This window comes from Patella vulgata, chromosome 6 (genome assembly GCF_932274485.2).
Source record: "Patella vulgata chromosome 6, xgPatVulg1.2, whole genome shotgun sequence".
Lineage (NCBI taxonomy): Eukaryota > Metazoa > Mollusca > Gastropoda > Patellidae > Patella > Patella vulgata.
In genome coordinates, this window is record NC_065884.2 from 20,957,736 (window position 1) to 21,008,990 (window position 51,255).

General features: G+C 35.9%; 1 protein-coding gene across 2 annotated transcripts; it reads right to left on the reverse strand.

Annotated features, from left to right (window-relative positions):
* Positions 1–1,175: 1,175 nt before the first annotated feature.
* On the reverse strand, positions 1,176–49,379 carry LOC130010308 (neuropilin-1a-like). Of its 2 annotated transcripts, none has more exons than XM_050553920.2 (7): positions 49,128–49,379; positions 48,169–48,220; positions 47,759–47,858; positions 45,825–45,946; positions 43,380–43,559; positions 42,752–42,949; positions 1,176–2,653 (listed from the first exon to the last, which is right to left on the reverse strand). In XM_050553920.2, exons 2-7 carry the CDS (start codon positions 48,218–48,220, stop codon positions 2,280–2,282), a joined length of 1,026 nt encoding a protein of 341 aa, XP_050409877.2. In that variant the 5' UTR covers positions 49,128–49,379; the 3' UTR covers positions 1,176–2,279. The 2 variants fall into 2 exon arrangements, with proteins under 2 accessions (XP_050409877.2, XP_055957529.1); XM_056101554.1 differs by lacking the exon at positions 1,176–2,653 and adding an exon at positions 38,047–40,683 and having other exon boundaries at positions 49,128–49,325.
* Between the last annotated feature and the right edge of the window lie 1,876 nt (positions 49,380–51,255).

A 51,255-nucleotide genomic window follows, 5' to 3' on the forward strand; every position in this document is an offset into this window, starting at 1 on the left:
GGAAAAGATGGGCTCTTGATATCCAATATTTAAGACCAAAAAACATTTTACGATTGGTACACGAATGGTGTACCATAATGCGTTTTAGCGCAATTTGTAACAAGCGACCCGAAGAACGAGGTTAGACATATTGCACAAGTCATGTCAAACGGTGACTCCAATATTCTTATCTGGAGAACATGCGCAATAAATACTATCGGTATAGACTGGAATAACCAGTCGCTAGAGATTACCATTCGATTGAGACTTCTGGCGTATTTCGCCGAACATAACTGCTTTGAAATTAGAGTAAAAACGGAAACGATTGTAGACATTGGACCCCCCCCCCCATCTCGATAACGCCCCTTCAAACGCCTGATCACCACCCAGATTCAGAATCTACGCAAAAAACTGGTCTAGAAAAACTTGATCTCATAAATTCACAGCTCGGGTAGCGATTCCCCACTCCTTCAGCCACCAGACTAGTGTGGGTGGGAGGTGGGCACAAAACCAAACCAAACTTTTCCATATTAAAATTTTGCGTAAAATACCATGCCCAGTGCTAATCAGTCCGCCGTTTGGACGTTTTCGAGATATTCGGGGTCAAATGCGGCCATTTGCACTGAACGTGAATGCGCAGCCATTCTTTTATCATGAAAACATGATGAAAATGGTCGAAAGTAATCAGCCTTTCAATAAAAATATAAAATTCACCTTTGTTCTTTGTGAACCTGGAGGTCAAAAGGTCAAATTTTCCGTTTTTGCCTTAGGAAGATTTAAAGCAATAAATGTCAGCTTAAAATATAAAAACTAAAGCTAAACCTGTTTTAATAGGAACATTTAAAATGTATCTTTAGGTGATCTTAGCACCGAACATTTACTTTGGAACGTCATAAAAGATCTTGCATTACAGAACCAAAACACTTCGAAACCTGTTTCAAAAGTAATTTGGGCCTGGTTTTGTGCCCATTTGATGCCACCCCCCCCCCCGCACCATGTACAAAGTAACATGCAACATTATGTATGAATTATTTTGATTAGTCTCCTAGTGAAATTTGCAGACCAATGAAATTAATTGCTCATAAGGTTATCGCAGCTTTGCTCATTTGAGTATCTGTTGGTATCATAAGACCTAATAAACCACAAAACTACCGTGATAAATTCATTTTAATTAATTATCAAAAATAAATGCGAATCATATTAAATATTTATAATTACATAAAGTAACTTTATATATATTTTTGGTTTTTAATTGTTAATACTTGACAAACTATAATATACAAAGACTGTTAGACTAATGATGAGACACAGAACATGGTGTAATTGTGAACAAAATAACAAGACAAAACAATAACAAATAGTCTATTAGTATAGTGAAATAGTTTGTAAACAAACTAAACTACTAAAACACAAATGTTGGGTCTTGAATCTATTTATGTCCCAACAGTAAAACTCCGACAAAGACATACGTTGTGTAAATGAGACATTATTTCATCATGAGTCAACTTCCATCCATTCATTGGTTCATTTGGTAAAAAGAAATCAATACGCATAAAATATTAAAAGGACACGACTTCTATGACTTGGGTTAACAATACATGTAAGTGTCTATTTGATTCAATTTAATGTGTTGATTTGCGTCGAGAATAGCTGTCTGTCTACAGAAATTATAAAAGATTACACACCATAATGTTTGTACTAAGAGTCATGTTGAAACTAAGTACGAGACAGTTATATTATGATCACTACCTGCCATTATTTAGAATAACACATGACACAATTATGAAATACAAGTAACTTAGAAGTTTATTTCTGGCGACGTTCGGCAATGGTTTATTTAGAAAAGCAATAGTAATAAATAATCATATTATAGGAGAGGTTCATTGCACTGAGCATTGTATAGGGCTTGGTTTTAATGTTTTATTGGCGTAAACAAAGACACGAAACATAATAAATCTTTTCATTCGAGTCGATCCACCGATCGACAGAATAATCCACGGTTTTGTTGGGAATCAGACCACTCTTCGACTTCATTAGTTTTACGAATTGAAACCTGAAATGTAACTGATTCCTGCCATTTCTGGCTACTGGCTACTCCAGTAATGAATACTATCGATTTAAAGTAATGGCAGTAATGCATTTTCTGTTTGATAAAAGTCAAATAAATGTTAAGTGAATTCAACTATTTCTTTAAATAATATTTAAGAAACATGTTCTACATAAAAACACATCTTTGGATTTTGAGGATTTTCGATGACATAATCAAATATGTTTCATTTAAAACTTGGCGAAATGTTAAGTTATACCGAAATGGAATAATTTTGGTGATTGATTTGATTATCAATGCCTGCCACTTCTCTTTCGTCAACCATAGCTAAGTCTTCTTGACTGCCTATGGACTGTGTTGAATTGTTACGCCTTCGTACTTGGAACTGTTGTGGATTTCTTCGAATTCTTAAGTCATCTCTTGATATCTGGCGTTGTGGTTCTGGTACCGGATTTGGCTCTGAGTGGCTTCTAGTTTCAGGTATTTCATACATGGCTGAGTCTTCATAGGCTGGTAATTCAGAATAAGGTGGTGGTGGTGCTGACGATATGTTTCCAGGATATGAAGGTGCAGCGATATCATATTCTGGATTAGATACCCCGGAGTATGGTGGGGGTGATGACGTATCTATAATATAGAAAATAATACAGTTTGTATTTTACCTCTGGGATTGTTCTATTATTAAAAAAGTCGTTTAGATGAGATTTTAAAATATAAATCTGTTTCGTGTTTTCAGCATCTTCGCGTATACTTGTTACTGCTACAATTGCACGATTGTCGGACGTCCATTTTTAATATGGCGTCACAATACCAAGATGGCGGCACAGACGTCATGTCCAGTTCTTGGTCCATAAGTACACTTGTACTTATTTGATAAATGTATAAATCGTTTTGCTGTGTTAGGGGTCGTAATTAACCGTCACAATTTTGACAATCGATGATCATGAAAGATACGCTCATATTTTTCAAGAGATGGGCAGAGAAAAAGCTAAATAAGTGATTTTTCGTACAATCAGGGGCCATGATATAGGACATACCGTCCAACATGCAACAATATCAAAAAGAACCAAGATCTTTGGGATATAAACATTCATTTTAAAGTAGCTAAGTCTCTAACTCAATATCATCAAACATCTTCGACATTGAAAACACGAATTATTTGTCAATTCAAATCAACATTGGTCTTGTGATCTTACAGGGAAAAGATGGGCTTCTGATATCCAATATTCAAGACAAAATAAACATTTTACCATTGGTACACGAATGTGTTTGAGCGCCATTTGGAACAAGGGACTCAAAGAACGGGGCTAGACATATTCCACAAGTCATGTAAAATGGTGACGTTATATTCTTATTCTTATATACATTCATATTACATTATTATATGCGTTGCGACCCATTTTTGTCAATTTCTAGGTCCCAAATATTAGCGATTTAGCTCCTTTAAGTTTTATCAAAATCGTATAAAAATTGTGACCTCTAGAGTGTCCACAGGCTAAAAACGCGATATATTGGAAAACCAGGGTCATAATCCATGGGATTACTGTTCGATATATGCACAAATATCTTTGGGATATAACCATATATTTTAAGTTTCATCGAAATCGGATAAAAATTGAGACCTCTAGAGTGTCCACAACCTTGGAATTACATACCTATTACACTATTTGCGTACGAAGAGCGCCCTGTTTGTAGGCCAGTTTTGGTCCAATGTTCACGTTGTTTTAAAATCGAATAAAAATTGTGACCTCTAGAGGGCCCACAAGCTAGAAAGGTGTTTTGTCGTACAATCAGGGTGTTACCTTGGAATATAATAATTGTAACCTCTTGAGCAGGACCCCATTCAAGAAACCATCATCTGGCCGCGAACCCTCGAAGAACAAAGTCACATCATCATTTTTTTACAGATCAAGGAAACAAATCATGAGCGTGAGAGAGGGGAAAGATAATTGGCAATGTGGCAAGAGGTGTATAGATCAGAGATTTATATGCTTTTCATGAAAACATAGCATTTATTAAAAAGTTTCAGGGTAGTCTGCCACGACACCACGAAAAGTGCTCCACGACTACAGCTGGGGTTATGACCCAGGTCCTAGGTCCAAAAGCTTGGAATTAGATACACTTACACTATTTGCGTACGAGGAGCCGCCATTTTGTCGGGAAGTTTGGGTCCATTTTCACGAAATTCGCACTTATCCGTCCTTATCGTGTAACGGTGATATATTGGAACGTTTCTTTTAAAATCAGATAAAAATTGTGACCTCGAGACCACAGCTAAACACGATTTTTCGTACAATAAGTGGCCATAATCGAGGAAGTTTCGGTCCATTATGCGCGAATATTGAAAAGAACCGGGTCGTTGGATTATAAAAATACATTTTCAGTTTTATCAAAATTGGATTTTAAAAAAATGTGGCCTCTGGAGTGGCCACAAGCTAAAAACGTGTTTTTTCGTACAATCAGGGGACATAATCCATGAAGTTATGGTCCGATACATACCAATATCGACAGGAATCAAGATCTTTAGAAGATAAAGCTAATTTTTATAGTCACATTTAGCATAACAGCAGCACGTGCATCAAAAATTATCAGAAAACAATATACTGATCTCCAGGAAAATCACCCGAAAATCTTCATACAGAAACACAAAATGTTTTCCAATGCTCTAAATATCGCAGGCTAGCGAATTTGGCATCGAGAGTTGATTATGGTCTGGATAAGTTAATTATGTCTAATTATTATGTTAAGTAACAATTCGGGTCGAAAAGAGACCTGCAATTGGCAGATTTAGCTCTTGCTTAATGTATGTTTAATGAAATATTTTAATAGGGTAAATAATCAATCTGGGTATATATTTTCAAAGAAAAAAGAATTTTCATATTTTACCAAAACTATTACACATATTTCAAGTACTTACTATTTGCATCATAAACTGGTGGAACAACAAATACGGTATTATTAGAAGTGTTAAAAACGACCCTTTGGCTGTTTGATCGTGATTGTCTCGGTGGAGGGGTTTTTCTTTTCATACAGAAACGACATAGGCATACACATATAAAGATGCACAACAATGTAATGCTGCTGATTACTCCAGCCATAACTCCGTATGATTTATCTGAAATAATCACAAAAAGTACATTTTTCAAAATTCCATACGTAAATCGCCATGACTACCAAGGGAGAGTATTATGAGGATCTGATCAGGTTAATAAGGTGTGCTACTAGGAATTTCGATAGGGTTCCTCCTCATACCAAAACAAACACAATTCTAGAAATTTTGTAAAACAATCACATCAACATGGATATATTGATTGTTAACAGGAAATTACGAACAGACGGAGAGAAGTGACGACAATATACTTCCAGTATTAAATAATAAGAGAAAGGCAATTAATTTTGTTTAGTACTGATAAAATTAGTTTTTTAAATAAAAAATACCTAATTTGGCACATCAATAATCGCTAAAATGCCATTCGAAAAACACAATTTGAACTTACTTGATGAGCCACTTTCCTCTGACACACTATCTGACGTTGTGTAATATTTTACTTTAAACCCTTTATAAACACCATTCGAATTGGAGTTAAATTCAATATAAAGATATGAACCAGAGCTAAGGTATGTTGGTGTATATGTACTGTATAGTTTACCCAAAAGGTCGTCATATCTATCATAACCTAGAAAAAAAAGATCACTTACAGCATCTGTTACCTGAGACCAGAGACAGAGTGTGGGTCAACGGCTCTGGAAACCCATTTCAGACAGCGGGGTGTGGTGGTTGTGGTGGGTTGGTGTGTGGTGTGTAAAATTAAATGAAGTTTTTTGAAATTTGAAATAACCGCTGTTAACGTTGTTGTACAAGCTATCCTTATTAACTTATTTATGTCATCTGTCTTGACGTATTTTAAATGCTTTCCCTTCTTACATTTCTCAGTACTAGGTAATGAAATGAATCGAAATGGAGTTTAACGCCCTATCCGGACAGAGCCGCTACGGCCTACTCTTATATCGAATTCTAACTATCAAGGGATCTTTTATGTGCACGCAAATTTGTACACGGGACCTCTGTTTTTTGTCCCATCTGAACGACTAGACAGTTGTCCTTGCCAGGACCCCGTCCTGCATCACTGACAAGAGGGAAACACGCTGGAAAATCTGGATGAACTTTCCTCGGTACTAGGCCTCATAAATATTTAATGTGTGAAAAACATCCAAAAATAAACGAAAGATGAACTTTAATAGACATTGAAATAACACAGAATTTGAAATGTGGAATTAGTAGCAAACTTATATATATGATACAGAAATATGAAATATCTAAAATTCCATTATAATATGTGTTATAAGGAAATAAATATTAAAATGTGAAATGTACTCTTGGGAAATATATTAAAATCAATGTTTTCATGAGATGTTCGCCGCTTACCGTCATAGACCTTGACATAATCTTCTTTATCATAGGCAGGTTTAGGTCCTAAATCGGAATCAATCACTTCAAATCGAATCGTTTTATAATTGGAAGTTATCCGCCACTGACAGTACTGATCACTGTAAAATACATACATGTATCAAATAACCGTTTATATATAACATCAATCTAAAAGTCTGAACGAAATAAGTTCATACTGGTCCTTAATAGTCCGGTCGAACCTGGAAATTGTATACAAAGTTTTTTTATGGTTGATTTTAGTAGCCTATGGTGTCCTCTTTCAGAATCTGTCGGGTGAACCTCGGTCACCCTTTTGCGTTTTGAGAAATGCAAGATGGCATCTAAGACGGCCGCCATTTCAAATAATCCCCTATAACTCCCATAGTATTTAGTCTAGGATGATAATTCTGCTGTCTAAACGTATGTTCCTGGCGTCAAGGAATACACTGAAATCATTCATTATGTTGTGGGGTGATTAAATGATAGTAAAATCTAAAATTTAACTCGTTAGCGGCGGTTGAGGGTCATTATTTCACCAAACCAAACTATATCTAGAGACAAACTATTTATTTCTGGATAAAGGAGCATATGAGTAATAAGGTAACACAACACACATGCCTATCGGGGGCCACGTGGGCCGGCCCTGAAAAGGGGGCACTAACTGTTTTTTGAACATTTAAAAAACACGAAGATAACCCCCCAAAACTAAGCAATATTCAGTTTAATCCTTTGGTCATGTTTCTGGTTGCAACCTACGACTGCACAAGCGCAAAATACTGTACATAGTGAACTTTACAACTTGCTCCTGTGGCTCATCAGATGTGGATGCAACAGTGACACCCCAAGTATTACGCTTGCTTGTAGCTGCACTAGGGATGGCTTAGAATATAGTATTTGCGCTTGTGCTGTCGAAGGTTGCAACAAGACACACGACTAAAGGACCAAACTGGATATTACCTAGTTTTGTGGGGTTATTGTCGTATTTTGCAGGTAGAATTTGTCTTTTTAAATGTTCAAAACACAGCTTGTAGCCTCCTTTTCAGGACCGTCCCAAGTGGCAATGGACCCCCTGACAGGCATGTTTGTGGTGTTATTGTAGTACTCATATGCTCCTATGTCCAGAAATATATAGTTTGTCTCTAGCTATAGTTTGGTGGAATAATCGCCCCAACCGCCGCTATCGAGTTAAAGGGCCATATTGTCTGGAATTTTGGGTTTTGCTATCAAATAATCACCCCACAACACAATGAATGATTTCAGTGTATTCCTTGGCCCCAAAAACATATGGTTAGACACCAAAATTATCATCCTAGACAAAATACTATGGGAGTTATAAGGGATTATTTGAAATGGCGGCCGTCTTCTCAATACGCTCAAGGGTGATCCAGGTTCACCCGGCAGATTCTGAAAAAGGACACTCTATGCTACTAAAATCAATCATAAAAAAATCTTTAAATACAATTTCCAGGCTCAGCCATAGTTCTGCCGAACTATAAAGAGATACGAATGGTTTAACGCGTATGTTTTAGATCATAAGGTCTGTCATTGGGTCAAGTGGCGTCGTTTCGATTCCGAGCTTAAACGTGACATGTTTAACCGAAGTTCCGTGCTTTATCCTACACATAAAGTAATGTTAATATTAGAGATGCATTATGTAAGAATAACATCTGCCTTTTGTAGGTCTTTTTGGGCGGACTTAAAATGTTATATGGATTATTAATTGGGCGTTTATTCATATGACAAGTCCATAATCAACTTTTTAGACTAGATCACTGGATGGCCGTGATTTCAAATTGATTAAAACACAATCGCCATTTGATAATACAATGTCAAAATGGATTATTATCGTAACAATGGTACTTGACAATCAAGACTGCACGCTCAAAACTTCAAATACTCATAACTCCTGTCTGAATAAAGCAATATGACTGAAATTGTCAATATATTCATTTTCTATTAGGTATTTTTGAACTATTATAGCAAGAAAGACCAGACCTTTATTTAAATCTTACATCATGTAGCGTTAAATAATTATGTAATACGTACTCAACGGTAGGATATATGTAATATTTAAACTTACTTTATATATTTATTGGGATAATTAGGTGAAGTAAAATACTGAGCAATTGAAGAAGCTGTTAGTTCTAATGGTCGTCCTACAGAACATGTATCACTTTTTCCTGAAGTAAAATATTCCAAAATAACCCATTGTAATTTGTCTATTCAACGCCATATATTTCATAGAGTATGTGTAAAGTCTAAGAAAATAAGAAAAAAAATATTTGCAATCAAATTTAGTATCTGGATTACTTTTGCCTGAAGCATAATTATTATGTGAGATACCCATAATATCAAACCTGAACCCAAACACAGCTTGGAATTTCCAAATAATATTCCAATAATGTGTCTGTGGATCTCTTGTTTAATTCAGTTATATTCTAAACAGCAAAAATAAAACGTCAGTACGATTTCAAAATCAGAGAGGCACTTTAATCAAATCATTCTAAAAAAGGACTTACTAAATGGATCAAAGAAATTTTTTGTGAACAGTATGTTGACACATTAGTGATTAATTCATCACAATTCCAAGACATTACGAGAAGGTTTAGTGTATGTTCACAGTCTGTACATCAGTATCTTGCGTGCCAACCGCGAGTGTCAATAACAGCACCGAGTCTTCCAAGCGCTTGGTTCCTCTGAGCTGTCGTGAGTCGTGGCATGCTGCTGACGTTGTAGTGTGAATGATTCAACCAGGTATAGGGGTGCATTTTATAGGGCTGGTCCCGGTGAACAGCACGTGCAGCATGAGTTACATGAATATCATGGAGAAAACATTTGCAATCTCAGCAGTCAGCTTGCGTTTTTGAGAACATTTCCTGGGTTCAATTCTGTGTTTGGAAAGGAGCATGCTGCTGACGTTGTAGTGTGAATGATTCAATCAGGTATAGGGGTGCATTTTATTGGGCTGTTACATGAATATCATGGAGAAAATATTACCATCTCAGCAGTCAGCTTGCGTTTGAGAACATTTCCTGGGTTCAATTCTGTGTTTGCTCAGGTAAATTTGGAGATGTGGTCACAAATATACAATAAAAACATTTGGCAAGTTTTATGCAATGCGTCGATTCAGAGTAACATGACAACCTGACATTTCTTTTGCTGCTTAGTATATTATTGTCTCTTCATCTTTGTTTAGATTTACAATTTGAAATTAAAGAATTTAAGTTATTCTGTTTGTTCAAAGAATATATGTTTTTCTAAAATATAGATATTGACAGTTTTTATGTTAGACTATGGTGTAATGTACGATAATATGCGCTATGTTATGGAGGCCGACCGCCATTAATTTCCCCATTGACTTCAATGTTAATTCTGACCTCTTTGCCCACCTCCATCTTTTCGCCAAATTTTCACTACAGACAGCGGAACAAATGCTCATGTCTTTGCACTAAAATTTGTATGAGGTCGACCACCAAAATTTTGAAATACCCAAACTTGAAGAAGCATACTAAAAACATGTAACTGTTTACCGTGCATATCACTGTAACCAACCTGATAATTCTGTTATCCTTCCGCCTGAAACACATGAATATTTACCAAAACCTGGCAGAAAATGTTAATTCAAACCCTCTTTGTCCATTCTAGACCAAAAAATCAACAAAAATAGGCATGCAAAAGGGGAGAAAGAGACAGAGAGAGAATTTCCTATAAATAGAGACCGAGATGGTGAAATTTAATGGTGGTCTGTCTCTTATATAGTACGTGTATGAAAAAAACACTACTCGGAAACCAAAACCGATAAGACAAACCTGCAGTTATCAAATCAAGAAGAATGGATCCCGGGACCAAACTACACTGTACAGCCCAGGACCTGTACTAATACAGGCTTTACTCAAAATGAAAAAAAAATATAATGATTTACAAGAAAGACGTCATCGGCGAGAACGTTAAAATATTTAGTAATAATTAGGGCGATAATCCGGATATAATTTTGGAAAACGCTTAAAATTAATAAATAATTTGCAGCGGGTGCATCTATTTCTCGATACTATGTTATTTGGTGTTATTGTAAAATAAATGTCTATTCTTGCACATATTTTCATACGGTTTTAAAATTTAGGTTAACCCACCCGTCATTTGCTTCTTGCCTTTTTTAGGAACTCGTGTTTTTTTCGCAACAAAAAAAAAAAAATAATATCCTTACCAGTAACTCTCTCAAGTATATACTTTATTTTAAATCCTTCGTAATAAACAGAACTTGTTTTAGCAGTTACAAAATCGATCAAAACACTCCTCGACTTGGCTCTCACAGTGAACTTATCTTCATTCCCACAAAATGTTCCAACTTTATCTTGAGAATTTTTATCAGGACCTGCAAAACAAGATGAGGAATCTGGTGATTTCACGTTTTGGATTGAGTAAAGCTGAGTTAGTGTCGTTAGGGGCCATTTAGACTGAGCACGAACGCGATCGCGACCGCGAACCACTACGACTTTCTGCCCAAATCATCGTTCGCAAAAACTGTCCCATTGACTTTTGATTTCACACTCTGATTAACTAATCAATGAAAATTGTTCGTGCAAACTTTTTCAAAAAATTCAGTCTTGAAGCAATCTCCCACGTTTTCTGCGCCAAAAATCATTCGATCACATTCGACGTCAAATAGTAATCAATCAATCAATAGTAATCAGTCATTGTATTCAATCTAAACTTACATTCGATTTACTAAAGGGACATTTATACTGAGCGCGACCACGACCGCGACCTGTGGTCTTTCCGATTTTTGGCGCAAATCATCGTTCGTACTCACGGAAATTCGCAGATGAGGTTGGTGCATTTATGATTTGACCATGTCACAAGTGACCTATCACAGATACGTCACATGTATGACTTTTGACCTCGCATTCTGATTGGCTAATGAAAATCGTTCACGCGAACTGTTCCAAAAAATTCGCTCTGGAGGCAATCTCTGTGGATTACTGCGCTAACAAAAATTCGACAGCGTTCGTTTATTGAAATAGCAGCTAAGCAATCAAATGCAATCGCCGCGATACACACACTTGCTTGCTTCTGTTCTCCCCATTCAAAAAACGCGGGAAACGGAATCAAACCTAAATTTTAGGGATTACTGTCAAGATGGGTGTATAATTCGATTGAAGAAATAAACAAATCATGGTTGTTAAAATATCCATTTTATCCATTAAATGCAATAAAAAAAATACCAGAAAAAAGAAGCTAATAGTAAGTCTTAATCCTAGAATATACAGTTTGACTTAATAATTATTTAATTACTCATTATAGTTTTTGAAAACTGAGGGGGGTTGGATGGCTGAATGGTTAGCGTGCGCGCGCTGTATCATAAAGTCTGTCATTGAGTCGACTGGCGTGGTTTCGAATCCCCGGTTGTACGTGGCAAGGAGTAGGGTCGCCTGCCCAACCTCGTGGGTTTTCTCCGGGTCCTCCGGTTTCCCCCCCCACTGCTAAAGACCTCTACGCGCAAGCGAATTATGTAAATAAAATTAAACCATATGTTAGTCCCGAAATGACCTAGTCTGTGTCGAGTGGACGTTAAACCCCATTTCTCTCTCTCTCTTTTGAAAACTGAAACTAACTACTTATTTTAATAACGCATAGTACAATCAAATTAAACATATTTTATTGATAAACATCGAAACGATCAAACGCAAGATTGCGCAAGATTCAAAAACTTAGAGTAGCCCTTATTACTTATAACATCATCAATCTTAATCACGGTAATGGAGAATAAAACTATAATGCATCGCTCAATTACAATAAGAGTTAACGACAAATGAAATGTCTTATATTTGCTTAGCCTAAGCAGAAAATGTACACCATCCACATTAAACATGGCAATGGTGTAATGAAATTATGTTGAGACTTTCATCATAATCCCTTAATTATTGTGTTCCATATTATACCCGACCAACAAAATTGCTACAGAGCGAGCCACGAAGTTTGAAGGGAAAATTAGTAGTCACACAACATTCCTTTGATGAGAATCTTATTTTACGCTTTGACAAAAATACGTAAAACAATTCATCTTTAACCCAACTTTAATAAAATACGTTACCATCGTAGACGTCGACATAGTCTGTCGTACATTGTTGATATATTCTTGCTGGTAAATCACAAGCTACCACAGAGACAACGATATTGTAATTACTATCAAAAGTTATAGCTTTATTCAATCTGTAAGCGCATTCAAATCCTCTGAAATGTGAACAAAAATTGTATAAATTTTCCCCATGTTTACCTAAGGTTTGTGTGGCGGATTAAAGTGTGTCTTTTTCTGTTTTCCGGTGTCAGAATTATTTAGACATCTAATCACAAGACAAACCCATACCCAACTCTCTACATCATCGGATGGCCTAGAAACTGAGTGGATTAGACAATGTCCACCAAAGCACGGACCCGGTTTATTGAGAATACGAATTGCCAATCAGCTAGCTCCGGTCATTTTACACTATTATAGCAAGAACGGCCAGCGTTTTATCTAAATGTTTAACTAACACGGGGCATGGATGCTTTAGGCTAAAGTGTAGCACACTGCAGGACGTAAACCCTATTTCATTTCATTTCATTTCATTTGTTAACCATTACAATAATAACCGGAAGTTAATGATTAGCCGTTACAATAATAAACTCTCAAAAAATAAGTTGGTTGCTAACCATTACAATAATAACCGGAAGTTAATGATTAGCCGTTACAATAATAAACTCTCAAATAATAAGTTGATTGCTAACCATTTCAATAATAACCGGAAATTAAAAGTTAACCGTTACAATAATAAACTTGGTATTTATCAGGCTTTCCAATACTAACGTGAGCGTTGTTTGTTAACCGTTACAATAATAAACCGGGTCTTTATTGTTTACCGTTACAATAATAAACTGGGTCTTTATTGTTAACCGTTACAATAATATACAGTGTTTATTGTTAACCGCTACAATAATAAACCTGGTGTTTATTGTTAAGCGTTACAATACTAATCCGGGTGTTTATCAGACTTTCCAATACTGGGCGTTACTTGTTGAAATATTAAGTAAATAGTTGTATTTAAATTTTACCGTTTATACATGCTGGGGTAGTTTGTAGAGTTAAGGTATCTAGGAAACATATCCACAACAAAATCGTGATTACAATCTCCTGAAAAACATCATCAGATAAGTTTTGCTATTTTGCGATACTGATTAGTTTAACTATGAAGTTCTCATTCCCAAAGCATTCCTACAACATTTTGTGAAGATTTAATTGCACAAATCTCATCGCAACACTGTGAATTACCATAATCAATTTAGGTCACGTCAGAGTGTTCCATTCTATAGTTCCGACTAATCACAGCTTAGTTTTCCCAATTTTTTGTTAGACCAACCTTGCTGAAGTTTGTGTATTAAATTTTAAAGATATGTCAATTAGAATCAAACCTCGCGCGCATTAGAAAAAAGAAACTAAAACGCTTCAAAGTTGTAACAAACACTGGTTCGGAAATAGGCGAATTCATCTACATATACTTGGAGGAGTGGCCGTTGATTAACGAGACGAAACAATAGAATTTCTACCGGGGGAATTTATCGTGATCGCTTACAAGGAGATGTCACTGAATAGGAATAGCTGCTCGTACAGATTCTACTGTACCTATATAAATAATAAACATTATATAATTCAATAATGTAGTAATTGGTGAAATTTGTGAGAGGGTCTAAACTTCATACAATCTTTGGTCTAGGTAGCATGTGTATCCTAATAGAAAGCACAACTGTTTTAGCATGACTACGAGTAGCTGGTTAGATGATGACGTTTTCGTGTTGTTTGCCTCTTTTGAATTGGTCATTATTTCTGATCTACATATTGTAGATTATTATCAAATTAAAAGTGAATACAAAAGGGTATATTAACTTCGCCTATCCATGTAGCAACCTTATCCGAATGAAATGATATCTTTATATATAATGTTTATGAAACTTACCACCAATGTCAAATGCTTGATAGCTGATGTTGAAACCCTTTGCTGCATAACTACCATCACTTTTAAATTCTACTGTTGCCCAGCTATATTTAGTAATGAGAGAAAGCTGAGTACCAGTGTTGTTGTTGCATATCTTGTTAGATTGTGGCATAGCTTAAGTGTGTTTTGAGAAAAATGTAAAATTGAATATAGCCATGCAAAGCATTGAAATGCGGTACACACAGCAGCTGTGTCTCCCAAAAATGTAGGCAGCAGCTTATCCGAATAGAAAATTTGGATATTGACCAAATTTGAAAAAGATCCTTTGTGCCTTAAAGAATTCTGATCTGTATCGTTTTCACAAATTTTTCCGGACACGTTATATCTCTGGCAAATAAAGTCAGAGACTTTTGAAACTCAACAGAGTTAACCTATCCGATCTCAGTGTTTCACATTCAATTTTAAAATCTCACAGTTTTAAGGTTTCACCTTGTATAACGTTCGCAAGTTTTTCGGAACATAGGGTTAACTCTGGAATGCTAAATAACGATAGAGGTTGTCCGTCTTGACCACAGTACTACACAACCAATTTGAAGAGAATCCGTGACAAACTGTAGCCTTTATCGTGTTCACAAGTTAATTATTGACAGAGCAACGGGCTTGGGGCAATGTAATAATTATAGCCCACACTGAAATGTGGGCGTATCAAAAAGGTTTCGAAAGTCATGTTCCCAAATATTTCCTTAAGATAACCGACATCACATACTCTTCGGAATATACTTTATTCTGTCATACTGGATCTTGAAAAACTCTTAGATAATTAGAGATACACAATTGGGTCTTTATATTCACCATGACACTGGGACGCCTTTAACACCTATGGACAATCCAAATCGTATAGTTTGGTGGAAGACGCAAGGATATGTCAAATGTGACATCTAAGCATCGAGAATGTAGCTTTGTTGCGTTAACTCAAGAGGGTATAAGAATCATAGCCATTGGAAGTATCACTGTAACGAGAGTGGGGAAGCTTCCCACAAGCAGCCATTAAGGAGCTTATCTCCCTATGGTACTGATAGCGAGGACACACGTATTACTGACGTTTGATTTTACCCGCGTGTGCCTCCATTTCACTGTAAAGTAATGATGGCATGGTCTTTGTCGGTTGTTGTTAAGTTGCTTGCGACGCTAAATGGCCCACTCACACTCATACCAAAACGTTCAGCTGCATTATATCTCATCAGCTCTTCCAGTCAAATCAGTGGTGTGTTTCCATTGCATCTCCATTGTATATGATTATATAAAATAATATTTTGATCATCTCAGTATATAATTATATATAAAAACATTTTGATCGTTCTTAAGAAACTGATTATAATTACCGTCAATAATCCTCAGATAATCATCACATGTATGAGGCTTGTTTGCTAGTTCCAGATGATGTATTTTTATCTCGATCTTATACTGTGAATCTAATGATATATACCATTTACAGTGCATTGAACTAAAAGAAAAAGTACGGGCGTGCTATATATACCTGGAACAGATCATGGCGTCATCGCAGCCATCTTGGACATGTGGCGTCATATTCAAAAATCAAAGCCGTCAGTGGATGTGCAATTCTTCATGTTTCATGTCATCGAATTGGTGGACCCTGAGACGTTTTAGGAAGATCGTCTACCCCAATAACAACTACAGTAAGGTGAGTAGTGCTTGGAGACCAGGTCCAAAAACCCAGGCTACACGGCTTTGTAAAAATAAAATGATCCCGCCATGATCTCACTTTCCCTTTATACATATAAACAAACACAGGCTAATATAACATAATGTACGACTCAAAATAAATCTCGGCGAGGGGTCCCCCAGAATTTCTCATACAATATATTATTATAGCACACCATATTTCAGTTGTCATGGGACAACAGCAACATTGAAAATAAAGTAACATCAATATTTCTAACCAATTCCCTTGAACAAATCCCCATGACCATCCGTGGTACTATCCTGGTCAAAACAAAACAGCCTGTGACACAATGATCAACTACGAACTAACTTTAACCTTTGCGTTGTGTACAAAATTTCAAGGATTAATTGACGCTGGAACACTTTGTTGTTATAACTATGTGATAGTACAGTATGAGTTATTATAATTTCTGAGTTTAACAAGCCTAGAACTCAAACCTAATATCCCTTAGAGTCCTAAAGCTGGTAAGAGCCACACACTTCTTGACAGCTCTATATGCACGGCCTGCAAGCCGAGGCGGCTAACGGTATGTCTCGCTAGGAATCCAACATGAAGGGAAATCTAACCGCACTCGTTCTTATATAGTTATGTATAGATGCGTCAGTTATTAGGGTGGAATTAACAATTAACATTTTTGGGTGTTTCGTATGGGCACCGTTTTACATCAACATTATTCCATTTAATTGGACTAATCTGTACACGAGATGACTGGACGATATTATCCGAATTTCAGCAATTGATGGTTGTGGGAATTTAATGTCTGTGAGTTAGTCTAAGAAAGTTGAATCTTGCAAAATACCTACTTAACCCATTTCTTGTTGTCATCCATTTGTTTAACCACTTCAATATATTAAACAGAGCACCTTACATAAAACTAAAATAACCCCTATAGTATTACACATCTTTATCAGATTAAGGGCATTGTCACAAATGACCAATGTAACAGCAAACGATATATTGAAATATGAAAGCTAATATACTCCTAATATACCGCTAAATAAAGTAGATAATATTGATACCAATAAATCAACCAATACTTACTTTGGATAATGGCCAGGATAGAATGGTGAAGTTATATACTGGGGAGTTGTGACGGCAGTTCTTCTTCCATAAGAACATTCAACTGAAAATTTGTACCAAATATGTATATTTTCTTTTTAATCAAATTGCAACAAACGCGTGTTAGCTATGTTAAATCCTCAAAAAAATGGCATCAGGTTTTTTAGGCAGGAAAGTATACCCTGGCTCATACAGAAATCCCATCCTTACATAGAATTGGGAGTTCAAGTTGACTTAATATTGCAATAATTATCGGAAATTTTCAAAATCAATAGGATTCTTCATCTCATTAAACACGACTACTGTGTATGAATTTCAAGCCTTTCTGAATGATCAGTCTGGTATAAATCATTAAAAACCCACAGGCTTCTTTGTCTTCCTGAACATACATACTGTGCATAAATTTCAAGCTTTGTTGTGTGATCAAGGGCCAAAACTCTGATAGTAATTATCGGAAATCATAAAATACTCCATCTTCAAAGTGTAATTAGCAATACACTGCTTGATCTTTAACAAAAGTTTGACAGCATTACAATTACAATGAAATACAACATTAACTAAGCGTCACTATGTCATCTTGTAATTTGAATTTAAAATGAAGACTACCTTCATTTCTCTCTGATAGTAACAGTTTGAATGGTTCAATAGTGCTGTGTGCCTGTAGGGTTAAATACATAACTCTTCCAGTTGATACAAAACTGCCCTTCGTTCCTAAGCACCATCTAGATATGACATCTCCATGGCTATCTGAACCTGTCAAGAATTAAAAACATTTGAAAACGTAACTGTTGAAGCTTAAAATTAACGTTTTCTTATACATCATACACGTCTCAAAATTCTATGCACACGAAGACCCGAGTCCTACAGAATCGCCTAGAATATAAGTGGTAGCCATGTAAGACACACCCACATTTTGCAATGGCTGGACAAATTTGAAATATTTCCGTTAAAAATATAGCTTTTATCGTGTTCACAAGATTTTCGGAACACCAGAATACAAATGTTCCGACGATCAATATTGTGACATAACTCTTTGTTGTGTTCGTGGACTGGGCAGAATATTAAAAGAATAGTGTATCTACCATCGTATATCAGAAGCTCATTTCTACAATATGTTCTCTTAGTGTTGGTGTTTAAATTGGGATCCGTGCTTAAAGAAATCACTTTGTTGTTACTTTCAGTTGTAATTTTCCAATACAGAGATTGATAACTGCAAATAAAAAATGGAGGAATTGTTGGGACTTGTTGAAATAAAGAAGGATTTATGGATACCATAATGTCAAATGGAACATAATAAATAGGGGGCTATACTATATACCTGAAAACACCGGAAAAGACCGAAAAACACCGGAAAACACCATGTTATACTGAATACCGGAAAACACGGGAAAAACACTAAATACCGGAAAACACACTAAATACCGGTAAACACCCTAAATAGGTAACCCGGAGACTGGCACCCTAAATAGGTAACCCGGAGCCTGGTCCTCAGTGTGCCTGGGTTAGGGTTAGGTTGTGCATAGCCAAATTGTTTTCGGGTAAGTTCTTTATGTCGGTCAATTTCATTGCCAGGCACTCAAGACTTGCAATTATGATTGGAATGAAAGCCGTTTGTTGATATCCTTTTAATAAAGTGTAATAATCCAATCCATGTATACTGATGATCGTTGTAAAATGAAACAGAACAAAATGTAGGGATAATTTTCATTCAGAAATCCTAGTGCAAACTTTCGCACGATTCAGAAAAACTCAGTATGCAATTTTTTTTTATACGGCAATCATTGTCTTCCAAGTCGTTTTCAAGACGTATTGCCCTTGCTGGACCCGCGTCATCACTTACCAATAAAAAGGCCTAGGATATCCCGGACTTTCAATCACTTTAGCTATATTCCCAACAGTTAAATCGTCAAGGTTACTATTAAGTACACATGTGTCTGGAAAGATAAGAACAATGTTTGTATACAATTGCCCGTTTAAACGCCCATTTTGTCTATGAGAGAGAAAGACAGCGAGATGAGGGGGTAACGTCCACTGGATACAAACTAGGTCATTTTGGGACTAACATATGGTTCAATTTTATTTCATTAATTTGCTGTCTAGTCGTTCGGATGGAACGAAAAACCGAGGACCCGTGTATACATTGGCGTGCACGTAAAAGATCCCCCAGCAGTTGGAATTCGATATAAGAGTCGGTCATAGTGCCGCTTCCCGAGTTAAATTCCCTCATAGCACACTGTATGGCATATGCCCGTCTTCATTATCCCAGTCGGAGCAGAACAGTAGGACGTTAAACCCCGTTTCATTTCATTTCATTTGTTCCATTTTAATCATTTATAGCTATTCGTTGTGTTTCTATTTCACTAAAACGATTATTACCTGTCGCTACTGCTTTGATCCATATTCCAGCATTTATATTATTTGGTCTCATCTTGATGAATATGGAGGTACCACTTCCTGTCACTGAATCAAACTTCATTCCACAGGCAGCATCTATTTTATTCACATAATCATTATAACCTATAAATGAATAATAATTATCAGTTACAATCTTTGGTGTAAGTAATAGACATTTTGTCCGTTCGTTACCTATTTTAAATATAGGTTGACAGTCATCAGTTTATAAAGTTTTAGAGACTTTGTCGTGTAGGGAGTTTACCAAAGTTAGAAGACTTGAATTTAGATAGTCGAAAAATACCTATGTTTAAAAAAAACATATTGAAATATCGTCAATGGTCTTTATCCAAAATAGTCAAGCGTTTACAGCAACAAAAAGATGATATCATTACTAACCATCATATACGTTTATATAATCATAAAGATTTTCAACTCCGGACAAATTCGCCATTAATCCTTTAATTTGAACACACTTTTGGGGAAAGTGGGATTTTAGAATTGCCGATTGGGTGACATCTTTCCTGAAACATATACACACGAAATAATATACTGATTTCACAGATACCTTGCTGATCTCATGGCGGGTCTTTGGTTCAGTCGTGAAATCAGATTAATCTTTCCCAGTTTGTCAACAGCAAGTTCATCTTTTTTTAGTCTGTTTGATCAGACAATGCAGCCAAACTGATTACCAAATTATAAGCAGGGCATGACGACAGTATGGCCAATACAAATTTAAAATAAGAAAGAAATTAATCAATCCACCACGTTGCAATCTAATTAAAATATAGATCTATATTTCGTTTCGTTTTTTATACTTTCGATGGCCTACACTACATGTAGATCTAACAAGTTATAGTGGGAGTTCACGTTCTATGACGTCAGGTACCAAGTAAGCGACATTTGACCCGATTACCTCAGTCCTTCGATTAACCAATTAGCGACCGCCATGTATTTTTTTTATCTACTATTGCTTTGTTTTGATTTCTATTACCGCTAACGTCTACCCACTGTTCCGCGCGAAAAAGGTCAAACGCTCGATTCGACAGACCATTTGATTGGCTGACCCCTCATTTCAAGCAGAACACGAGTTAAATAACAACGCTTTCAGATCCAAGTGTAGTGAAGACAAGTAAAATCGAAATTTTGAATAATAAAAACGAAACGAAATTGGATCTGTGTTTTAATCAGATTGACCAAGCTGAACCTATAGCTGTAAGCTACGTGACGTCAAGTTAACGCTTACTCGTAAATATATGTACCAACTATAGTCTATTCATATACCATTATATTTGTGGTTTGTCCATTTTTGAAGACATCCATTACAAACTTCGACGTCGGGAAAGTTGAATCTCTAATAAGAATACCAATCCCTAAATCGTTCGTTTTCTCGTTCGGTATTTACAAAATGACAAATTGAAAATTAGACAGATCTATGCTGATCCCTATTATTAAGAACAGGAAGACCGCACCACATCTAAACCACCACACAGGACAACCCGTGGACACGACACACAATACACAATATTATCATGTTACTTAGTATTACCTTGTCTGACTTGATAAACCTGGAATCCAGATATAAGATGGCATAGTAGTGATAACCATCACAGAATCAGCCAATACGTCTGTAAAAGGATAAAAAATTAAACTTTAAAAATCTATTCATCTATTGTCCCAGAAATATTCTGTTCAGTACTGCTTGTGTCGTGTCTTGCGATAATTGAGTTTATTAAATCCACGCAACGTCAACACATTCAAAGGAAACTCTTCAACGAATACAAGTTGTCGATGACTATACAATCTTTGACATAAGTTGGCGTAGGGAGTAAAAAGCAAAAGCTGCACTGGGTGGATCAAATTTAGTAATAATTTGGTATGTAAATATGCATTTGTTTTGAATCGGTTTCTAAACTATAACCTAAAACTTTATCTTAATTAATTTAGTAAAGAGTAACAGCCCCTTTTAGTCAAGCTTTAGAAACACAATGAAATGGCGTTAACGTCCTACTTCTCTCCACCGAGGGGATCACGTGGCTAAGTGGGTAAGACGCTAGCTCGCTAGCCTGGAGGTCGGGTGTTCGATCCCTGCATTGGCCGAGAAAGTTCATCCAGATTTTCTGGCGTGGTTCTCCCTTGTCAGTGATGCAGGACGGAGGGGCTGACAAGGAAAGATGTCTAGTCGTTCGGATGGGACGAAAAACCGAGGTCCCGTGTACACATTGGCGTGCACGTAAAAGATCCCTTGACAGTTGGAATTCGATATAAGAGTAGGCCGTAGTGCCGCTGTCCGGGCAAAATTTCCCTCATAGCACACTGTATGGCGTATGCCCGTCTCCATTAGCCCAAGTTAGGAGCAGAACAGTAGGACGTTAAACCCCATTTCATTTCATTTTCATTTCTCTCCACCGATCAGCGGCGCTACGGCCTACGCTTATATCGAATTCCAGCTGTCATGGGTTCTTTCAAGTGAAGGCCAAGGTGTACACGCGGTCTCGGATATTCGTACCATCCGAACGACTAGACATTGTCCTTACACTAATGACAATTATAATAATAATATCGACATTTATAAAGCGCGTTAATACTGGAAACTCCCCGAGAACATTCTCGGCCAACACCAGGATCGAACCTCTAACTCACTTAGTCACCGGGGACCCGCTAAGCTTTCGAAACTGATAAGTAAATAAAAAATGCTAACCTCGTGGTATACTGTAGAAACTGAATGACAAGCCTCCATAATATTGGGCATTGTCTACCATATCTATTATAATTTTACTAGTTGATGAACGATAATATTTTACTGATTTCTCAATACAAGTAAACACTCCTAAAGGATTGTTGGCTGAAAAAATAAGGAACAAAGAGTAAAATTATTATTAATTGTACTACTTTAAAATCATTTCACAAAAATCTATATGTTTTCTTAAAATATATATATAAGAATTGGTTTTAGGTTTTCTTAAAGATAGGAGTGATGGCTGAAAAGTTCTAAGTCTGAAAGGATAGATCAATTGGGTTGAAACAAACGTTTGCCACCAACAAGTACAATCATGGAATGAATCATAGACCTAAGAACTGCCGCTGTAGTGTTATTATTGTCTTCGTACCAGACCATTTTGTAGACCTACCCATTGAAATCACCAGAATTGGGCTGCGGAGTTTAAGCGTGACAGAGAGAGCTTTGACGACGACCCACGTCCTGGAAGGCCAACAGCAGCAACCATTCAAGAACACATTACCCGGGTCCATGACATATTGTCAGTGATGGTGTGATCTCTTGAAAGGATTGAGCACATTATCGGCAACGAGTTAGATATGACAAAAGTTTCTGCAAGATAGGTGCCAAAGCTTTTGACTGCGGGTCAAAAACGTGTCAGATACCTGACGTCCCGTGACAATCTGCACAGTTTTGAAGCAGATCCTGGTAATGTTTTGGCCAGAATTGTAACCAGGGAAGAGACTTGTTTCCAAAAATGGAACTAGCCGGTCTTTATTTCCGTAGAAATGATGACGTCAAGTGAGCTGTTAACGACTTTTTTAAGGGTGACCGAAGAGAATTTCTTCCTGACCGGCATCCAGGCCTTGCAACATCGTTGGCAAAAGCGTGTACATCTCAAAGGGAACCCAGCCCTCGTATATTATGTTCCTGAAAAGTTTATTATTAAATGTTATTTTTAATTGAAACTACGTTTCTTATGCACTGAAACCTTAAATGCGTTAGTAAGCATTTGTCGATAAGTTTTCTTAGACATATCTTCAAGATATATTTTGATTTTGTCGCCTATGCCATGCGTTACTGAAGAGATGATCAAGCATTTCAGTCATCCCCCACACTCCCCCCCATCCCCAACAAATAACCCTACTCAATTACCTTGACTATTCTCTTCAGTGATGCGAAGTCTTAAATAACAGTTATATGTTTTTGTTTTATATGACAGAAGCTCATATATGATCACATCAGAAGGATTTTCAGCTTCTACATTCCAGAAGCAAGTTTTACGGCTGTAAAATGAAAAACAAGTTATGCTATAGGTATATATTAAGTTGCAGATTTTTGAGCTTACAATGTTGTTTTGTGATCAGCAGATATATAATTATATATATTAGCGTAAATATTTGCCATGGGGCAAACAAACAACCCTTTTTTCTAGAAATCGGGCCGTGCTATTTAATTGCAGTCCTGAAAGTTAGGCAACTCCTGATATTTAATATTTTAGCGTTTTAAAGAGGCTTATGTATACAACTTCTTTTGATCTGTATCCCCCTCTTTTCATTGTCTATTTTATCACTGACCTGATGAACACTAACTGGCTGTGTTGTATGATTAGATAAAATACAGTAGCAAAATAAAGGGGGGGGGGCTCTCGAAATTTTTCAAATACCTCATATTTAATATAACAAATTCTCTAACAAAGCAGTGTGTTAATAGTTCAAAACATTAAATAAAATATCCAGTTACAATACAAAACAAAATAGATTTAAGAATAGTCTATTAAAATACTCAGAACATGCCCTTATTTTGTCTTGGGCGATGTGACGCAACCCTTGGGTTATTTGTCACTTGTTCTCACAATGTCTACCTAAATAAAAAGAATAGATTGAAGAATAATCTCTTAAAATACAAAGATTAGCTGAGTAGATTGGAGAATAGTCTTTCAAAATACTTAGATTAACAGAATAGATGTTAAATAGCCTCTTAAATCGGAACTAGTCAGTTTTATTGACTGAAGTATATTATCGTTTCGAGTTCATACATACCTTATCCCTAAAACATTTACCACTTGTGAGCGACCTCTATATGCTGTTAAAGTTTTACTATCTGTCTGTCCAGTACACCCGTAGTCATCTTTAAAAAGAGCACACAATCATGTTATCTTATGACGCGAATGATGACGATGGCATAATGTCTGGGAATGCCCGATTTTGTGACAGAAAAATATATCTAAAGAGTCAAAGTATCAATTTAAACTAAATGCTATGTATTCTGTTCTTATCCAAATAAACATTTAACTCCCATTTATTTGTTTAATGATTTATTGGGTTTTTTTTTTCCAGAACAGGATTAAAATAAGAGAAAATAAAAGTTATTATTTTACGCCTCCCTCTCATATATAGTAGCGGCTGGGCGAATGTTTACTTCGGATACGTTTGCTAAAACATTAATGAATCATTCCATATTCAGCCCAGACAACAAATAGATTACATACAAATTTCAAGAATGCCCATTTTGGATTTCCAAACTTCATAACTCTTTTGATTTTGTCCATTATCCGTCAAAATCAATGTTGTATAAATTTCTGTCCGAGATAATTTATACCAATCCTTGCAGTAGGCAGATATACTCAAAATGTGACACTATCCTATCCAGAAAACGGGCTGTGACATTATGGTGACACTTATCCAATCAGGACTTCCACGTTGTGTACTGTTTTACTCAAAGATCTACATGATAATCTTCCACGGCCTCTAAGCCAACGCGGCTAAATGTATGTCTCTTTAGGAACACAACATGTTGTCTTTATCTCGGCATCTAAAGCGGGAAGGCTGTGGGTATGTCTTTAAGAACCCCGTATGATGTCAGTAGCAAATGTAATCGCGCTCTTTAATTCATATAAAACGTTTGCATACGTCGTCTATTAGGGCTGGTCATTGCCATATTTGGGTAAGTGTTTCACTGGACTAATCTGTTCACAGGATGGCTGGACAACAGTAACCAACTTCCAGAAATGGATGGTGGCCGAACTGTCAGTGAGTTAGTCCAAGAAAATTCGCCAAATTTTAGAGTTAACAATCACTTAAATACATTAGATATAAATGTAGATATGAAAAGCCACGTAAATACCCGGAAACTTGTTTGGTTTAATGATGTAACCTATGTTAATGCTAAATTCGGCCATGGCATAATAAGGTCTGGTCCTATCGCTTGTTTAAGTCTGTGTACGGACCAGAGAAATATGTAACGGGTAATCTTATTCCCTCCCTTCGCGCAGTTTTCTGGCGAAATTGAGATGCGGAGTAACCCCGCTTCGTCTAGAAACCGCGCAATATGAAGGAATCCACGTTGAAAATCGTCTTTGTTTTTATTGTACCGATAACGTCGAAAATGGATGCATTTTAGAATGTGAACCATATAGCTATTTTAGAAGAAATGTTTTATTTACTTTTATACAAGTTGTGTGTCCAAACATTTCGTCGTTTGTATAATATCTATTTTGTAATTGTTTCAGTATCTATTATTACTTGGTTTTGGCCCAGAAAGTAAGGCGTTCCATGTCCATATAAAAATGCAGGCATAAGAAGATAGTGTACTAAATTTAATATTTTAAAGCCCCAAACTGTTCAACTAATCTCTTATAGTCAGCGCCCTTTTAGTTTTCAAGCACCTGTTTTATGAAATAATCTGTCTTTTAGTTTAAGGTGTTGCACATCTCTATATTCTTCTTAAAAAACAGCTTATAAATTATTTGTTTTAACATGTCCATAATGTTTCTTTTTTTTATGATTTTATTGTCACTTTGTAATGTGTCCCCGAACACGTGGTGTGAAAGGACGCATTATACATATACTATAACAATAATAAAAAAATTATAATAATTATGGCGATATAATTATGAAAAGTGAAACTTACATTTAGGAACACTGTAATATCTAATAATGAAAGCATTACGATGAGAATCAGAGCTATTTTTTCTAAAACGAATTGATACTGTGCTGTTGGTCGTTTTTATAATCAATTTATTGTACTCTACATCCCACAAGTTAATATATGTTTTACCTGAAATAGATTTATAAATAATAATATCAGAGAGATAGATGTAGTCTCAACACAGACTAAGTCATTTAAGTAATAACATGGGACAACGAAACAATTTTCTGTATTTCAGACTATGGTAATGCTACTCAATGAACAAATTATGAAGAATTAGCTATCCTTAGTGGCCCAGTGAGTAGGTCGGTGGTGGCCGACAAAGTTCCTCGATATTTTTCGTCGTGATTATTTCGTATCGTCTTTAGGACTTTGATAACTTATAATTATTATATGCATAGAAGCTGTCATTTAGGCGTTTGGCATCAGAGGCTGAGTTAATCACACTACTTTAGTGAGCTTATGAATAGATCATTGGTGTCATTGCAAAAGCTGCACGTGAGACAAAGATAGAACTTGTCCCATATTAAAATCTCTGGTCGTCAACTGTGCACGCCAATGCGAATGGCGAGATAGCTGTAACTGACAGGACCTCTGTTCTGCACCACTGCAAAGGGGGAACCACACCGGGAAATCCCGGGGAACTTTCTCAGCCAACCGGGAGAGACTCCCCCCCCCCTCCCCCAAATTAGCAAGTCATGGTCTTTCTCACTGAGCCACCATGGTCCCAAATGCAAAAGACGACCAGGGGTTTTAGATCACTTGTAAAGTAACAAATTACAGATATAAAATAAAAACATACTTCCTTCAACTTCCAAGCCACTGTTATAACATGTGGATTTGTCATAAATCGTTTGGGCATTTTTCAAAATCTTTGGGTCGAAAAGCAAAAATTCGAAAAGAATCACTTCTTTCTGGTCAGTGGCGTTAAATTCCCACCTACAATCTATATATCTGAAATATACAAATAAATAATCACCTAACTGCAATCATTTGTATGATCTATATACGGGCACAGAGAGAGACAGAGAGAGAGAAAGAGAGAGAGAGAGAGAGAGAGAGAGAGAGAGTTTAACGTCCACTGGACACAAACTAGGTCATTTCGGGACTAACATATGGATCTATTTTATTTCAATAATTCGCTTGCGCGTAGGGGTCTTTAGCTGAGGGATAAAACCGGAGGACTCGGAGAAAACCCACGTAGTTGGACAGGCGACCCAACTCCTTGTCACGTACAACCGGGGAATCGAAACAACGCCAGACATTTCTTCGTCGATTATCTCACAATCACAATACTGACTACATGTAACACTCTCCTTAACAACATTGGCCGACTTCACAATGTTGGTGGTTTTGCGCGCCATTTGTAATGAACAAAGAAAAACATATCTAACAAGACAATGGCCGATTCAAAGATGACAAAATACTAATTTTTAAAAAAAGGTGTACTTTGGACTAAGCAGTGGTAAACGACCGTCGTTCAATTTGGACTGTTCACATTATTCACCGAACATAATTGATTAGAAATAAAAATTGAATATAAATCACTTTATATACATTCATATGTGCTTTTAAACTCATTTTAAGGTTTCAGATAATATGGACATACTTCGTTTAATACGTACCTTCCGTAGTTACCTTTAGAAGCTGGATATCCAGGTGAAGTAATGTATAATGGAGTGTTTCCAACATTTAATTGTTGATTGGTTTCGCATAGTGCCGAGCCTGAAAGATTTAATATATTAATTATATATTCATACATTGGTATCTATATTATGTTAGAAAATAAATGCTTTCCAAACGAATATAATGTATACCTCTTTCAAGAAATCTGTTGGGAAAGGCCTCTTCTATTGTTAAATCTCAACAGTTACTGAAATGTTTTATACACAATGGCACATCTGATGAGAGGGTTGATAATATACATTTCTGTATAATATTTGCAAACTGACCAAGCTATCTATTCATGAATGAGATAGGAAGAGGCAACTACAATTGAAAAATTGTTACCAACAGCTCCTTCCACACCCAATGATATTTGGCTGTTAATTGGTATTTCTATATCCGTGATTTCTGATTAAACTTAAAGATACATTCCCGCATTAAAACTGGGTAATTTGATGATATATTTGGCTATAAAAAATCGATCAAAAGAGGTCATAATTGTGTCGGAGGAGAATTCATTGCATACACAAGACGATGTTGTCTTTAATCGCTGACTATTTATTACAAATATCGAATCCTAATTAAATTCTCGGATTATCCACTGCCCGCGTCTTTTTCCGTGATTTTTATCTCAGAAAGTGTTGTACGTCTAACTCTTCATAAAGTTTTTCAACATGTACATCAAGCGCTCAATCTTTGACGTCACGCGTGCAGATATTCCTAATCGTCGGGCTGTCTATTAGGGGAACCCTGACATTTTTGTCCTGTATACGTTGCATGAGTTTTTTCAGGGAATCCAGTATTTTTTGTAGTAAGATTGGATATCTCTACTTTCCATACTTTTATTGGAAATGACCACCCGATAAATACTTTTCTGGGAACCTATCTTTAAATATTATTCTAAACAACAGTGATTTACAGATGCATTATGTAAGATTTAGACAAAGATATGGCCATTCCCGCTATAATAGTCTAAAAATAGATAATAAAAACTGAATGTATTGAACATTTCATTCAAATTACTTTATTCTGGGTGATGTTTGAAGTTTTGACAAGAATAGCGTAGTCTCGATTAAATACAGCATGCATTCTATTCCAATTAATATCCTTCCGCTTCCGGTGTTCGCCCAAAGAGTTTCTCGGGATTTTTCGGTGTGGTTTCTCCATGTCAGTGGTACAGGACGAAAGGCTTAGCAAAGACGGTGTCTAGTCGTTCGGATGAAAAAAAACCCGAGAAAATAAGATTAGATCTTATCGCCGCTGTCCGGACAAAATTTCACTCTTATCACACAGTATGGCGGTCTTCAAAAACCGATCGGTGCAGCAAATTAGGACGTTAAACCCGATTTCATTTGAGTTTGTATTTGTTTACGTAATTATGTAGTAAAACTCACTCTCTTCAATTCGAAATCTAAATCCTTTTCCAGTCCCAACAAGATCCGGATTAAAAGTGTATACTATTTTAATATAGGCGGGATCAAGATAAAGCACCTTCGGATAAGATGATCCACAAAATTTCAAATCTTTCCGAATATCACCTGCAAAAAATGTACATACTATATTAAAACTTTTCTCATTCAGATTTGTCAGATGCTCTTAAAACAAAAATCATTGCAGGAATGATATTTACAAAATAAAATGACAATGATTCCAAAATTTCAATTCTGTGAGGTCTTGTGAAGGCATGAGGAGTTGGGTGGCCGAATGGTTAGGGCGTTTGCGTTGTATCATACGGTCTTTCATTAAGTCAACTGACGTGGTTTCGATTTCCTGATGGTTGTACGTGACAAGGAGTAGGATCGCCTATCCAACCTCGTAGGCTTTCTCCGGATCCTCCGGATACTCCCACTGCTAGTTTGTGTCGAGTGAACGTTAAACCCCACCTCTCTCTCTCTCTCTCTCTCTCTCTCTTCTCTCCCCTCCCTCTCTCTCTTTCCCTCGCTTGTGAAGGCCACAATTCGTCTTACCATTGAACTTAAAAGCAAGATATTCCGTTGGGCATCCAATGCCATCAGTAAGGTTAAACTTCTCAAAACTTATTTTTACGCCAGATGTTAAATAAGGAAAATACCAAATGCAATATTTCTTTCTGAAATAAAATATAATAATGCATATCTCTTAGATAGTGCCCTATCTCCAAGCCAAATACGTCCACACCAGGGATCGAACTAGAGTTTGAAGCGTGACGCGTAACACCTAGACCGGTAGGTGATCTCAACACCGTCATCCAACAGACATCCCAAATGAAACAAATCAAATACACTATGAAGTTTTAGAAGCAAATATACGCCTTATCGAGATTTCACTATCCATTTTCAAACACGTATCACTTTATACAAATTTGACTGATCAATTTGATCATATTCGTCAGATAGATTTGCTTGATTAGAGGGATCGATCGTTTGGACCATATGGAGTTTCGTAAGCATTCATAAGATAAAGGTCATGGAAATATCTGAGCAAATGAATAATTGCTGGTGGATTTTAAGAACTTGAAAAGGATAGAGATTGACAATAGAGTTAAAGTGGTTGGACAAACTGCTTTGGGTAACTACTGGATGATAAATTGATGCAGAGACCGAGAGAGAAATGTAGTTTCCGCTGAACAGAATAAAACAGGGGTTTATTGAATGGTGTTTCGGGCCTCACGATTTTATTACATGATGTTCCTGGTCTAACGAGTTTATTGCATGACGTTTCATGCCTTACGAGTTTATTCCGTGATGCTTCTGGTCTTACGAGTTCATTACATGATGTTCCTAATCTTACGAGTTCGTTGCATGATGTTCAAGGTCTTACGAGTTTATTTCATGTTTCTGATCTTACGAGTTTATTAAATGATGTTTTGGGTCTTAGAGTTTATTGCATGACGTTCCTGGTCTTACGAGTTTGTTGCCTGATGTTTTGGGTCTTAGAGTTTATTGCATGATGTTTTGGGCCTAACGAGATTAGTGCATCGTGTTTCTGGTCATGGAATAAACTCTTGATTTATTCTACCAAAGTTCGATTTATTTAATTTATTCAGCAGATTCTATTAATATCTTCATTTAAAGATCTTAACAATCATCTGGAAACAGCTGTAGCTGACAACAATATTCTAATATACAGGAGTGATGAAGTGGGATAACTCAGAAATCTTACCTTCTAGCACTGGTTATAGTGAGAGCATCAGATGATATGAAGCGAGGATTGTTATCAGAAAAAACAAAATTTAGTTTTGTACTGAAACGGTTCGCTTCTTCTTCCGTATCTACACAAGTCGGGTACAAGTTATATCCGTAGACTGAAATAATAAAGAGTTTCGGGTAACAAAAAGGCACAAGGTGTTAAAAGTTCGTATCATAATATCCCACAACTATTATAGTTAGAATGACTAGGTCTTTATCCAAATCTTACGTAATGCATACTTAAAGATACAATATGGGAGATTCGATAACGAGTTGGCAGTTCTAACTATAATAGTTAAAATCTAGATAACGTAAAGACAATTTGCTGAAAATCTCATTCAAATTGATCCACTATGAACCGAAAACCAAGCGAATGAAATTTCTGCCTAGCCTCGGTCATCATTACTAAAGTCAGTACGATAAACAGCATAGTCTCGATTATCTATTTAATCGTTTAATCGAGAAGGAAAGTTATGCAGTAAATCGGCTCACAATCCACTTAAGATCGCAGGCTAGCGAGGCCATCTAAAGTTGATTATGGTCTGGATAAGTTAATTAATGTCTAATTGATAATTTAGATAACATTTCAGGCCTAAAGAAAGACTTGTAATAAGCAGACTTTTCTCTTGCATAATGCATGTTTAATATTATATTAATCAACTGGCATTTAAATTCGAGCAAATATAATTTAAATGTTCACATGAACCAGTAGTACAGTAGGGCGATATTCTCTTATACGCGTTGATGTTAAATTTAGGATGATCAAACAAGCATAGCTTGAATCACATACTAGAAATGCTAATCAATTATTACTAACATCAGCCATCACAGAAATGGAAAGCAGTAATTCAACTACATGTAATTCCTGGCTAAGGAATGATAGAGATGTCTTCTTAAATTTAATGATAATATTCATATAGTCTTGAAAATGCACTGATAAGAGCAAATATCAACTATAAAACAGGATTTTGATTATTCTATAAAAAAAATGATAATACAATGAAGATATATCTAGGTATTCTATATAAAAAAACGAAGATTTTAGTGCCGCGTTGTCAAAACATTTGTGAAAATTATGGTCTTAATGTCGTTTCAGACGAATGTATTGAGAATGTTTTTTAGTTATGAAGATTCTGAGGTATACAAAAGAGTTACAGCTCAGATTTCCCTTTTCGAGGGATTCGTTCTTTTAAATATTTCAGAATTATGGCTCTTTATTTTCTTAAAATCTATGAAAATTGTGTTTTCTGGAATTATTGTTAGGTTAAACTTTGAGGTATTTGACTGGAGGCTAGTTCACTACTGTATATACAGACTCAGTTCATCTGTCGTGATTAAATGAAACCATTCTATACATATTCAAATGATATCTCCGCAAAAATATATTTGCAGTTTTAGGCTGTTATAAATGCATGCATTGTAAAATCTGAAGGGGCCTTGGGGAAACATATATTGCTTGCGAATACTCACGGAATGTTTCTATTTATTGTGGGCTAACTATGCAATTGAGTCTACAACTTAATATTTCCAGAGATATGTTTTGTGGGTCGAAACGGTGACCTTGTTATGTTCGAAGAAATAAAATGAAATGAAATGGAGTTTAACGTCTTACTGTTCTGCTCCTATACTGGGCATGTTCGAAGAAACATGTCTTTAAACGAAAGTTGTTATACATTCAAAAGCATTGAACATCTTTAATAGTGTTTTCATATTTGGTTTATTTATTATAATTTATACATTTATTATAATTAACTTACCTAGGTTTATACTGATAAATATCCACAAACACAACTCCCAGGCATACCCCATAACTCATACCACTCAAAAGAATTAAACACCTTTCAAACTTATTCAAATAATTTATCATTTTATTATAAAAACTTCACTTACCTAGATTTATACTGATAAATATCCACAAAACAGGAAATACAGTCGGCGTCATCTATATAGATAAATAGCAAAATTACAATTAAATTTAAATTGCAATTACCATTTTAAAATTATCTATATCGTTATTTGTTAAGCTGATATATTATCTATATCGTCATTAATCTGATATATTATCTACTCACAAATTTAGCAAAAACCGAATGAAAGGAATAGAATTCATTATAATTATTGATATATAGTTTGGGTTTCTTATGGCGTAGCTTACATAAAGTTTAAATGCTAAGACCATATGTTAAGATCGTTTGAGGTAGCTTATATAAAGTTTACATGTTAAGACCGCATGATATAGATTACACAAAGTATACATTGAGACAGTAAGATGTAGCTTATAGAAAGTTTAAGACAGTAAGATATAGTTCATATAATGTTTACATGTTAAAACCGTATGATGTAGCTTATATACAGCCTACATGTTTAGATTGTATGATCTAGCGTATATAATGTTTACATGTTAAGACCGTATTATATAGATTATATAAGGTTTACATGTTAAGACCGTATTGTTATATAAAGTTTACATTCTGTGACAGACAGTATGGTGTAGTTCATATAATGTTTACATGCTAAAACCGTATGATATAGATTATATAAAGTTTATATGTTAAAACCGTATGATGTAGGTTATATAAAGTTTACATGTTAAAACCGTATGATGCAGCTTAAATAAAGTTTACATGATGTAACTTATATAAAGTTTACTTGTTAACGTCGTATGATGTAGCTTATACAAAGTTTACATGTTAATAAAGTATGATGTAACTCAGTGCTTACACTTGGTTCAATTTTTTTTCCACCAATTTTACATTTTAATTTATAAACCATATATACTATTCAAAAAAAGTAGGGGATATTTGATTTTGGGGCCATAATACTAAAATATGGAAATGACTACGAAAAAAGTCACTATAGAACCTAACAGAAGAAACATTTCCAGTTACATGTGACGCCCAAACGCACCAATAGCTACCGCATGGAATGCAGGTGATGCTTGGGATCATCATGGGGGTCCAACCCAAGATTTGCACGACTCTGACTTTGAATGTTACAGTCATTGTGGCATTGAATTCCAGGGTGGAAACATCAGTTTAATTGTTTTAGTGACCAGAAAACAAATTTTGATATGCGTCGGCTTACCCAAAATGAAAGGTTACGTGCCCTTGGCATGCTACAGATCGGCACAACACAGGCGGTTGTGGCGCGGACGATGAATGTTTCTCAGTCTGTCATAAGCAGGCTATGGTCCAGATACCGTGATACACAATCTGTACAGGACAGACCACGCTCAGGTCGACCAAGGGCGACAACTCATACCCAGGATCGATTTATCCGTACCTTGGCCTTGAGAAATCGTGTCATCACAGCAAATCAGATCAGCGCTCGTCTTCAAACAGACACTGGTGTGAGAGTGAGTGGCCAGACGATTCGGAATCGACTGCATAGGGGTCACCTTCGCGCCCGACGTCCTCGCGTGATCCCTTGTTTGAGAGATCATCACATTCAGGCAAGACGTCGTTGGTGTAGGGATCGTCAACACTGGGATAATCGACGCTGGAGCAATGTGATGTTTTCAGATGAGTCAAGGTTCACTGTTGATTTTTTGGACAGACGTAGGAGGGTGTGGCGTCGTCGAAACGAGCGCTTCCAAGACGTTAACGTCATCAGACATGATCGATTTGGGGGTGGTTCTGTTATGGTGTGGGGAGGCATCACTGTTGCTGGAAGAACGGCTTTACATGTTGTTGTAGGGCGTGTCATGGCCGCACGATGTCATGGCCGCCGTTTAATCTTCCAGGATGACAACGCAAGATGTCACAGGGCCAGGATCGTTACAGGTTACCTCCAACAACAGAACATCACCACATTACCTTGGCCAGCACTGAGTCCCGACCTCTCCCCCATCGAGCATGTCTGGGACATGCTTGGACAGAGGTTACGTCAACGTCAACAACGTCCTGCCAATGTCCAAGAACTTGCTGCTGCGTTGCAACAGGAATGGGACAATCTGGACCAAAATGACCTTTGACGTCGGATCAATGCTTGTTTGGCAAACAGAGGAGGATTTACCCGTTACTGACTTGGTTGTGATGCTGTGGTAACTTTGCTGTTTGACCCCGGGTATCATTTTACCCTTATAATGGTCAGTCTGTGCCTTACTTAGTCTAACGATCATTTGGAATAAATCGATGAATGTGAACTTCATTTCATTTTGTCATTTGTTTCTTCGTCAGTTTCATTAGGTGACTTTAATAACACTTAAAAATCAAATATCCCCTACTTTTTTTGAATAGTATATGTTTTTACGCCAAAAATAAAATTAATAATAATTAATAACTAGTAATTTTTTTATTCCATTTTTACTTTCAATATAAATGCATACAATATACATACGATGGTACAGCTTACAAAATTCTTGTTTGCTTTGCAGTGTCCCATTTTTGAAAGCTTTTTTTAGTACACTACAACCACCTTTGAATGAATTTGTAAAGTTAGCTGATTCACAAGTGGAACAAACATTGTTTTGATAGCTGCATCATACCTTAACCAAAGATTTGAAAATTTCCATTCATCCTTAAAAGATTTATCTTAAAATACACCAAAATTTTACGCTTGTCAAATGTTTTCTCTGCCGAGGACTTTTGGAAATAAACACTCGATAAATACTTTCGTGAGAATGCATCTTTAATGATCAATATTAATTATTATAGCAATCTTAAAGAGAGGCTCGTTATCATACACAGACAGGTGGCATTTTCCCCACCCCGTCTAACATAGAACGGAACGGAGCACTTCTGTCTCCCAACTAATGTATAAAAAGATTCATATAAAATCTACACATACATGGTTATATTGTGCCAATCACAATCTTTGTGTCAGTCGTGTACTGTACAGGTAGATCGATAAAGTAGGTCATAATACATACCTGTATGTAACGACAAGTCTTACATCCAGGTAACAGTTAGATATATTCCCACAATCTGCAATTATTTGTTAAACTAAAAACGTAAATTTAACAAAGAGCCCTAGTTTATCCTTTTTAATATCCGACTATTTACCTGACAGTGTTTAGTTTCGCAATAGTAGTCTGGATAATCTAAGATATGACTCATCGATATCTTTATCAAACCACTTTACTCAACTGTATTCGCTATATGCTATTGTTGCTATAAAAATGTTTTTATTCAAATTTTATTCCGTTGTTGTTCGTACTGAAGATAAACTATGCAATTTAAGATAACATTAATATGTAACTACGTGAAAATGGGTGTGACTTATTGTAATGGTTAAAGTAGCTAAGTCTCTAACTCAATATCATCCAAAATCTTCGTCATTGAAAACACAAATTATTTGTCAATTTAAATCAACATTGATGTTGTGATCTTGTCGGGAAAGATGGGCTTCTGATATCCAATATTTAAGACAAAATAAACATTTTACCATTGGTACACGAATCGTGTACCATAATGCGTTTCAGTGCCATTTGTAACAAGTGACTCGAGCCGAGGCTAGATATATTCCATAAGTCATGTCAAACGGTGAAGTCATATTCTTATCTCGAGAGCATACGCAATACTATCGGTGTAGATTGGAATAACCAGACGCTAGATATTGCCATTCGATTGAGTCCTCAGGCATATTTCCCCGAACATAACTGATTTTAAATTAGAGTAAAAATCAGTTTATATTACATTATTTTATGCGTTGCCAACCATTTGTGTCAAATTCTAGGTCCCAAATATTAGCGATTTAGCTCCTTTAAGACTCACTTAAACGACCCGGATTTTATTGATTTAGTATCTCACTTAACCTACATAGATTCCACACTAGCTAGGATAATAAAGCCTAAATCAAAAATATTGCATATAGGCCGTAAAAACTGTGAGGACATAATGTTATATGCGTAAATGTTATTTTTTAGGAATTAGATAATATATCTATTACATAGTATATTATGCAAAATTTATAAGTTACATATTATGTAATATTTAGGAGATAAATACTTCTTGTTTCGTATTTAGAGGCGTGTTATTTTGCAATAGACGTGTCCTGGGTTCATTAGGACCCAAGACGCGTTAGGGGTAACTCTTGGTTTCTAATGATGGCTACCCTTTCGAAGTTTATATTAACATGGGTGAGTTTTTAGCCGACCGTCAACACAATTTTATTGCTAGTTCTTGTTCAGAAAGGATCAGTTCTTGCTTACATCCCCAAAATACACTATAAATCAATGTGATGCCTATGATTCTATTAAAAAAATGAAAGGACGCCATTTTTATAATATAATCAAACATGTAATAGAGTTTAAAAGCCATGATTAGAAAAAACAAGCCGAAATATCTTCAAAATCTTGCTAGTCATGGTAAAAAACCCAAACGAGTACGGAATGCAATAAACTCAGGTGTAAGCAAAATAAAAATACTTCCACTATTGCAATTGATATCAATACCCTTAATAACTTTTTCTCAGAAACTCCTCATAGTACACTTCATGGGAGCAACGATGACGTTACAGATTCTTTATCTTTTGACAACAACCTGTTACAAGAGCACATGGATTCAAAAGCACCAGCTAATGTATCTTTCCATATTCCCTTCATTAAAGTATCTTTTGCGAAAGAGTCTCTTCATTAGCTTGACGTGTCAAAGGCAGAAGACTTGTTTCTTCAGTTTGGTGCAGATCATCTTTCCCAAAGTCTAACCCATATCTTCAACTTATCAATAAATAATATCTATCCTTCCTCGTTTAAAAAAGCTAAAATTATTCCACTTCATAAAGTTGGGGCTAAAGATTACCCAAACAATTATAGGCTTATATCTATTGTCTTAACTGTATCAACGGTTCTTGAAAGACATATTCACGGTCATCTTAGTAAGTATTTAAATAAATATCCCCTGTTGTATATGAACCAGTAGGTTTTTAGAACATCAAGCTCTTGTCTTCCTAACTCCCATTATGGAAAATATATATGATGCTATAAATAATAATCTTCTTTGTGGCACAATATTTTCTGACTTAAAAAAGTATTTGTTCTGGTCTATCATGACATTTTATTGACGAAATGCAGATATTTAAAGCTCAAAACCCATTACAATTCTTAGAATCATACTTGAAAAACAGAAATTAGTGTACTTTTGTTGATGGCGAACTATCTGCTCTAAGCCCACTCATTACAGTGGACCTCAAGGATCAATATTAGGCCCCCTCTTGTTCAATATTTCCATTAATGACTTGCCATTAAATCCCTCCTCTAAACTGACTTCTTTGCTGACGATACGACCGTTTACACCTCTGGCTCAACCGTTAAAGTTCTCAAAATAAAACAGATCCTTGAGCACAAAAATGAAAAAAGTACACTGTAATATTTATACAGTTATTCGTCTTACTAAAACAGAGAGGTGTTATTGTCCAATCGACAGTGTCCAATTGACCAATTAAAACGCAAGATTCACCCTTAAGCATGTTACAATTAGAGACTGTATATATGCAATACTTACAAATTACAAATGCAATTGTATAAACATTATTTACAAATTACATAAATGAAATCTGGCTTAACATCCTGCTTTTATGCAAAAGAAGAAAATGAGATGGAGTTTAACGTTCTACGGTTCCTACTGTTGAACGCGAATTTTGGTGCAAAACGTGGTGCCTAGAGGATAATCAAAAGTGGTGCGTTACATCCCTATAATAATATTAAAGTGAAGTAGTAAGCCTACTCATTTTTTTTAGCGGTTTTACCGTTTAATGCACTTTCCCTTTAGTGATCATGAATTTTAACCCCTTCACATTAATGAACCAGCAAAGAAGGACTTTTGCATAATTGAGTAGACGGGAGGTATATCTAATAAACCACAAACCCCCGGCGATTAATTATCAAATATAAAATTATCAAATATAAAAGCTAACGATATAAACAGGTTTATCATTATATACTTAGTTAACTTTATGTGTATTAATGTTTTTAATATTTGTAATACTGTAATTTACAAAGGCTGCATAACAATAATGAAACATTATGTAATAAATATGAACGAAATAACAAGACAAATACAATAACAAATAATTTATAAATAAATTAAACCACTAAAACACAAATGTTGCGTCTTGAAACTACTAATGTCCCTACAGCAACACGTTCAAAATTACATACGTTTTAAAAACGATAAATTATTTCATCATTAGTCAAGTTACATTGGTTCATCTGGCGACAAAATGAATATACTTTAAATACAAAAATGACACAACTTCTATGATTTGAGTTAAAATATATATATAAATTTCTATTTGATTCTATTTAATGTGTTGATTTGTCCATAATAGTAATTATAAAAGAGTATACTCCATAATGTTTGTTCCAAGAGTAATTTTGAAACATAGTACAAAACAATAAATATGATCCCTATAAGTCATCATTTAGAATAACACATGACACAATTATAACAAGTTATGAGAAGCAAGTCAAATATTTATGCGGGAATAAATCCTACATATATCTTTAAAGGACAATATTGGTGCCAGTCATTATCACATATGTGATAGAGCTGGTTAAACACATTCCAAATATAATTTTAACACAGAGATCATTGCTACGATAGCTGAGTAATACAGGTTTCCTGAGTCGGAAGTGACGAACGCCAAAGGAAAACACGAGTCATCTCTCTATATAACTGACTGATGTGACGAGTGATAACGGATATACGGCCGAATTTCTGCTCACTAATAATTCCTTCGAAGACCCAAAGTTGATATATGGGACTGTAAGAGGATACGTGACAATTCATCTCTTACAGATTTATCTCTTACATAATGCATCTTTAATGAATATAAGAAAGCGGACAGATAAATTCCGAAAATTTCGGGCGAAGAAGTATTTAAACATGCGATTTCTTTCAAAATATTTAAATTTACACCTTCACTATTATGCAAATAGCCGAATTCAACAATATTGTGTTTGATAAAGTCAAATAGTTATGTTGGAATGAAATTCATCATATACTGCAGTTATATAGGCATTTAACAGAGATATGGGCAGGTTTCTATGTAGAAAGCAGACCTTAAAAATTCTGAAATCGTCGGATGGAGGAATATTTACATGCCAACTCTAAGAGAATAATTACATTTATATGTTAACTATTACGCAAATAAGTGTATTCAACAATTTCTTTAAATAATATTTTCTACATAAAAACATATCTTTGGATTTAGAGGATTTTCGATGATATAATCAAGGAAAATATGTTTTAATTTACAAACTCATATAAAACTTGACGAATTGTTAAGTTATAGTAAAGTGGAATAATTTGGGTGATTGATTTGATTGTCAATGTCTGTCACCTCCCTTTCGTCAACTATAGCTAAGTCTTCTTGACTGTCTATGGACTGGGTTAAATTGAATTGTTACGCCTTCGTATTTGGAACTGTTGTGGATCCTTTGATATCTGCCGTTGTGGTTCTGGTACCGGATTTGGCTCTGGGTAGCTTCTAGTTTCAGATATTCCATAATTGGTCGAGTCTACATAGGCTGGTAATTCGGAATAAGGTGGTGGTGGTACTGAGGGTATGTTTCCAGGATATGAAGGTGCAGCGATATCATATTCTGGATTAGTTACCCTGGTGTATGGTGGGGGTGATGACGTATCTATAATATAGAATATAAATATAAAAAACACAATTATATGAAATACAATAGTTTGTATTTTACTTCTGGGGTTGTTCTATTTTTAAAGCAGTGGTTTAAATGAGATTTTAAAATGTAAATCGTTTTGATGTTTTCTGCATCTTTGCGTATGCTTGTTACTGGCAAGACTGTACATTGAGCGGGTGAGACGCTGGCTCGCTAGCCTCGAGGTCGGGTGTTCAATCCCTGCATAGGCCGAGAAAGTTCATCCAGATTTACCGGGGTGGTTCCCCCTGGCAGTTATGCAGGACGGAGGGTCTGACAAGGACAGTTGTCTAGTCGTTCGGATGGGACGCAAAACCGAGGTCCTGTGTACAAATTGGCGTGCACGTAAAAGGTCCCTTTACAGTTGTAATTCGATATAAGAGTAGGCCGTAGTGCCGCTGTCTGGACAAAATTTCCCCTCATAGCACAATGTATGGCGTATGCCCGTCTTCCGTCTTCATTAGCCCAGTTCGGAGCAGAACAGTAGGACGTTAAACCCCATTTCATTTCTGCACACTGATTGACGGACTTCGATTTATGATATGGCTTCGTAATTCCGAAATGGCGGCGATGACGTCATGCTCGGTTCCTGGGCTATATTTATTATCATTATTATTATTACAGCAATAACATGTTCAGGGACACTTTACAAAGTGACAATGTAATCATAAATAAACAAAACGATTATAGACATGTTAACGATTGTATACTTAGCCGGCAGGCTTTGATGTCAAATTTTGCCGCTAATCCAGAGTTAATCCTAGAACAATGGTGTTATAAACTATGGTCCATATAAACTATAGTCCATATCTTTTTTAAGACTAAAACTGTATTGATTTTAACAAATTTAACTTTTATTAAATAACATTACATAGCAACAGTGGTAAGAATATCATTCTTGGTGTTTACGGGGTGTTCCCACTTAGTTCTTGAGTGACTACTTTTAAACAGACTATAGTTTTAAGATCAATCAAAGGATTAACAGTCTGTCGGCTAAGTGGGAACACACCCAAATAGAGTCAGTTAAAAGCCTGATTAAATAAATGTGTTTTAAGTTGTTTTTCAAAGAATACAGAGATGAACACATCTTAAACTAAATGGTAGATTATTCCATAAAACATGTGCTTGATAACTAAACGAGCGCTGACCGTAAGAGACTAATTGAACAGTTCTGGGCTTTAAAAGTAGTTTATCTGATGTACGTAATGTTCGGCCTGGTGTATAAAGTTCTAAAAGATCTGAGAGGTAAACATTAGCTAAATTATTTAAACATTTAAAAGTAAGTAATAAAATCTTAAAATCAATTCGATATTTAACACGTAGGGTGTACTTAGTTATTTAAGCAGTGGCATCAATTTGATAAAAAAAAAAAGAAAATATCTTTTTGATGTTTTAGGCGTGGTAATTAATTGTCATAATTTTACAAACTGTTTTTCAATAAGCCATTTAGCTCCGACTGGGTTAATGTCATACAGTGTCCTACGACGGAATTTGCCGCAAAGCGGCGCTACGGCCTACTCTAATGTCGAATTGTTAATGTCGAATTGTAACTGCAAAGTCTTTTTTTTACATGCACACCAATGTGTACACGGGGTTTCGGTGTGTCGATCCATCCGAACGACTATAAGTTGTCCCTTGTCAGGCCCTCCACCTAGCAAGTGGTAACCACGCTGGAAAATCCCGATGAACTTTATCGGCCAACGCCGAAATCGAACACGAGACCCCTAGGTTAGCGAGCCAACGTCTAACTCGCTGAGCCACTGCACCTCCTCTAGCATCGCCGAGCAACACCAGTAGAAATGTCAGTCATGTAATCTACAATTGTTAAAGTTTAATCTCTAATAGGAATATCAGTCGGAAACTGGTAATTGGTAGCGGGGAAACCTAATCCGATAGAATCCAAGCTGGGAGATATCTAGCGTTGATATTTTGTTTTCATTATTAAATTTAAATAATCAATATGGGTACGTATTTTATATTTTTGCAAAAATGCAAATGACGCATCGAGCCTTTATAGCCTATCAAATATATTTGAAGTACTTACTATTTGCGTCATAAACTGGAGGAACAACAAGCACGGTATTATTGGAAGTGTTAAAAACTACAGTTTGCCTGTTTGATCTTGATTGTCTCTGGATTTTGATTTTTCTCTTCCTCCAGATAATACACATGAATGTACATAGAAAGATACACAACATTGTAATGAAGCCGAGCACTCCACCTAACTCCCTATAATGTTCATCTGAAATAAGCACAGAAAAGTGTATTTATCAAATTCCCATACGTATATCGATATGATTACCAAGCGGAGGTGTGGGGGTATATGTGAGGCAATCTGATTTTGGTAATAAAGCTGTAACATCGATGTGATTCTACGAATTTCGATAGGGCTCCGCATCATACTATACGGGGGCTCCGCATCATACTATACGGGGGGCTCCGCTTCATACTATAAGGGAAACACAGTCACATCATTATTGATATGGATTGTTCACGGGAACTTATGAACAGACGAAGTTGAAGTGACTACAATATACTTCCAGTATTAAATAAAAGACATTTTTTTTAGTGCTGAAAAAATAAGTTTATCTAAAATGTAAAAAATACCGCCTACTTTAACACTTCTAAAATATCGCCAAAATGCTATTCGAAAAAAATCAATGTGAACTTACTTGATGAGCTACCTTCCTCTGGTACAATATCTGACATTGTGTAATATTTTACTTTAAACCCTTTATAAACACCATACGCATTGGATCTAAATTCAATATAAAGATAGGAACCAGAGCTAAAGTATGTTGGTGTATAATTACTGTTCAGTTTACCCAAAAAGTCTCCATGTCTATTATAACCTATAAAAAGAAATCACCTGCAGCATTTGTTATTTGTCTGCGATATCACCTCGGTGGAAGCGGACGTAAAATACAACTAACCCATCAGCATTTGTTATTTAAAATCAGTAGTGTGCAGAGCTGGGAACGGGGTAGGGACAGGGTGTGGTATTGCCAATTAACTCGTTCACACATAAACTCGTACAAAAACAATGAATAAGACGCCCACAAGGAATTGGTTATGTCGTCTTCAACTAATGGTTATGTCGTCCACAACTAACAGTTGATTCGTACACACGTTAATTGTATGGAATAAATAAGTTTTTAATTGTTTTATTTACCCTACAATCTACAATGGTGTGTTCCCACTTAGCCGGCAGACTGTTAATCCTTTGATTGATCTTATAGTCTGTTTAAAAGTAGTCACTCAAGAACTGTTCACTAGTGTTCAGCGTTAATGAGCTCTTAATCCCTCTTAATAAAATTTATTAACCAACTAATTAATGACATTTTGAACACAGTTCATGCCGGCGTTATGATTTCAAACATGAATTCAATTCACTATATTAATATAAATAGATGGTCGATCTGTGTCGAAATTATATTTATTTTAAAATGGCAAACGTTCAGGTTAATATTCGCTTTATCTCCAATAATAGAGGTGGCTGATATTTAATACACAAAGTCAAGCAGACCAAATGCCGTCCATTGGAAATGTTCAACAAAAACTTGTCCAGCTACTGTAAACACCAATAATGATGTTCTTACCACTGTTGGATCCGAACACAATCATCAACCAATGCATTTTTATATGTGTAAATCATTTAATGTTATTTAATAAATATTAAATTTGTTAAAATCAATATATTTTTATATGTGTAAGCTATTTAATGTCATTTAATAAAAGTTAAATTTGTTAAAATCAATACAGTTTTAGTCTTAAAAAAGATATGGACTATAGTTTATAACACCATTGTTCTAGGATTAACTCTGGATTAGCGGCAAAATATGACATCAAAGCCTGCTGGCTAAGTGGGAACACCCCTCTACAATCTTGGTTGATCGATCCCTGCCGAGATTATTTCACCGGTGTTTTTGTAATAACTAGGCTTCGTATTGTTTGTTGATTTTACACATAATGAATACACATAATGATAAGATTAGTTTATGATGTCTAACATCGTTTATCTTCTTTATAAAAAGGCATTTTACACTTACAGTGACAGCGTAATCACTCACCGAAAGGCACAGGTGTTATTCATGTCCATGAAGCCCGTATATCTAGTTCGAGGGGAACCATACAACAGAAGAGTAAAATTAAATGAAGTTTTTTTAAATTTGAAATAACCGTTGTTAAAGGAGCTAAATAGCTAATATTTGGGACCTAGAAATTGACACAAATGGGTCGCACCGCATATAATAATGTAATCTAATTGTATATAAACTGATTTACATTCAATTGTCTCCGTTTTGACTCTAACTTCAAATCAGTTATGTCCAGCGAAATACGTCATGAGTCTCAACCGAATGTCAATTTCTAGCGTCTGGTTATTCCAGTCTATTGCGCAAGCTCTCGTGGCGCCACCGTTTGACATGAGTTGTGGAATATGTCTAGCCTCGTTCTTTCTGGTCACTTGTTACAAATGACTCTGAAACGCACTATGGTACACGAATTCGTGTACGAATGGTAATATGTTTATTTTGTCTTAAATATTGGATATCAGAAGCCTACCTTTTCCCGGTAAGATCACAACATCACTATTGATTTGAATTGACAAATAATTCGTGTTTTCAACGTGTAAGACTTTGGATGATATTGAGTTAGAGACTTAGCTACTTTAACTTTGGTGTACAGGCTATCCTTATTAATTAATTTATGTCATCTGTCTTGACGTTTTTAAAATGCTTTCCTTTCCCACATTTCTCAATACTAGACCCCAGAACTGAGTCTATATAAAGGACATACAATTACGGAGTTGGGCCAATATATCAGCAAATCTCTGCACGCCACTGCTCGAAACGTGTGTGAATTAATAAATTTTTAATGTGTTAAAAACATCCAAAAATAAATGAAACGCGGACTTTAATAGACATTCAAATAACACTTTATTTAACAGAATTTGAAATGTAAAATAAGTAGGAAACTTAATATTAGTTACAAAAATATGAAATATCTAAAATTTCAATTTATGCGTTATAAGGAAATAAATACATGTAATAAAATGTTAAATATATTCTTGGGAAATATATTAAAATCAATGTTTTCATGAGATGTTCGCCGCTTACCGTCATAGACCTTGACATAATCTTCTTTATCATAGGCAGGTTTAGGCCCTAAATCGGAATCAATCACTTCAAATCGAATAACTTTATAATCGGAAGTTATACGCCACTGACAGTACTGATCACTGTAAAATATATACATGCATCAAATAAAAGTTTATAAATAACATCAATCTAATAGCCGTCTTCATTAGCCCAGTCTAGGAGCAAAACAGTAGGACGTTAAACCCCATTTCATTTCATTTCATTTTCAATCTAATAGTCTGAACGAAAAAAAGTTCATACTGGTCCTTAAGGGCATACGAATAGTTTAACGGATGCTTTTTAGATCATAAGGTCTGTCGCAGTGTCATTGAATCAAGTAGCGTGGTTTCGATTCCGAGCTTGTATTGACGTGATAAGCCGTAGGGGCACCTGACCAACCTCGAGGGTTTGCTCCGTGTATCCCTGTTTCCTCCAACTGCTCAAAACCCCTAGGCACTAACCAACTATTGAAATATAACTGGACTTTATGTTAGTCCCTAAATGACCTAGTTAAATCTAATTTCTCTTTATACATCTTGACACTATAAGCGAACTTTATGTTAACTGATAGTTTTACTTCGTAATGTGAAAGTGAACTAATCAGTTAATCGGTCTAGGTTTCACCTGATGCCCAGGTCACCACAAAATACAAAATAGAGTTACCCAGTTAGCAGGAATATACTTAAAACTTCCATTGTAGACTGTATTTTCATGTCCGATTATATGGATCTGAGAAGACAAATTCGTCGCGTGAACCAGTATGTCGTTGTTGACACTACTGGCATCGTTGTAAGTTATAAATAATGAATGAATGCAATGGGGTTTAACATTCAACTATTCCATACCACCCGGCACATTGACTTTGGTCACTGTTGTTTTCCTGTCTATATTTAGATGGTCAGTATTACAATGTAAGAGCCAAATCTGCTTTTTGTTCGGTCTTTTTTTTTTTTGGGGGGGGGGGGGCTTAAAATGTTTTATATGAATTCTAAAGGATACATTATTCAAGAAAGAGCTAAATCTGCCCATTGCAGTTGTTTAGGGCTAAAATGTTATATAAATTATCAAAGGCGTTTATTAACATGACAAGACCATAATCAACTCTCTACTCCAACGGATGGCTTTGATTTTAAGTAAGTAGATTAGAACGGTTCGGTCATTTAATGAATTAACTTAAATATGGAGAAGCGAGGCTAACTCTCGAATATTCCAGTACCGTGGTTACGATAATAAACAATCAATGCACTCATCTTGTCAAAACTACATACAGTGATAATCTGGCTCAAGTAAAGTAAGTTGATTGAAATTTTCAATATATTCATTTTATATTATCTATTTGTGAACTATTATATATAACAACGGTCAGCTCTTTATTTAAATCTTACATAATGTATCTTTAATAAGGCATTTATTCATATGACAAGTCAATAATCAACTCTATGGACTAGACCATCGGATGGCTGTAATTTTGAATTGATTAAAACACAATCGCCATTTGATAATATAATGTCGAAATGGATTATTATCGTAACAATGGTACTTGACAATCAAGACTGTATGGTCAAAACTTCAAATACTCATAACTCCTGTCTGAATAAAGCCATATGACTGAAATTATTAATATATTCATTTTCTATTAGGTATTTTTGAACTATTATAGCAAGAAAGATCAGGGCCCTGTTTCACGAAATTTAAGATAAAATCCAAATTTTAGTAATTTGATTGGATAATATTAGATTGATTTTAGTGCTTAGCCAATCAAAATTGAAGTATCTCTTAAAATTTAGATTTTATCTTTAGTTAAAATTTCGTGAAACAAGGCCCAGGCCATTATTTAAATCTTACATCATGTAGCGTTAAATAACTTTGTAATATGTACTCAACGGTAGGATATATGTAATATTTAAACTTACTTTCTATATTTACTCGGATAATTTGGTGAAGTAAAATACTGAGCAGTCGAAGAAGCTGTTAGTTCCAATGGTCGCCCTACAGAACATGTCTCACTATTTCCTGATATAAAATATTACAAAAGAAATCATTGTAATTTGTCTTTAAGAGGAGTTTATTCAATGCCATGTATTTCATAGAGTATTTGAAAAGTCCAACAAAACAATTTGCAATCAAATTTAGTATCTGGATTAATTTTGTCTAAAACATAATAATTATGTGAAATACTAATAATATCAAACCTGAACCCAAACACAGCTTGGAATTTCTAAATATCATTCAAATAATAATATGTCTGTGGATCTCTTTCAAACTTATTCAAGTAATTTATCTTTCTATTGTAATTAGTATATATTTTTAAAAAATTACTTACCTATAATTATACTGATAAATATCAACAAAACATAAAATACAGCCGTCGTCATCTAGATAAGAAATAAACAGCTAAATTACAATGTGCTGTCTAAATTGCAATTACCATATTTAGTTATCTATATCGCCATTTTTAATCTGATATATATCCGTTCATCGGGATTTGCTGGCGTGGTTACTCTTTCCACTGGTGTAGGGCGGATAGTCGTCCGGATGGGACGAAAAAACAAGTTTCCGCGTACAGATTGAGGTGCACTTAAAGGAAGCCGTGTCAGTTGGAATTCGAAATAAGAGTAGGCCATAGGGTCACTGACCGACCATATAGCTTCCCTCATAGCACACTGTATAGCGGATGTCCGTCTTCATTAGCCCAGTCGGAGCAGAACAGTAGGACGTTAAACCCCATTTCATTTCTTTTTTTATATCTATCCGAATGACAAAAATAGAACTCATTATTATTATTGATAGTTTGAGTTTCGTAATGCTCACCAATATGACTGTATTGCACACAAAGAGGGTCAGAAATGAGGGTTAACGTCCACTCGACATAAACTAGGTCATTTCGGGACTAACATATGGTTTAATTTTATTTGAATAATTCGCTTGAGCTTAGGGGTCCTTAGCAATGGAAGGAAACCGAACGACCCGGAGAAGAACCTCGAGGGTGGTGCATAATGCATCGTTAAATAGATTAACTGGCTGTCTTACACTCGTCTCTTCCGGAATCATTAAATCGTGGTAACCGATAACCGTAACAAATATCCCCATGTTAACGGAGATTTCACTGATAAGATATGATTATGTTCATTACGATAGTATGGTAAGACCTGTTCAATGAATTAAATGTCATTCGGCTTACTTTGCTGAAACTGTCCATGTAGTAAGCCAGTTCGGGCCTCTCCAACTTTAATCTGGTTTTATTTCGTATATAAATATTTATTTACATTCAATAAATCTTACCTTTGTAAACGTAAATTATCAGTCATATCTTGTCCGTTTGACAGTCAACGCATATTCCTGTAAGCAGTATATAAATAAAGTGAATAAACTGATTGAATGACAATACTCTATTGGTCGTAAATCCACCAGAGCGTGACTTTATTCGAGAAAGGTGGTGCATACATAGCGACAAAGTGCAAAAGCGTTATATAAACGACACGGGCCCGATTTTACTCCTGTTTGAAAACCCCATGCCACCAGGTTCATGCTAAATGATAAGGCTAGCTCAATTGTTCGTCATAGGTCACGAGATGTAAACGGGACTAGCGCTAATCCCAACCCTAACCCTGGACCTAGCCCCAATGCTTACACTAACCACGTGCCCTAACCTTATTTACATCTCAGCGACCTTGACGAAAAATCGAACTGGCCTTATCATTTAGCTCTAAGCATGCCACCAATCGTGCCTATTAAAGAAGCTTTGACACATTCGTCAAGAACATAAATTCTATTTTCCCGAGTCATTGGCGTTTAGTTTTTCTTTGAGTAGCTACTTGTATATGTAAAGGGTTCTTTAATGTACAAAGGTGGCCTCGGTTTGACGTCTCATCCGTAAGACTAGGTGCAATATCTTAACAGACCCACACGCGCTTACCCTGACTAGTGGAGTCCCAGATTTAAAAAAAAGTCCCGAAAGTATGGTGGCTGTTAGGGGCCATTCATATGAATCTAAATCGTCGCCTTGTGAAGAAGGCGACAAGTCGACAGAATTGACCCGACAAGTCGACGAAATGAAGGCGACGATCGTCGGGTTATTTTGTCGTGTCGGCGGGTTGATTTTGTCGATTTGTCGACTTGTCGACTTGTCGTCTTCGACTTATTCACAACCCGACAAGGCGCAAGTCGACAAGTCGACGAAATACAATTATTTCGACTTGTCGCCTCGGAAGTCAAACTCGAGCTTGCGTATTTTCTGACTGGATAACTTGCATGCGCACAGATTAACTTCCGAGGCGACAGGTCGCCGCACGACAAGTCGAAATAATTGTGTTTTGTCGACTTGTCGCCTTGTCGGGTTGTGAAGAAGTCGAAGGCGACAAGTCGACAAGTCGACAGAATTGACCCGACAAGTCGACAGAATTGACCCGACAAGTCGACAAAATGAAGGCGACGATGGTCGGGTTATTTTGTCGTGTTGGCGGGTTGATTTCGTCGACTTGTCGACTTGTCGCCTTGTCGCCTTGTCCGGTTGTGAATAAGTCGAAGGCGACAAGTCGACAGAATTGACTCGAAAAGTCGACGAAATGAAGGCGACGATTATGGAAGCGTATTTGGGTCACTACTTATTGAGATAATATCGCAACACATCGAACTAAAATATGTCAACTTCATGAGTTATATTACAAAATAAGTCGACTCGACGCATTAAATTCACCTCTAAACGACAAAAACTATGTCGATATGTTTACATCATGCCAATTGTCGATTTGACTCTAAATCAACAAGTCATATTTTAATGCAATATATAGACTTAATAATGTCGCCGTTTTCAGTTATGTACCACGGGCTTAATTTCATTGCTCGAGATTGCTTATTCATGAAAGTGCAGCCAATGATGGGGTTTAACGTCCACTCGACACAAACTAGGTCATTTTGGGACTAACATATGAACAAACTAGGTCATTTTGGGACTAACATATGGTTTAATTTTAGGGGTCTTTAGCAGTGGGAGGAAACCGGAGGACCCGGAGAAAACCCACTAGGTTGGACAGGCAACCCTACTCCTTGTCACGTACAACCGGGGATTCGAAACCACGCCAGTTGACTCAATGATAGGCCTTACGATACAGTGCGCACGTGCTAACCATTCGGCCATCCCCCCCCCCACCACCACCACCCATAATGGATATTAAAATCTCCGACAATAATTTCTTGTCAATTATATCTACCATAGCTGAAAATTCATCGGTGAAAAATTGTTTGTTATTTTTTTTCTTTGAGGGTGGTAATTTGTATATAATCCTAAAAGACTTACTATCAGCACTTATTACTGTTCCAAGCACCAAAAAAGTTTTTTTGTCATGTGTGGCTACAACTGGGTTATTTTGCTCTGATTTCTTCAAATATGATATATATTTGAAACTTGTGT

What these genes read in the sequence shown, in the direction of transcription:
- LOC130010308 (XM_050553920.2), bottom strand. Translation starts at nt 48,220, where the DNA reads ATGACGACGGCTGTATTTTATGTTTTGTTGATATTTATCAGTATAATT. An exon ending in ATTTATCAGTATAATTATAG is followed by an intron (nt 47,859 to 48,168) that starts GTAAGTAATTTT and finishes ATTTTATATCAG; the next exon opens with GAAATAGTGAGACATGTTCT. An exon ending in AGAGGAAGGTAGCTCATCAA is followed by an intron (nt 42,950 to 43,379) that starts GTAAGTTCACAT and finishes TGCTTATTTCAG; the next exon opens with ATGAACATTATAGGGAGTTA.